At 40.0% G+C, this 72089-nt stretch overlaps 2 long non-coding RNA genes across 2 annotated transcripts; one reads left to right on the top strand and one right to left on the bottom strand.

The window, feature by feature from the left end:
* Positions 1-39034: 39034 nt before the first annotated feature.
* On the bottom strand, positions 39035-53492 carry LOC123334025. Its single transcript, XR_006551758.2, has 4 exons — positions 53348-53492; positions 41436-41487; positions 40375-40545; positions 39035-39811 (listed from the first exon to the last, which is right to left on the bottom strand). It is a non-coding gene; the product is annotated as an uncharacterized LOC123334025 (long non-coding RNA).
* Positions 53493-53880: 388 nt separating this feature from the next.
* On the top strand, positions 53881-54622 carry LOC123334393. The gene is made up of 2 exons (XR_006552152.1): positions 53881-54080; positions 54498-54622. It is a non-coding gene; the product is annotated as an uncharacterized LOC123334393 (long non-coding RNA).
* Positions 54623-72089: the final 17467 nt, after the last annotated feature.

Below are 72089 nucleotides of genomic sequence, written 5' to 3' on the forward strand. Positions count from 1 at the left end.
CTTCTAGAACATTATTTTCTGCCCTCTGGGGACAAATCCATTTGACATATATTTGTCACCTACAAATCAATGGACAAATCAAGCACACTAATCGGGTTTTAGAACCTTCAGAATTTAAGGTAACTTGGGCAGGAGTCATAACGAATATTTAGGAATATGGGAGGAAGGAAGTTAGGAGGAGCTGGCAGAGACAACTAATCACTTAGAGCGGGAACTAGGGTAACTGACCCTATTGCAGCAACAAGCTCTGGGTGAAGGTAAGAAGATCGAAAGGGACAAGACCCAGTATTTGAGTACTGGGTTGTCTGAAAGGTGTAGTGGGAGACAGACCCAGTCAGCAGCCATCATCCTGGGGGAGTGGTCTACATATGTTAGCACCCCAATAAACATCTGGGGCTAATGGTGTGCTACAGAAAACTACATGGTTCTGACGTGGTGTTTGGTAAATAAATTAGGATTCAGCAATGCAACCTTAGGCAGAAAGACAACAAGGGTCAGCCAGGCAAACATGGTGTGGAGTAGGGCATGGTAGGAAGTGCTGTCACTCAGGGCATGCGCCTCACAGGCTGTACTTCAGAGCTGGTGCAGGTGGTGAGCAGGTTAGAGGTTGCACTGCAGGCATCCCAAAGGACCAGTGTCACAGGTCAGGCACAGCTAGGTCAACAGACTTCGATTATAGAAATCACTTAACCTGGGCGGCAGGTGGCCAAGGGGGAGGTAGCTGTAACAAAATACCCTTTGTTCTGTCAGAATTAGCTCAAGAACTAACAGGGCACACATAAGACTAGAAGTTGCCACTTATGCTATGACTCATCAAGACAATGAGCCACACTTCTTGATCCTTGGATTCTGTTTTAATACTGCACGCTACCTCATACAATATACCATCTGCATCAGGTGTAGGCTCCATACCCAGATTTGCTATCATCTGTTCTTCACAGCCTCATCCCAATCCAAGAGACACCCCCTCAGGTATCAAGAGGGTCCAGGCTGATATGCACAATTGTGCCCAACTCTGAACCAACTCAGCTGGTTGGGTCATGTCCTCCAAGTTAACCCTCCAAGGATACCTTCCTCCTCCTTCCCTGACACTCTCACCTCCATTAGCTTTAAGAGCACCATCAAAAGGGGAATATTCAAACCTAGCATAGCTGGCCAACATTTTGGAAGTGAAAAGAAAAGTGCTAATAAAAGGCATATCAATGCCAACCAAAGAGTAGATAAAATAAAATCAAAGGTATAAGATCAGTAAGGAAAAAATACTTCTCATAATTTACATATGCAAATTTTTCATGCCTTTGTTTTAAAAAGCTAATGTAAAAAAATTGAACAAATTATATGAACAATATACAAGCCAAAAGTCTGTTCAATCCAAAATATTTTTCTGTTCAATATAAACAGGCATTAATTTGTATGTGTTTATTATTCCTAATTTTCAAGCACATTGGAGGTCAATTAAGAAATTAATAGGCCCATATCCTGAAGATTAAAGGAGAAAAATACTGACACACTTGTTAATACACTCACCAGAAAGAAGAACTCAGTAATCACTGCTAAAAGTAAATGTCCATATTAACATGATAAGATAGAAGGCTAATAAAAAAGGTGTCCTTCTTTTCACATCTCAAATAATGGATGAAATGAAATCTTCATTTGCAACATAACACAGATATATATTAAAATGTTTCATATTTCAAAATAGAAGTAACATCTGTAAAATTCAAATAAAAATCCTATCTACTGTTAATTCATACAAGTTCACAACTTAACCAGATTTAATAAATCAGTAGTATTAATAGTATATTCATTAAATACCATTAAAAGTAAAATTATTAAGGGATATATACATATATATATATATATATAGCCCCTTCATGGATCACTGCGTTGTGCTCCAATTCCCAAGAAGGGCAGTACTAAAGAATGTGCAAACCATCAGACAATTGTACTCATCTCCCATGCTATTAAGGTCATGCTTAAAATCTTGCATGCTAGGCTTTAGCATTACTTGAGCCAAAAATTTCCAGATGTCCAAGGTGGGTTTAGAAAAGGCAGAGGAACCAGAAATCAAATTGCCAACATCTGCTGGATCATAGAGAAAGCAAGAGAAAGCAAAACATCTACCTCTGTTTCATTGTCTAAGTTAAAGCCTTTGACTGTGTGAGTCATAACAAACTGTGGAAAGCTCTTAAAGAGATGAGAATACCAGACCATCTTACCTGTCTCCTGAGAAACCTGTATGTGGGTCAAGAAGCAACAGTTAGAACCCTGTATGGAACAAGTGACTGGCTGAGGATTGAGAAAGGAGTACAAAAGGGCTGTCTGTTATCACCCTGTTTATTTAACTTACACGCTAACCACATCATGAGAAATGTCAAGGCTGGATGAATTACAAGCTGGAATCAAGATAGGCAGGAGAAACATCAACAACCTCAGATATGCGGATGACACCACTCTAATGGCAGAAAGCAAAGAGGAACTAAAGAACTTTTTGATGAGAGTGAAGGAGGAGAGTGAAGAATCTGGCTTAAGACTAAATATTAAAAAAAAAAAAAAAAAAAACACAAGATCATGGCATCCAACCCCATTGCTGCTGCTGCTAAGTCACTTCAGTAGTGTCCGACTCTGTGCGACCCCAGAGACGGCAGCCCACCAGGCTCCCCCGTCCCTGGGATTCTCCAGGCAAGAACACTGGAGTGGGTTGCCATTTCCTTCTCTAATGCATGAAAGGGAAAAGTCAAAGTGAAGTTGCTCAGTCGTGTCTGACTCTTTGCAACCCCATGACTTCATGGCAAATAGAAGGGGAAAAGGTGGAAGCAGTGACAGATTTCCTCTTCTTAGGCTCTAGAATCACTGTGAATGGTGACTGCAGCCATGAAATCAGAAGATGATTGCTTTGTGGCAGGAAAGCTATGACAAATCTAGTCAGTGTGTTGCAAAGCAGAGTCATCACTCTGCCAGACTCTATACGGACAAAGGTCCATATAGTCAAGGATACGGTTTTCCCAGTAATCACATACAGGTGTTAGAGCTGGACACTAAAGAAGGTCCAGCACCAAAGAATTGATGCCTTTGAACTGTGTGCAGAAGACTCCTGAGAGTCCCTTGGACAGCAAGGAGATCAAACCAGTCAATCCTAAAGGAAATCAACCCTGAATATTCATTGGAAGGACTGATGCTGAAGCTGAAGCTCCAGTATTTTGGTCATCTGATGTGAATAGCCAACTCACTGGAAAAGTCCCTGATGCTGGTAAAGATTGAGGGCATAAGGAGAAGAGGGTATCAGAGGATGAGATGACTGGATGGCATCATCGATACAATGGACAAGAACTTGGGCAAACCAGGAGATGGTGAGGCATGGAGAAGCCTGGCATGCTGCAGTCCATGGGATCACAAGAGTCAGACACAACTGGACACAACTGTGTATATATATATATATATACACATATACACTCATACGTATATTCTACAAGAGATGGCCAACCTAATATCTACAAAGTACAAACTGATTAAAGATTATTAGAAAAGATTTAGAGGAAAAAATCCCCAAATGAAACCTCCATTTTGATCACATTACATGTCAAGAATTCTGGGGAAAGTAAATCATACTTCTTGCCATCAGTAAATAAAGATATTGAAAATTTGGCTTTGAATGGAACTAAAGGAATCCATCGGAGAAGGCAATGGCAACCCACTCCAGTACTCTTGCCTGGAAAATCCCATGGACGGAGGAGCCTGGTAGGCTGCAGTCCATGGGGTCGTGAAGAGTCGGACACGACGGCACGACTTCACTTTCACTTTTCACTTTCATGCATTGGAGAAGGAAATGGCAACCCACTCCAGTGTTCTTGCCTGGAGAATCCCAGGGACGGGGGACTGGGCTGCTGTCTATGGGGTCACACAGAGTCGGACACGACTGAAGCGACTTAGCAGCAGCAGCAGAAGCAAAGGAATCCATCTTTCAATCAACCATTCATTCAGGAAAACTTTGTTGAGTGTCTACCAAAATATCTGGCACAAGGCTAGCTAACAGACATTTAAGTGAATTCAACGAATGCATCTGCAAGTTGAAAGAGGTGTTCCCTGTCCTGCTCTCCCGTTATCAGCTGACCCATTGAGAACTATGAAACAGGAAACGGCCTATAGACAAGGAAGAGGAGAACAAGAACAGGATGTGTAAGTGCTGCGGCAAAATACATAGGCAGAGGATCTAAAGGAAATTTCTGTCATGCATTAATGACATGCACTCTGGGATTTACTCAAAGTTTTAAAACGAGCAGTAATGTGATCTTATCTTTGTTTTAGAATATTCAGGAAATAGGGTTGGCGTCAGGGTCAAACCTGGTATCAAGCAGGTGAATAATGAGCCGTCACTGTCATCAAGAGGAAAATGTAAGGTGCTTTGTTCTATAGCAGGGGTAGTGGGAATACGCAAACATGAGAAGACTCCAGCAATATTTAAGAGTTAGTCTCCACTGGATTAAATGATTGAGTAGATTCAAGGAATGAAGAGAGGGAGAAGGCAAAAATGATGCTTCACTTCATCTCCCTAAAGCCCAGTGTTCTCATCTATAAGGTGAATTTATTATTGTAACAGTATACAAGTCCCTCTGTGTCTAGGGAAGTGGTTCCAGATGAGTTAGACTGAGATACTCAAATCAGTAAGTCCCTTAATAAAATGGCAACATACAGTCATCCCTTGGTATCTTCACACTTGTAGATCGAACCAATCGTGGCACTCATGGGTGCAGTGGAACTGCTGTATATGGCAGGGTTGTTAATGGGATCAAACAGAAGCAATGAAAATAAACTGTGCAAATGGACAAGCTCTACATAAATGTTTGTGAGAACCACAACCAAAATGGTGTTCAGGGAAAATTTTTCTTTTTTGAATCTCAATTCCTTCATCTACAAAACTGGAATAATGAGGGTACCTTCCAGCTCTATTGCATCTTGACTCTATGGCACTTAACAAGGTGAAATAATTCATCCATTTCCTTGAGATGAGATGTAAAGACAGGCCAGTAACTGTCATTACTATTTCACAGATGGGCTTTTAATTCTACTCTGTGCCTTAATACGTGGTAGGCATTCTTCCAGCAAAGAACCTTCACAGTGTTCTTCTCTCTGCCAGGTCTGGGCATGAGAATGTGATTAAGATCTGGTTCCTAGAAGTGAGCTGCTTATAGTGTAAGATGTCTTTGTATCACTCAAATGTAATAGATGTTCTTTCCTCCCTCTGCCTTACAAAATGAAGACCAGCCAGGCTTCCTTACAATCACTCAGATAAATGCCCTAGAAAAAGCTGTAGTCTTCCTTCCTAGCCTATTCATATCTGTCTTAGTTCCCAATGATGGCACCAGGATCTAGGACTAAATTAACAAACTTCATCAAAATGTATAGAAAACCAAGTTCATTAATTATATGCTTAGCAGCATAGACATTATAGTTGCATTTCAATTTTGACCAATTAATCCCTCATTGATTTACCCAGAAAGAGTAAATAGAAAAAACAAGCTCACCACTCACAACAGTGGCCTTAACATAGAAATGATTCTAAAGCAATTCAGGAACCAAAAACACTGCAGTTGCTTCCCCTCTTCCCTTCTCAGCTTTAGGCTGGTCTTGTACCTTGGAGGATCCCTCATCCTCCTTGGCTTACCTTCTTCTCAAGTGTTTAAGAAAATACAATACACAAAATATTACATTTGTTTAGCATTTTACCACAGCATTTTACCTGATGCCCTGTGATCAGGAAAAAATACAAGTCTCTGGGCATCTTTTCTGGCTGAAAATTATAATTGTCTGCATTCAGATCACTCTTCAAAGCATTCGTTTCATACTTTGGCTTCAGCTGAAGCTTAAAAGCCACCAACTATTCTTTTCTTTGCAACTATCTCTTGGTTACCAACTATACTGAGAAAGGTATAATCTCTAAAGGATAAGAAAAAACTTCTTATTCTATTTGGAAAAAGATGAGAGCAAAAGTATTAAAGAAAACTAATTGGTATTCCAGCCAACCAGAATAATTCAGAGATAGATGTTTAAAAATATGTATAAATGTAAAGCAGAATTGAGGGAAATGACTATTCTAATCTTGTTCTATTTTTTTTTTAAGGACAACATCCGTTCCAATTTTTTTCCAAGTATAGAGTTCCTTATTGTTTCCAGCTCATTAACTTCCCTCTATCTCTCCCAGAACAACACATCTCACCACTGCTTTGCATATGGGAGGCGTAAACAAAACCATGACATTTTAAGGCATAGATCCCACGGGGCCTTCAAGAAGTTTATATTTCACTGGAAACTCGGAGGATCTTTTGCCCAGCTAAAACGAACATCTGCTTCCTCTTAGCAACTTTAAATACACTTTGATCCTGACGTCTTTCAGTATCACCCACACAATGTATTTGAGGTTTTCCTGAGTAAAATGGGAGAGCAGAGTGACATTTGAGTTGGGGGCAAAGTGCCACTTTCCAGGAGACATTTAACTAAAGCTTTTGTCAGGAATCAGAAAAAAAAAAAAAAAGGGTGGGGGTTGGGCATTTAGAGCTGCTAATTCTTGGTTCTTCCTTAGAAACCTTGTTCTGCAATAAAACTCAGCATCTATGTAGCATTTTCAAAACATTAAACAAATTACTCTTTAACCAAACCTTTGTCAGGAAGTCAATTAGGTAGAATATAATTTATAGATGGAAAACCAAGAAATGATCAGGCTTAATTAGAATTCAGATGTATACTCCATGCTTCCCTCTCCCTAGACCACCAAGAGTTTCCATATGTCAGCATGATTTTAGTCAAGATCATCTAGGAGCATTACTTTGCAATAATTGTCTCATTCAAATTTAAAATGGTCCACTAAGTACATTACTTTGGATTCCTTTATTTATTATTATTAGTTCTTCCCAAAAGTACCTACTGAGTGTAGAGTAACAGTTTAGATGTTGTAGTTCATTTTTGCTAAATTAAATGTCTAGCTCAGGGATCAGAAAACTATAGCCCCTGGACCATATTTTTTGTAAATAAAGTTGTACCCATTTGTTTAAATATCATCTATGACTGCTTTTGTACTGTAACAGTTGTGTTGAGATTGATGGTGGATTCATAATTGTGAGAGATTGTATGGCTCATCAGCCCAAAATATTTACCAGAACTGGTGTCCCAGCCCCTCTTCTAGGTCAGTGATTTCTGAACACCTTTTCTAGCTGCATGTGGATTTCCTAAGAACCTGGCTAAAGGTTGTTGGGTAAAAACCTTCACCCAGGAGATTCTGATTCAGTAGGTCAGTGGTAGGGGTGCATAGGAATTTATACTTTTAAAAACCTCTTTCAGGTGACTGAGTTGTATTACTCCATTTGAGGAATGCTGTTCTAGATGATACATTTAAGGGTATTCAAGAGACAGAATTTTTTTATTTTAATGGGAGGAGTGTCTATAGGGTGAGATTAAGGAAAAGCTTCTTAGAGATAGTAATTATCTGCAAGTTTAGACCAATTTGGATTGGTAGAGAGAAAATCCTGGAGAAGGCAATGGCAACCCACTCCAGTACTCTTGCCTGGCAAATCCCATGGATGGAGGAGCCTGATAGGCTGCAGTCCATGGGGTCGCTGGGAGTCAGACACGACTGAGCAACTTCCCTTTGACTTTTCACTTTCATGCATGGGAGAAGGAAATGGCAACCCACTCCAGTGTTCTTGCCTGGAGAATCCCAGGGACAGAGGAACCTGGTGGGCTGTTGTCTCTGGGGTCACACAGAGTCGGACACAACTGAAGCAACTTAGCAGCAGCAGCAGAGAGAAAATCCAGAATTTATTCCAGGAGAAAATAGTATGAGCCAAGAAATGGAGATGGGAAAGAACACAGATGAGTGAAGTGTACATTAAGGAAATAGGTCTAAGCAAAGACAGGGTATACTGAGGAGTCAGAAAAGACAGAATTTCATTTGTATAGAGCTGGGAATTAGAACAACAGATGCCTTTGAAGAGTGCTGAAAAACACCTCAATCTAAATGAACAGTTCAAGATCTGCAAGTTGCAATAGAGCTGAGCCAGCTAAGCATTTCTTCCAATCTGATAAATAATGGAAGAATTTATAATAATAATGTGAGGTAGGGTCAGGGTACAGAATTAACACCTCAGAGTTTGAACCTACAATTTTAACTGCAGGTCATCAAATTTTAACATGAAAAATAAAATAAAATAAAATAACATGCAACAGCAACACTTAGAGGACTTGTTAAAACCCAGATAGCTGGGCTTTAACTCCAGAGTTCCTGATTCAGTAGGTCTGGGACAGCACCTCAGAATCTGTGTCTTTATTAATAGCAAGTCCCCACATGATACTAACAGTGCTGGTCCAGGGACCACCTTTTTGAGAACAACCACTGTAAACAGATGGGGCGAATGGCTGCAAAAGAGGAATCATATAATGTGCCTGTAAGCAGGCTTTGCCACGTTGAATCCCAAGTTCTATGGCTGATGAATGAATGAATGCAAATGCACTACCTCCCTTCAGGTTTGAACTTCTAGAGGTAGCCACCAGTTATGATGGAAACCAGCTGAAATCACAGGATCATAAATAATAATAGAATTAGTAATATAATAGGTCTTAGCTATCATTTAGTTCAATCCTTTATTTTATAGACTAGATGCAAAACCTGAAAATCAGAGAGGTTACATGGCTTAACTGCCCTGAGTTCCTAAAGGCAACTCCAGGGTTTTGTTCTTCAGAAGAAACCTATGTAATAAAAATAAATGATATTTAATATTAAGCAAATAAAGTAAGATTTAATCCATGCCCCCTGACTTTACTAAACCCCTTATATATGACAACAATACACAAACTCTGATCTTAGTAATTATACCAGAAATGAAATCTTCATTGAAAGAAAACCCATATTTGCAGAAAAGAGACAAATAATAAAACTACTACTCAAGATTAGAAATCATTTTGGGTCTTGAGTATTTATTCCAAAATTTACTGCTGAATTATCTAGTACTCTTAAAAGGCAAGTTATCATATAACTAATACTGACTACATTTAGTTTTTGACTGTTTTGAGAATTTCAAGTGCAAGAAAATTGAAGCTTGATTCAGGTTCAAGTCCTAGTTCTTGATTATGGGTAAATGACAACTCAGGTAACAGCTGCAATTGATTGAAAGTGACATATGAGCAGAGATGCTTTTAGCTGCCTCTGGGCTCCCAGGACACTTAGAAATAATTCAGATATGGTTTCTTATCAGCTGGATATTAGCAGCCTGTAAATATGTATCCCCATTCAGCATAATGGGTTCTGACAGAATAAAAGCCACCTGGAAAACATTTAAATGTCCTTCTTCAAGAGGTTGTTTAGCTACTTTTTCTCCCAAGGGACAACCAATCAACAATATATTATTTCGGTTTGTTAACATGTAGGACATGTCAGGCTTTTGTTTGGTTTAACTTGGTTTTCTGTTTGCTTTCATTTGTTTACTCTGTGCTCTTCATTTACCTTTTAAATGCAGAATAAAAAGGATCTGCTTTCTTGTCTAGCCTCACATCAAATGTAGATAAAAATGAGTTAATCCCTAATGAAACAGAAAGTAAGTTATATAAAGGCAATTTCTTTCCAGGTTTTACATGATGGCTCTTGATCATCTTATTATGTTCACCAACAAAATAGCTATTTATTCATATACCCATCCCCAGATATTGAACACTGCTATGTGGAGGGCATTCTGAAAGATTTAGGAACCCCTCAAAGTCACCACCTTATAATTACTGGAAAGGGAGGAGGAACAAGAACATGCTACACCCACTCCAGGCACAGTTTGAGTTTTAATTTCCCTTTTGTTCCAAACTGGTATAAGTCCTATACTCTGGATTGTATCCTATACTCTGGGTTGACTAATTATTTTACAGATAAGATTTACTTTTCCACCACTTTCAAAGTGGTGAAATAAAGGATTTAATAATTTCTTTGCTTAAAAACTCTAGGTATGAGGTGAAAGAGGAGAATGAAAAAGCTGGCTTAAAACTCAACATTCAGAAAATGAAGATAATGGCATCCAGTCCAATCATTTCATGGCAAATAGATGGGAAACAATGGAAATAGTGAGAGACTGTTTTAAATCACTGCAGATGGTAACTACAGCCATGAAATTAAAAGACGCTTGCTCCTTGGAAGAAAAGCTATGACAAACTTAGACAGTATATTAAAAAGCAGAGACAGTACTGTGTCAACAAAGGTCCGTATAGTCAAAGAATAGTTTTTCCAGTAGTCATGCATGGATACAAGAGTTGAACCATAAAGAAGGCTGAGCACTGAAGAATTGATGCTTTGGAACTGCAATATTGGAGAAGATTCTTGAGAGTCCCTTGGACTGCAAAGAGATCAAACCAATTAATCCTAAAGGAAATCAATCCTGAACATTCATTGAAGGGACTAATGCTGAAGCTGAAGCTCCAATACTTTGGCCACCCGATGTGAAGAGCTGACTCACTGGAAAAGATCCTGATGCTGGGAAAGATTGAAGGCAAGAGGAGAATGGGATGACAGAGAATGAGATGGTTGGATAGCATCACCGACTCAATGGACATGAGTTTCAGCAAGCTCCATGAGACAGTGAAGAACAGAGAAGCCTGGCATGCTATAGTCCACAGGGTTGCAAAGTGTCAGACAGGACTTAGCAACTGAACAACAACAACAACAAAGTTAAACACAATTTTCCTCAGCCTGTATCTTGAGATATTCTCTACTTGGATGTTTTTTCCAAACTTATTCTTACTTGAATGAACCAGCCTTCAAGTCAGGCCCATCTATGCACTAACTCCTAAGCATGTGTCAGGAGTACCTTTGTTATTGTCAGCTCTCCTTTAGCCTGGAATAAGCTCCACTTCCACAAAGACTGAGTCCTTCCAAGACCAACTCAAAGTCCTGCCTCTGTTGAGTTCCTTTGGGAAACAAAGCAACCCACACAAAAAAAGATCTTTCTCCCTACTCCCAGATTTTATTTTCTAGGGCTCCAAAATCACTGCAGATGATGACTGGAGTGATGAAATTAAAAGACACTTGCTCCTTGGAAGGAAAGTTATGACGAACCTAGACAGCATATTAAAAAGCAGAGATATATAATTTTTCTGACAAAAGTCCATATAGTCAAAGCTATGGTTTTTCCAGTAGTCATGTGCCAATGTGAGAGTTGGATTATAAAGAAGGCTGAGCACCAAAGAGTTGATGCTTTTAAATTGTGGTGCTGGAGAAGACTGTTGAGAATTCCTTGGAGTGTGAGGAGATCAAATCAGTCAATCTTAAAGGAAATCAACCCTAAATATTTATTGGAAGGACTGATGCTGAAACTGAAACTCCAATATTTCAGCTACCAGATGCAAAGAGCCAACTCATTGGAAAAGACCCTAATGCTGGGAAAGATTGAGAGCAGGAGGGGAATGGAGCAGCAGAGGATGAGATGGTTAGATAGCTTGACTGACTCAATGACATAAATTTGAGCAAACTCCAGGAGATAGTGAAGGACAGGGAAGCCTGGCATGCTGCAGTCCATGGGGTCATAAAGAGTTGGACACGATTTAGCGACTGAACAACTCCCAGGACATCAATTTTTTTACACCATTCATTTGACACATCAAATTCTGTCTTATATTATGAATTACTGTTTTGAAATATGTGTACTATAAGCTCTTTGGGGACAAATAATAAAGCATTTATTTTCTTGTATACCTCATAGGGCTTAACAAAGTATTAAGTAGTCAGATTTGCTTCAGTGGGAGGAGGGTGATCTCAGGAATACTTATAGTAATTAATGGTCATTGTTAAAGAATATGTGCTGGGAATTTTCTCCAGCAGAAAGGGTCCAATCAACTAAAAACCAAAAAATCAAAACCTTGAGTTACTGAGATTGAGTGAAAGGTAATCCTAAGTGCAAATGTATGTGTGCTGTGTGCTCAGTCATGTCTGACTCTTTGCAACCCCATGGACTGTATCCCCCAGGCTCCTCTGTCCATGGGATCTCCCAGACAAGAATACTGGAGTGGGTTGCCATTTTCTCCTTCAGGGGATCTTCCCAACCCAGGGATCGAACCCATGTCTCTTCGATCTTCTGCATCGGCAGGAGAATTCTTTACCACTGCACCACCTGGGAAGTCCAGATGAGTTACTGGAGTTAGGTATTTAAAAGGTTAATAAAATTTCTGAAGTCACTGTAGTTAAATTTTAAAGGTTTCAGTTTTTGGTTTTTGAAAGTAGCTTAAAGTGGCTTTAATCTAATGTTATAAAAGGCAGGTTCACAGTAAATAGTATGTTTATTCTTCAAAGAACTTTCTAAATCTTTACTAATTAACTCATTAATCACTAGCTAAACTAGCAAGTTGGAAAGAAGATTGCAAGAAGAAAAGCAAACGGTTTAGCAGTAGCAATCTAAAAACCTAACCATATTTTAGAGAGTTGAAGGAAGAGTTGTCATGCATTTGGTGATGTATTGGGGTTGGAATTTTCATTGTCATTGTCCTTGGTTTTTTGGTATGGAGAGAGTTTATCTGGCTTTGATATTCAGCAAGACAGTGTCTTGCTGAATATAGCCTGCTTTTACAAATAGCTCACAATGTCAGTTTTTCACATACTGGATGCTAGGGCTTTTCATTTTGCATGGCAGAATGGGAATCAAAGAAAACATTATATAGTGCTCTTTATGTTGAAGCACCAAAATGTACTCCAAGAAACATGTAGGAGGAAGATGCTGGAAAGAGGGAGGGATAGAAGAGATGATTCAAAAGAGCAATTCCCGGTTTTAGTAAATGAATCAAATCCTAGAATTAGAAAGAAAATACTCAAACTGGAAGCTAAATATGTTTGACAATTTTAAACTGAAGATAATGGCAACTTATAAAATTGAGGCTTAAGACAAAACCAACATTCCCTCAACTTATATTTTGAAGGGCATCTATTCAGATGGTTTCTAATAATTCTGGTCTTCAGATAAACAGGGAATTGTGACTGAGTGTAGGGCAGCCTGAGGGTAACGCATGGTCCCACCAATTTACTCACCCTGAAAGCAATTTTAAGATCAATTCAATACTTCCTAGACAGGTTGACATCACCCTGCTCAAATCAGAGTGGAGGACTGAAGAGCTGGCTCTGTGCTCATTAGAATTCTGTATGCTACACACACGGGAGCTGGTGCCTATTTTCAGGATGACTATAAAACAAAGTAATAAGTGTTCTTGTCTCTGGGGCCAAGGTGGGGAAAGCAGAGAGGAGTCATGTGGGATGAGGGGAAGGGAGAAGGGAAGCATGTAATCTGTTAATGTTTACCAAATTCTATCAATAAAATTAAGTGTCAGCCATATACAGTTAATAAAGCATCCAAAACACAGAAATGAATTCGAGAGGACTCCAAGAAATCTAATCTGAGAGAAACCAGCCAGGAAGGTAGTGACAGACAATTTAATCTGGGGGAAATGACTTTACACCAAGGAAATTGAAAACACCATTCTCAGTCCTTCTTTTATGAGTTTCATTGGTAGTTTTTCTTCTCACAACCCATTCATAAAGGAAAATAGCTGTTACCCATTCTGGTACTATTAACATAAACATAGAACCTAGTTCTTTCAGATGTATTTCTTATGTATGTGTATATATGTATATATAGTGTGTATGCATACATACACAGCTATGTACACAAATATATACATAAATATATATCTAACAGGACCCCCGGATCATGACTGCCGTGGTACAGGGACACTCTGAGACATGGCTTTGCCATGACCCTGAATCTGGGGGTTGCCTCTGCTCTGAAGGAGTGAGGCAGGGTGGCCATCTGGAGCATTGAGTTTTATAGAGCTGTGGGAACAAGGCTGCTATCTTTCCCCAACATAAGATGCACCTTTTGTACAACTGTGTTACTCAGGTAGGCCTGCAGAAACCCTGTGGCTTGTCCTCCAGTGAATGGAGCAAAACTTTGCAAAAGGGAAGCTCCCCCATGGACAGACAGACGTCTCAGAACACTCTCAGAGAAATGCATGCCCTGTGCTTTCTTCAGTCCCACCTGATGGGGAAAAGCCGCTGCCCACTGACCAAGAAAAAGTTACCTCAAAGTCAGAACAGGAGAGTCATCCTGTTTTTGACCATCCCATATCAAGCATTCTTTCAACAGACAAACCTAACTCCAAATGTTATCCAAAACTCTAAATGAGGTTTCTGGTGTTTCTTCTTTTAGCCTACTCTTCACATACAAATACACACAAGGCCAGTGGGACAACGCATGAGGTAAAAAGCAAGATTTTTATTCTAAAAAGGGCAGGCTGACCTTTCAGAGTTCACCCCAACATAAATGTGCAGCCTCTCATCTCTCTAGAACAGGACTCAGTGTTCAAAGGCAGTGAAGAATTGCCTGGAGACTCAGCTGTCCTCTCCTGCTGGGTCAAGAAGAAGACAGGAAAGTTCTTTTAGGAGGAGTTGGCACTGTGCCCACTCAGCAAGGAAAGGAACCCGCCACCTCTTTGCCCACGGCCTCTATTTTCAGAGGCAGCCTGGTTTCAGTTCTCTGCTGGAGGCTGTGGCCTGGCCCAGAGCAGCCGGGAAGAGGGGACCTCCTGCACGGTTGGACTGCGTGGGGCTGGGAAGTGCACCGTGAGAATTCATGCCACAGAATACAGTGCAGGGAACACCCTTAGTCCTTTGTCTTCCTGGAACAGCTTACATCTCCCTTTGAAATGGCATAAGGACCACACCCAGTGGGTCAGGCCCTGCAGAGTTCCCTGGGACCCAGGGAACAAAGGAGCTCTCTCTCTCACACCAACTGAGATCAAATCTCAGCACTGCCACTTTCCCAGCCCTGTGACCTGCAGCAAGTCACTGAGCCCCTCTGTGCTTCGACTGCCTCCTTTCCAAACTGGAATAGTAACAGGCCCTCCTTCATAGGACCCCTAGAAATACTGAATGAGGCAAACGTCAAAGGGTCAAGGCAAAATGTATAGACCATTGTGAACATGTGTTAGTGTTAGGGATGATGAGTAGACATCTATCCCACCAGACTTCCCATGGACCCGCTCTTGGAGGGAAGAGCAAAAGAGAACCAGGATACCACACTCCTCATCCCACCTGTTGGGCCCTGGCAGAGGCAGATCAGGTGGGGCTGGCACTGCCTTCAAATCTCACTCCCAGCTGCCCCTGAGTTTGTTTCTCTGCAGTGAATGGAAGCAGAGTTGTTGGCTCCCTCAGCTGACAGGCACAGACATCTCATTACCCTGAAATAGCCTAATTAAGAGAGTCTATAAAAGAAGGCACTGGCGCTGAGGAAGAACCTGGTCCACTTACTGAATACATGAGTTCAGGTTCTGGAAACACTGTTTGGAAGGGAATGCTGGGCTTTATTTATCAATACCATGAGAAAGAAAATGCAACCACTGAGACTTTGTTCTTCACCGTGAACTCCCACTGCCTATAAATAAAACACCCATTCCCCAGAGAGATACGCCAATGAGCTACAACCTGCTTGCCAGGCACCACAGCTATGGGGGAACTGACCATGGCACCAGACACATCTGGATGTGAACTTGAAACTGCAATGAAACAGGGGTTCCTGCAACTCAGACTAAAGAGCCAAGTCTAGAGAAGAATGTGTGAAGGCTGCTTCTCTAAGCACATATTTTCCAAACCAAAAATCAAAACCTCATCTGTCATAGAGGACTTAATTTTTTAATTGGAGGAAAATTGCTTTACAATGTTGTGTTGGTTTCTGCCATACAACAATGCGAGCTAGCCATAATTATACATAGATCCCCTCCCTCTTGAGCCTCCCTCTCCTCCCCCTTGAGCCTCCCTCTCCTCCCCCACCCCACCCCTCTAGGTCATCACAGAGCACCAGGCAACACTCCCTGTGTTACGTAGCAGCTTCCCACCAGCTATCTGTTTTACACAGGATACTGTATATATGCTGAAGCCACCCTCTCCATTCATCCACTGTCTCCTTCCCCCACTGTGTCTGCAAGTCTGTCCTCTGCCTCTGTGTCTCCATTCCTTCCCTTCAAATAGGTTTATCAATACCATTTTTCTAGATTCCATATCACAGAGGATTTTTGCATAGCTTCTGGGACTGCCTTTAGTCAATCCTTAAGATAATAGTTTGAATGCTAAACTATTGACCTTTGAGGACTATGAGGGGAAAACAGGACAGAATATTTGGCTAACCTGAAAAATTCAGGCACTCTACTATACACATTTACTTGGCAGGGAAGTAATGGCAGCAAATGGGAAAATACTTTTCAAGTGGAAACACATTAATCATTTACAAGGGTGACCCCTTGTCCTTATCTAGATTTGAATAGCAGAGAGAAGCTGGAGCTGGACCCTGAGTTTCCATGGTGACTCCCAGAGCACCAGTTCTCAGGGGTAGAACTGACAAAGAAAGTCACAACTCAAAAGGGACAATCATCTACATACCTAATTCTACTCTCCTTTTCATCCCGGGGCACCCAGAAGGACAGAACATCCCTTGAGTGCCTGTGCTCTATTTCGTGTGCTCTGGGGTTAGAAACAAGGGTGATAGTCTCCTTACCCGAACAGAGCTTTGTCTAAAAAATTACTATAGCATAATAGTAGGTGGGCTTGGTGTCAGTCTGGATTCAAACCTAATGAACTGGGTAACCTCTCTAAGCCTTAGTTTCAGCATCAATAAAATGGAAAAAATAACCAGCACCTCACTCCCTGGAATCACTCTGATGACTGACATAAGCAAACAACTTGGCTTATGCTAAAAATTCAATAAATGTTAACTACTCTTGCTGGAAAAGAAAAACAAGATGTGGTGGTTCGTATCATCATATCAGCACCAACTATATGCAGTTAATATCTTCTAGTGCTTTCCTGGGGCTTCCCAGGTGGCTCAGTGGTTAAAAAAAAAAAAAAAAAAAAATCACCTGCCAATGCTGGAGACCTGGGTTACATCCTTGAGTCGGGAAGATCCCCTGGAGAAGGAAATGGCAACCCACTCCAATATTGTTGCCTAGGAAATCCCATGAACAGAGGAGCCTGGCAGGCTAGAGTTCATGGGGTTGCAAAAGAGTCAGACATGACCTAGGGACTAGACAGCAACAACAATGGTGGGAACTTTGAAAAGCATATCTCCTGAAATTAAATAGCTATAATATTTTGAATAGAAAATGTAGAATTATAATTTTTAAATAAGTTAAAATAGGCTGGTTTTCAGTGCAGTGAGACAGAAAATCCAAGAGAGGGGATGTTACGGCCATTCCGCCCCAGATCTGGGTGGGCCAGGCCATTAACATACTAAAGCCACATTCCACAAGGAGTCTGAACTCACAGTCCCTGTAACTGGAGATTTCACCTGCTTACTTTCTGACTAACAAACCAAGCAAACTAAAATGTAGGACAATACCACAAATATACCTGGGCCACTATTTTTACTTGTTGGATTGGTAACATAAATTTTAAATTGAATTTCAAGTTTAAGATGTGTGCTTCAGTTGTAAACGTGTGGTTGTTAGTGTTGCACTCTACTTTCTCTTTTTTTTTTTTTTTTTTGCCCTTTTTCTACATAGAATTGGAATTTTTTAATTTTTAAAACAGGGGATGTGAACAAGATAGACTCTAAAGTCATTTCTTTTTTTAACCTTTCATTAGTCTATGAATTCCTCAAATATCAAACTCCATGTTATAGTACATTTTGAGCAATTAATGAGAATAATTTTTGAGAAGTTGAGAGCAGATATGTCTCTAAATCCAAGAGTTGTTTATTTCAACAGCAGATAGAGCCTTTTCATAAATTTATTTTAAAAAAAGCCACAAAATAAGAAACCGTCTCTAATCTTTGTGTCATTTGCAAATAAGGGACAATCATGACTGAAAAGAAGCCAACGAGGGCAGCAGAGAGATTCCAGAAAGCACAAGACCTTGGGCCGAATGCTAGAAGCAAATGGTGTGGTGCGGCTGAGGGTAAGGAAACAGTGAAGGAAACTGTTTAAAATTATTTAAAGCGCCCAGCCTGCTCTACCCGCCTTCAGAGTCGAGGTATTGTCTAATCTTCACATACTGCATCCTCTCAGAAGCTGTAGTAGCTTTTCATCTTCTGCAGCCCAGCTTTTTCTCACCTTCTTTCACACATCCTGTGCTTTTCATACATATCACATTCAGATTACCACATATACCATCCACCACTACACAGGCCAATGTAGGAAAAGCAGTCTAATTAATGATTACCATTTACAATTTTATAGAAACTGCTTCTCTGCAAAGTCAATAAGCAGCCTGACTGGTTTCACTCTGTGCAATAGGTTTCATTATCCCTAAGGGTTGTATCTTAAAGAAATGAAAAGATAATAATAATAATAGAGCGCTGATATGTTCGACTCAACCATTTGGCAGAGCCCTTTAATTTAAAAATGAAAGGAAAAAATATTCATTTTAAAAAGCACTGTATTCATGTGAATATTTGCAGACTCTTAGCTGTGCTGTATATGGGATAACAGCCTTGAAACTGAAAATAAATTAATTCAATCTGTTTGCAAAGATTTATCAGAAGCCTACCATTTAAGCTATTTCATCAACCACTATAGAGGGCATGAGAGATTGTTCCTATTCTTCAAAGAATTCACAATCTAGTTGGAAAATAAAATCAAAATTTAAATAATATGTTTAATTATTTTAAAATGTTAATTGTTCACAAAATGTGACAGTGTGAAACTACACAAGGACAATGCAAGAAGACATGGTCACCAGTTAATAGACAGTAGAGTGAGGAGTTCAGAGGAAGAAAAACCTCTGTGTCATGTGACGGGCTGGGAAGGCCTCACAGCGGGGTGGTATTTGCCCTGTATCTGATCAGGTGTGGGTGGTGGACTTTAGACTGGTTGGGAGGAGGAGGCTAGGTTCCCAAGGGAAGCAAGAATAGGGAGAACATATCAGAAGTGGATACTTACAAAGCATGTTCAGAAACCACTGCTAGCTAGAGTTGCAATTTCATGTAGAGGAGCAGGATTTGGTGAAGAAAAGGGAGTGTCTGCATCAAGACAACATACAGAGACCCAAATCCACTGTACTTCTCTAATTACATTTTCTCAACCAATAAAAAAATAATTGTTTAATTCCTATTATATACAAGACAGTCCTGGACATGGGGGAAGGCAGAGGAACAAAAAGGAAAGATCTAATTCAAGCTCAAGAGCTAGTCATAAAAACAGGAAATGTTAACAATGCAAAATACACTAAACAAAACCAAAAAAAAGGTGCATTTGCAAATAATTACTCCATCTGTAGAGGAAACCAATTATTTTGTCTGCTAAATACATATTCCTTTCTTCTGAAAATAAAAGAGCCTTTCTTTACTTCTGAGTATTGGTCTCCCAGCCCCCCAACTAGTCCTGTGGTATCCACAGGAGCTACCATTTCTTCCACAGCTTTGCTCCTCTGGCCATAACTGATCTATAAGGAATGAGTATTAGCAGCATGTAAGTCTCTGGTCCCAGTTTCTTCCAGGAAACAATTATATCCTTGTTGGTTTTTCAATCTTTTTATCAGTAATATTAATATTCTGCTAATAAATTCCCTCTTTGATAAAGCTAGTTTAGATTGGATGCCTGTCACTTGCAATTCGAAGAGTCTTATTAAAATTCTAAATGATTAAAATCTGCTTTGGGCTTCCCTTGTGACTCAGCTGGTAAAGAATCCACCTGCAATTCAGGAGACCTGGGTTTGGTCCCTGAGTTGGGAAGATCCCCTGGAGAAGGGAAAGGCTACCCACTCCAGTATTCTGGCCTAGAGAATTACATGGACTGTATAGGCCATGGAGTCACAAAGAGTTGGACACGACTGAGTGACTTTCACTTTCACTGTCTTACAATTGTTTGCATTCCTTCCTTCAAACTTCTGGATGCTTCTGACTCATCTTGGTGTCACCTAAAGTGCTTAGGTTTGTGATTTGTACTAAGCCGACAGGATGAGGTGCAGAATGCTAATTGCAGTAAGTGCTGCTGCTGCTGCTGCTAAGTCGCTTCAGTCGTGTCTGACTCTGTGCGACCCCATAGACGGCAGCCCACCAGGCTCCCCCGTCCCTGGGATTCTCCAGGCAAGAACACTGGAGTGGGTTGCCATTTCCTTCTCCAATGCATGAAAGTGAAAAGTGAAAGTGAAGTAGCTCAGTTGCGTCTGACTCTTAGCAACCCCATGGACTGAAGCCCACCGGGCCCCTCCGTCCAAGGGATTTTTCCAGGCAAGAGTACTGGAGTGGGGTGCCATTGCCTTCTCCGAATTGCAGTAACAGATATTCTCAACTCCTAGATGTTTGACACTTTACAGGTTTATTTCTCAATCCTATAAATTGGGTGCTCTTCAAGGAGAGGTGACTATCCCCTAGGTGGTATTTCTGGAACTGACTCCTCTCAGCATATGATTCCATTCCCAAGGACCATCATGGTTTCCTGTGCTGGATTCTCTATACACAGGAGCAGAAATCATGAAGACGCTTTCTACTTCTTAACCACCTGGGTCTATGTGTAACTACATCACTTCTGCTCTCATTCCACTGGGAGAAGCAGCCACACAGAATGAAGGCTGACAAACCTGACCCGTAGCTGGGTAGCCAGCTCTTGCAAGCAGCTCTAGCCCACTAAAAGGAGTCAGTCATGTACAGTGAAAAACTATCCATCTCTCTCTACAATGGAAACTACAAAACTTCTGAAAGAAATCAAAGAAGACATAAACAAATGGAAAGACATCCTCTGTCCCTGAATCAGATGAAATAATACTGTTTAAATGTCATCTTCAGATTCACCAACATTCCCATCAAAATAACAAAGGCATTCTTCACAAAAATAGAAGAGACAATCCTAACATTTGTGTAGAACCACAAAAGATCCTGAATAACTAAAGCAATTCTAAGAAAAAAGAACAAAGTTAGAGATATTATGCATCCAGATTTCAAACCATATTATAGAGTCATGATAATAAAAACAGTATGGTACTCCCACCACAATAGACACCTAGACAAAATAGACAGCCCAGAATTAAATCCCAGCATATGCAGTTAACTACTATTTGACAAGGGTGTCAAGAACACCCAAAGGGGAAAAGACAGTCTCTTCAACAAATGGTGTTGGGAAAACTGAAGAAACATATGTAGAACAATAAAACTGGATCCCAATCTCAGACCACTCACAAAAATTAACTTGAAATAGATCACTGAAAACTTACACATAAGAGCTGAAACCATAAAAATCCTAGAAGAAAGCACTGAAAAGAAACTTCTTGCCATTAGTCTTGCCAACGGCCAAAAGCACAAAAAACAAAAGCAAAAATCAACACATAGAACTGCATCACATTCTAAAGCTTCTACGCAGTAAAAGAAACAATTAAAATGAAAATACTACATACAGAATGGGAGAAAATTTTTGCAAACCACATATTGGATAAGAGGTTAATACCCAAAATTTATAAGAACTGATACAAATTAACAAATAAATAATAATCTGATTTTTAAATGGGTAGATCTAAATAGATATTTTTCCAAAGAGGACATCAAAATGTCCCCTAGGTACATGAAAAGATGTTCAACATCACTAATAATCAGGGGTGCAAGTCAAAACCACTATTAGATATCACCTCACTCCTGCTGGAATGGCTATTTATCAGGAAGACTGGTGAGGATGTGGTAAAACGGGAACCCTTGGTAAACTGGTAGTGGAAATGTCAATTGTCCAACCACTATGGAAAACAATATGGAGGTTCCCCCCAAAAATAAAAATAGATCTACCATATGATCCAGGAATTCCACTTCTGGTCATATACTCAAAGGATATGAAAACAGGATTTCAGAGAGATATGTGAATTTCATGTTTATTGCAGCATTATTCACAATAGCCAAGATATAGAAACAACTCAAATGCCCATCAATGGAGGAATGGATAAAAAAGATGTGGTGTGTGTATGTGTGTGTGTATATATATATATATATATACACATACCTATGGGCCTCCCAGGTGGTGCTAGTGGTAAAGAACCTGCCTGGAAGTACAGGAGACATAAGAGATGCAGGTCCAATCCGTGGGTCAGGAAGACCCCCTGGAGAAGGGCACGGCAACCCACTCCAGTATTCTTTCCTGGAGAATCCCATGGACAGAGAAGCCTGGCAGGCTGCAGTCCATAGGGCCAAACAGTCAGACACGACTGAAGCAACTTAGCATACATACCTAAATGCATACCTATATATGCATTTATATACATGTATACTTACCTGTATATGTATACATGTGAATTTGTGCATATACATGTGTATATACATATACATGCATATATGTATATGTGTATGATGTATATATAATGATGCAGATACCTTCTTAAAATGGTTGTTTCTTGTATTGAATTGAACCCACTCACGTTTCTCTGTGAAGGCAATGAGGAAAAATGTACAACCCTTGGAACAAACAGGAAACGATTCAAAACTTTTCTGGAGAGTCTCCAAATATATTTAAATTAATTTTTTCTCCTGAAAACATTCTATGTACAAACTCCTATGGCATGAAAGTTTGATTCAATCAACAAATGGGGTTCTGGAGCAGATCTCCAAACTCAGGGAAAGGGAAGTGAGTGAGGAAGATAGAAGCTTCCTAACGGCAGGCTGGACTCCAGTCATAAAGGGCCCTGGGAGCCCTCCTGAGTATAAAGACAAATTCTCTGGCACTAAAGGTAACTTCTGAAGAACAATGGCCATGTGTCATTTGTCTTTGTGTTTCTGGTTCTGAGTACAGTACCAGACACCTAGCAAATATCTGATAAATACTTGGTAAATGAATAAACGAACTGAACAGGGATTTGGTTATTACATCTTCGATGCAAGGTGATCATCTAACCTCAATAACAGAGAAAAAAAATCTAAAACTAGGGCACAAGATTGGAGCAAAACAAGGAAAAGACATTCAGTACTAAGTTTCTTTAAATGTTTTTAGTTGTAAACCAGTATGGTCTCAGAATCAGAAGCAAAGATGAGTCACCAAGCAGAGGTCAAAAGGATTTAGCTAATTAGCTGGGATGTTGAGTCAGGAAGCTGAGGGAGTTATTACTTTTAAATTATTGTACAACCTAATTGGAAAAGGTCAAGAATAATCAAAGGCATGATTTCTTTACTCTTAGCTCATTTATGTTTCCCCAAAATGTGGAACAAGCCTGGAGCACAACTGTCGAGCAGTCCTCACTCCCTCATCTCTCCTTTTGTCATCTTCCTGCAGTCAGCACATGCACCGCCGGGTGTCCAATGGCTTTGTCTTTTCCCCACCCAGTCACCCCTCACTTCCCACATCTTCCTAGGACACCGCCTCTTACTTCAGACATGCCCATCTTAAATGTGCTCATCTTGCATCTCAATCAGCCACACTCCACTCTTAGCTGGTGAAAGCTGCCTAAATTTGTTAATTTGCTTGTGTGTTCAGAAAGGGCATTTGGAGAAGGAAATGGCAACCCACTCCAATACTCTTGCCTGGAAAATCCCATGGATGGAGGAGCCTGGTAGGCTACAGCGACTTCACTTTCACTTTCAGAAAGGGCATTAATGGTATATTTGGGGTTGCTACGAGTCGGATGCGATGGAGCGACTTCACTTTCACTTTTCACTTTCACACAATGGAGAAGGAAATGGCAACCTACTCCAGTGTTCTTGCCTGGAGAATCCCAGGGACAGCAGAGCCTGGTGGGCTGCCTTCTATGGGGGTTGCACAGAGTCGGACAGGACTGAAGCAACTCAGCAGCAGCAGCAGCAGGGAAAACATCATCTTGTTACCTGAATATACCTAAATTGTATATTCAGGCAAAATATTGCCTTGCCTTCTTACTTATAACTGAGGGACACCCTGCCACAATCCCACAAACAGTTTGAAGGTAGTTAGGGACTTCCCTGTGGCTTAGTCGGTAAAGAATCTGCCTGCAATGCAGGAGACCATCTGAAATGCAAGAGACCCGGGTTCGATCCCTGGGTCAGAAAAATCCCTTGGAGGATAAAATGGCAACCCCCTCCAGTATTCTTGTCTGGGAAATCCCATGGACAGAGGAGCCTGGCGGGCTACAGTTCATGGGGTCGCAAAGAATCAGACACAACTTAGTGACTAAACAATCGCACATGAGCAAAAATAAACTACAAATTACCAGGTTGCCAAGTTAATAAGAGGTAAATGTTGGTGACTATTATGTAGGCCCATGGACTTTATCCATTTTTATCCAGCAGAGTATCTCTAACCATGAAAATTTTAAAGTGAAGTAAGGCCACTGAGGAGATAATCATGGGGCAAATTAACTTTTACTGCCCTTTAAAATCAGAGAAAGCAATGGCACCCCACTCCAGTGTTCTTGCCTGGAGAATCCCAGGGATGGCAGAGCCTGGTGGGCTGCTGTCTATGGGGTCACACAGAGTCGGACACGACTGAAGTGACTTAGCAGCAGCAGCAGCCCTTTAAAATACATCAGGAATCTCAGCTACTATTTTCTGTCAGATCTGGAAACCTGGCTATCAAATTGTTTTAAAACAGCAACTATCCTGGTCAGATCAACACTGCAAGACCTCTCATGGCAAAACTTCAGCACCAGGCCAGAAAGAAAGATAACAGCTGCACTAGCTGATATCTTTTCAAGAATGCCTGAGTCATTTCCCTTCAGACCCCTGGCTCCTTTATTTCTGATTATCTCAAATTCTTCTTATAACTTAATAGTCAAAAACACTATTTTGGTCTGTGGTATCCTTTAGACTCTCCTTCAAAAAAAAAAAAAAAAATTCACCTAGACAATTTAAAAAATAAAACTGAACTTCCTCAAGATTGTGACCAAGCCACACCAGCCTCCAAGGTTACTCATAACCGAGGGACATCCTGCCACAATCCCATGAACAATTTGAAGATAGTTATGAGCAAAAAGAACTACAAATTAACAGGCTGCCAAGTTAACACAAGGTAAGTGTTGACATCTATTACATAAGCTCATGAACTTTACCCATTTTTTTTCCTTTTCTGTTGTCACTACTGTTACCTTAAATCTTTTCAGAAACAATATAGAATATAAGTGAATTCACAGAAATATATAAATACATATATCTCTATATATACATATACACATATATTCCCACATATGTCAAGTCACTATTCCTAGAAACATCCCCAAAGGAAGCTGCCTTTGAAATGTCTCCCCTTCAAAATAACAAAGTAGATTATAGTCTTTGTTGCAGATTATAACAGTCTCACATATTCAGCAGACAGTCTATAGAACGCAACCAAATATAACTTCCTTCTTGAAAATTGAAACAATGATTAACAATTGAAAAAAGACTCTAGCGCTGATAAGGAATGCACTTAAACCAAGCTCATACATTTTACAGAGGAAGATAAATGGATTCACCCTGAAGCCTATAGGCCAGAGCTAATTGAAATATTCAGGGGTTCACCTTACCGTAGCTGATTAAACTTACTGACCTATCTACTACCCCATGAAACCCATAGATCAGCCTTAGCAAACAGAAGACATGGAATTACACATATAATGGACTGTATTTATGAAGCAGAACTAGATAAACCAGTGCAAATGATCAGAGATGATGGAAGGGAAATAAAAAAAGAAATTAAGCAGATGGGGACTATACAAGCTCTGACACCCAAGGATATCACTCTACAACCCTACAAAATAATAGAGTGATGGTGCTGAGTCATAAAGGAAAGGTTAGGTCACACCCGATAGACTCTGTTCATTATGATAGGGAGGTGAATAACACAATTACCAAGTAAGAAATGGTTTTCAGAGAGCTCTGATACATAAAATGCATCTTTAAAAGACTGAACATTGAAAGAACTTGATTCCTCAATGTTAACCAACATATGAATTGTTGGTGTGTCAGCCAAACAAGTTCAAGAATTAAAAATAATAGAGGAAGAAACTGTCTTATTAGGACACTCTATTTCCTCTTTATTACTTCAAAGTACTCAGACAATTTTCAATTTTAGAGGACCTGTTTTAATAAATACTAATTAGATAAACATGTTTTATATTAATATAGTAAAATGTGAAGAATGAAGAATAATGCTTCTAAAATACTTCCAAGATATTTATCTCATTTATTCAAGTGTACTAGGCACATTTCTTGGTTCAGGGAATAGAACAGCAAAAAGTTTTCATTTATTCAAACATTCCTCTGGCTCCATACAATTTTGCTTCAGCTAAGGGTTTATGTAAAAAAAAAAAAAAAAATATATATATATATATATATATATTTTGCTTGTCATTCAAACTCTACTAGATTCTAAATCAACTCAGTTAATACAAAGTAGTACTGTGCCAAGCAGAGTCCTATCCTCCGGAAATATCCAGATCAGCCTAAACCCATCGATGATCAGCAGGGCTCAGAGCCCAGCCCTGAGGAAACAGATAAACACAGTCACTGCAGTAGAATAAGTGTTGTTAGAGCTAAAAAAATACACTGCTTGTTATAAGAGCAATGGCAAAAGGAGAGAGCAGGGTTTAGTGTGTGAATATATATATATATATGTATATCAATGTATGTATATATGAATGGAGATATAGCCTGTGTTTTGACTTCAGGAACAGTTAAATAATACTGATGCTCTTCTTCATGAAAATAAAAACACGGCATAGTAATTTGGGATTATAGCATCTGCCAACCAGGTAAACCTGGACTGCAAACCAGGTTCTGCCACTCAAATTCTGCAGCCTTGAAGAGGTTCCTTGCACCCTCTGAGCTTCCATTTTCACCTATAAAATAAAGCTTCCTATACTACCAAGTTTCAGTGTTCAAAGCCTATCATATAGGAGCATCAAAAATCATTATGTTTTTTTATTATTGATATATAAATATTATTTTAAATAGTCTATTGTTCACCACACATTCAGAATATTCTGTGTTTCATGATAAAGTTTGGCCTAAAATGTTTTTGTTCTAGAATGTAAATAAACAAGGAAGGGTTGTGCCCTTCAAACACACAGGTATGCATGCTCAGAAGAAGAACAACAAACAACCAGGCTGGGCTAAGAGCTTTAGCTTCCTTGGGAGCTCTCATGAGTGCCCAGATATTTTTAGATTATTTTTTAAATGGAAAACAGACACACACACACACTGAAAGGCATAAAACAAATACCCAGAAATATTTTGCTTCAATTTTACATGGGTTATTTTTACAGATCTGTCTTGCTGTGTGGATTCCATTGAGAATGAAATGAATCCGTGCTATTGCTTCCATGGAAACCTGTTTCTTTGTGATTGGCTGAGCAGTATCCAGGCTTCAACAATATCCCAGAAAGTACAGTCTACTGTTAATGTTTAACAGACGCGGTAAAACCTACCAACCCCATGGCATTTATTATGCAACTCACTGTTAATAAAGAGGTTCAGATCCATCCTAACATTTTCTCACCCTCTGAATATTCTTGTGAGGTTTTTTCCGTTGTTAACCTGACCTAGAGAGGAAAAGGAACTGAGAAGGGGGAGGGGAAGACAGGACCTAGATAGAAAGGCATGAAATCTTGAAGGTGTGATGAGATAAAAACCTATCGAGGTTGTAATTACAAGTGTCTTCATTTCATTTGTTTTATTTCAGGATAGAATTGGTTTAAAAGAGGACAATGATATGTCCATAAGGAATGTGTTGCCAATTTACATTTGATCAGAATTGAAAACAAGAGTATCAAGTCACCTAAGACAATTTATATAACTATGAGCATACTGGTGTAATTAACCAAGATGAGGCAAATGATACAAATCAAATGGCCCAAAGGAAACATGTGTACTTACTAGTGTCCCTGGGAAACAGTTTTTTTTAAAGCATATATGATTTGAAACTCCTAGTGTGCCTTGTATTAAGAAAAGCATCCATATATTTAAAAAAAAAAAAAAGTCCATTTTGCATGAGTTAAACTTTCAGGTAATTATTTTTTCCAAAATCTTTACACTGTCTGAATACTTGGGAAGTTCTCCAGTATTTTAAAAGTTATATTTACACCATAGCATAAGGAAATCCACCCCTTAACAAGGGGAGTAGCACTGAAAAGGAGCCAGGGTTTTTAGCGTTTCCTTACTTTATCATGCTGAAACCATGTAACCCAGATTGCGACTTAAACCCACATCTTTCTACTGAGATCACACGTGGTCTCGAGACTGAATAAAGCTCAGGTTCTTGATGTCTCATTGCAGAAAGGATTCAGTGAGAGACAAAGTGATAGGTAAGAAGTGGATTTAATATTTATTGAATTTATTTATTTATTTGGCTGCACCAGGTCTTAGTTGAGGCATCCAAGGGCCTGACCTGGGATCAAACCCAGGCCTGCTGCATTGGGCATCCTCTATAAGGATGTATCAATTTTGTGTATAAATCAAATAAAAATCATGTTAGGAAGTGCTGCTGTGTGAAATCATTGAACTATTGATATATCTAAAACTGATTTTGCTACGGAGATGGCAATGGCACCCCACTCCGGTACTCTTGTTTGGAAAATCCCATGGATGGAGGAGCCTGGTAGGCTGCAGTCCATGGGGGTCGCTAAGAGTCGGACACGACTGAGCGACTTCACTTTCACCTTTCACTTTCATGCATTGGAGAAGGAAATGGCAACCCACTCCGGTGTTCTTGCCTGGAGAATCCCAGGGACGGCGGAGCCTGGCGGGCTGCCGTCTGTGGAGTCGCACAGAGTCGGACACGACTTAGCAGCAGCAGCAGATATTTGCTGAGAGCCCATAACAATAACTGCCCATGTGCTTTCTGTAAATCTTAAACTAATACAAAGATGGAAAGTAGGGTAGGTTTAGAATTGTATGTAATAGTACCTCGACTTTAATAAATTAATGTAAACTTGTAAAGATTTAAAAAATCATACATCAAATGCTAAACATGATTGTCACTGGGAGTATACAGTTGATTTAGGGGTTTTTTTTTGTTTTCTTTTACTTTATACCTTAGTCTCTGCAATTTTTTCACACGAAACATGTTATTTAAAAAGGAAAAATTATATTTTTGAAATAAATTATCAGCAATTTTTCATCTTTCTTTGTAAGGACCATTAAACCTTAAATATATAAAGAGCCTTAGAAGTTTTAAAGTATCGTGCAACCATTATCTTATTCCAGGCACACAACAGCCTGGGAGGAAGATATTACAGAACGCCAAGTCTCACTCACAGATAAGGGAAATGAAGGCCAGGAGTTAACCGACTTTGCAAGATGGCTGGGGACATAAGAGTCAGAGCTTGAAGAACATATCTGGTGCCATGGGGTCCCTGTTTCCCAACACTTAGATTATATATGAGATATATTACACTGATGGTTTTCATATCTCTTTAAATTAAGTCATAAGTCCATGTTCACAACATAATTTTTTTGTATTCCATTCCTGCATGTAACACACCAAGAATCAAGCAGATGTTTAATAAATGTTTTTAAATTAACTTACATCAATTCCTTTCTCTTTGTATATTTTAAAACTCATTTATCTATGCAGCTTAGTAAATTTGCTAAAGAACTGACAGCACTTTAATCAATTTTTTCTTTACACTATTTTCCAAAGTTTGAAACTCTGGGGTTTTAAATGTGTGTGTGTGTGTGTGTGTGTATACACACTTTCTTGACTATCCATGCAGCTTTAGGGGAAAGGATATAAGAAAAGAATAACATGAATATTCACTAAGCAGTTTATAAAGAGTACTACCTAGCAAGGGCAAACTGCCATTGCATCAATGCCAGGTCTCCATGCCCAGCGGGAGGTGAAGAGAGGGAGACAGGAAGGCCAGAATCCTTCATCCAGCCATTTCCCCAGGCTAGTGCCAGAGTGAGATCAGCAGTCAAGACTAATGGAGTTCTAAGGGACAGTCCCCAGATGCCTGATAGAGAAGGGGGAAATGAAGAGACAAACACCCCAAGATACCAGGATGAACAGGATATTACCTAGAGTTTCAAAGTTCCTTTCCTGGGTTGCTCTTTTGTTCTAAGGAATCCGCATCAGCAGAGTCACTGCAAACATAGATGAATCAACTAGCAGAAGGTGCCCCTTTCTCCCAGCAGACATGATCTTGACCAAAGCACATAGTACAGTGAGTGGACTGGGGTTTGTAATATACCCCCACTTGTTCCCTGACCAGGGACTCATACAGTAAGCAACCTGCACAACTTTAGGCCACAGCCCTGCACAGGAACTGGAAACAGAATCAAGCTGAGTCAGCTTCTACCTGGAAGATATTTTTGACTCTGTGCCAACAAAGTATGTTTTTGTTTAACAGATAGCACATACACACACATATCTGATATGTAACAAAGACAAAGAAATGATTTATAGAAGTCAGAGGTAAATGAATTTCCAGTTAAAAATAAAAACAGATACCCACTTCATACAGTATAGCAATAACAAATAAGATAATACACATCATGCACAGAGCACAAAGCCTGGTGTGACTCATTCTGTAAAATATTGGTTCTCTGCCATTTCCCTTGAAACTATTTAGATAAGCTGCTGTTACAGTGGTAATTTTTTAAAAATCCAAGTCTTTATTGCCCTAAATTGCAAAGCTTTCATATTTTCCCACTTAGGAACAAACTAGACTCCCTCCCTCACTATCATCCTCTCTACTAAGTACGTTTTAGAGTAGCAGGCAGCATGCCATAGACTCTGAACCCATCTGGAAGAACTGTAAATTAGTTTTGTATGATATGTTAGTACAAAACTCAAAGCCAGCTCTGACTTTACATTCTATAATAAAACTAAAATTTGGCCCATGTTTGCAAAAATTTTGCCAGCATTTGCTATGGGTCTGTGATTGTCATTAATCCATAGATATGAACCCATCTCAAAGATGAAAGATTCCAGATCTGCTGAGAGCTGAGCAAAAATCAGGCATATATCCTAAATGTCACTTTGAACACCGTCCCCCCAAAAAATGAAAAGTTGATGCACAACACTGTGCAGGAAAACTGTGCAGAGTCATATCTTTGAATGAATTTGGGTCACAGTCCTTCCTGTATGCAGTGCCATCTCTTCCAGATGAACCGCAGAAACAGATCAGTTGTTTTGAATGTTTACCATGTCTTCTGGGGCAGCCATGAGCTCTCTCCTTCCCTATGGCTTTCTAGTTTAAAAAAAAAAAAAATGTAAATGTGTAGAGAATTCACCTGCCATATCTTGACCATATTAAAAGGCAGGGTAAGAAGACAGCATGTACTGTTAATTTGCTCAATCCTGCCCTTGATTACCACAGTGGCACAGAGTGACGCTGTTTCTAAAACAGTCTTCATCTTCTATCCAAGGTTGTAAACCTCTCCAAACTTCTGAGCCCTGGAATTTCACAAGTAAGCAATGACCCCCAAGGTGTATGTTTATATTTTATTAAAATGTCATATAACCAGATTTTTCTGACCTGGTATAGCTTTAACTAGAGACAATTTCTAGATGATGAAATTCAAGGCAGTGACCTAACATGCGGTATTTTAAATAACAGGAAATTGTACAAATCAGAGAAATACTACCATAAAGACAAGTTTGAAAGTAATAGAGGACATTGTACAGAATATAGGTAAAATACTAGAATTAGGCAACCCAAATCAGAATGAAAATGTATACAAAATAACAGAGTACAAATATTCTAACTAGGGAAACAAAAATAGACTCTTTTAAGAACAAGGAGGGCTTCCCTGGTGGATTAGATGGTCAAGAATTCACCTACAATGTAGGAAACCTGGCTTCGATCCCTGGGCTGGGAAGATTCCCTGGAGTAGGAAATGGCAACCCACTCCAGTAATCTTGCCTGGGGAAAGCCATGGACAGAGGGGCCTGGCAGGCTGCAGTCCATGGGGTCACAACGAGTTAGACACAACTGAGCGACTAACACACAAGAACACAGCAGGGGAGGGAAAGATAAGAGAAAACAAGCTAAGTTCTCTTTGGGTTCCTCTGAGACCAGATCATCGAAGGTACCGAGCAGAGAGGAAAACAAAGGACTTCCCTGGTGGTCCAGTGACTAGGACACCGGTTTCCACTGTAGGGGGCACAGGTTTGATCCCTGGTTGGAAAACTAAGATTATGCATGCTGCCTGGCTCAGCTGAAAAACAGAAAAAGAAAATTTAAAAAAAGAGAGAGAGAGAGAAGAAAACAGGACCCAAGCTTTGCTTCCATCCTTCAACTCTCACCCAAACATTGTATATTCCTGCCATCTGGTTGACTTTTAGTTCTGATGAAGGACACAAGTGTCTCTTTTCAAACTACTGCAAATCTCAAACTTCATCTGCACTCACAACCATAGGTAAAGCAGTGACCACTACTGTGATGCTTAAAAAAACAAGTTTCAAAAATAAATATATAAATAATCTTAATTAAATCTCATTGTTTGCATGTGACTCATCTGCCCTGCCATACACATTAAACCCCAAATTTAGGTCAGCTCATTGTTTTGTAATCCACAGTTTCTAGACCAGCACCTTGAGTAAACAAAATGTTTCAATATTTATTCATCTATTTTCCCCACAGCCAAATATTTTCCTAAATTCAAAATTATCATTTAGTTAAGAACAAATTGAGAGCCATTTAAAATGCAGAAGAGAACGATTTCAGCACCATTCTGTTTTCCCCTGCATGTATCTCTGCATTCATTCAGTCCACAATGAAAAAGGTATCTTGCTAAATGTGCCCAGGATACCAGAGTCAAGACAAGGTGTCTGCCCACTAGAATCTAGTTAGGGAGATAACACAGTGAGCGAATGATGGAAACAATGTTGTTTTTCATTGTTAGTAGTTTGGGCTCTAAAATGGTCTGGAAAAAGAGGGTGATGGATTCTAGATCAGGAATTGGCTTCCTTCTGCAGATCCAGGACCTTGGGGTTTCCAGGGGAGATATGATCACAGAAATGTGCTAGCTGTGTAAATGCACATGGTCTTCATGACTCAGGGATTTTATCAATTTCAAGATTGATCCCCATGCACATGGCAGATGCTCTATACTTACTGCTCAAAACAAAGGTGGGCCAAGACAGACAACTACTGAGCTATAAGCTCTTGTGAGTAAGTGATGATAGTCCGACTCTTTGCGACCTCATGAACTGTAGACTGCCAGGTTCCTCTGTCCGTGGAATTCTCCAGGCAAAAACACTGAAGTGAGTAGCCATTCCCTTCTCCAGGGGATCTTCCCAACCCAGAGATTAAACCCAGGTCTCCTGCATTACAGACAGATTCTTTACCATCTGAACCATCAGGCAAGCCTCTCTGAGTAGCCTATAAAAGCAAAAATATGGATAATGACTACTTTTCTGAATAAACAATCCAGCTTCCCAGTTAGCCTTCTTGGGGTACCCTAAGAGTCAGGCAGGCCCAAGGCAATCTCACTGTACCATGTCAATTCCAAGAGAGACAGTCCACTAAAATATAGGCTAGGAGGATAGAATATTGGCTGAATTATCTCTGCACTATTCCCAAGGCCTAGACAAAGTCTGAAGCATAGCGCCCTAAAGGAAGTTTGTTAAGTGAATAAATAAATTAATGAATCAAGATAGGACCTAAAGCATGGCTCTAAAGCGAAGACATTAAACACAGACCAGAGGTCACACAAAGTATAAAGAGTCTTCTATCTCCTCTATTCAAATCGAAATTTACACCACCCCCTCTTAAAAAGGAACTTGGTCCAATACAATCCTTGGTATTGACCTTTTTTCTTGGAATGAATGAGAAGAGAAATCAGAGCTCTCCTTAGAGTAGGGGAGTATGTACGATAAATTTATTTTAAAAGTATGCTCAAAGTATTGCTGGGAATACAGTAGAAAACAGGAGAATACACTTCCTTCATTTGGCCTTAGGGTTAAAGAAGGCTTCTTGGAAGTGGGGCCATTTGAGCTATTTACATTCCATGTGAACCACAAACCCTGCTCTTTAGAAGTACTTTGCTCTGGGACTTCAAGAGGATAGCAATGAGAAAGATGACTTCATACTTTCCCCTATGAAAAAAGAAAGAAAAAAAACACACAACAACAAAATTGTCACAGGCATCAGAGACTATTTCCTGATGATCTAACACTGAACTATGCATGCTAGCAGTTTACTCAGTGATTCAAGAAGAAAGAAAAAAAACTAAGAAAGGAAATATGGCAGAGAATATGGATTTGGAATTTAACTTTGCTTGTGAGTCTACTATGAAAGAATGAGAGCTACTTTTCCTTAATCTTCGTCTCAAGGGAAAAGCAAGGATTTGTAACCTAGATGTCAACCCAAGGAAGAGAGTTTCAGATGTTTAGGTTTTCAAAGTAAACAACTGAATCATTCAAGACGGGAAAAGTTCAGAAGTTTCTGAAAGACATGACTCTATCCCAGTGGACTCGATGCCCCGGCAATGTGGGGGTGCTACTGAGGTAACATGAAGCCTAGGTCTAAAACCTGGGCCCTGCAACTCAGCAGAGACTAAAGATCTTGTGGCCAAGTTTCACATGTACACTGTGCCACCAAACCTATGCTTTTCAATGAGCCACTTCAGCAGCCAGACCAGAGGCCCTTCCTCAGGTTTTCTGGAAGGTATAAGACCCTCAAAGTACTCAAATGACCAAAAGAAGTTGCAGGGCAAAAACAGATGAGATTAAATTCTCAACATCTTTGCTGGGTCAGGAGGGAACACAGCCAAATTTATTTGAACATGAAGAAATACAATACTTCCTGCTCCCAGAGTTGAGGAGCCAATTCATACTCATTTTATATGTTTGACCAAGGTTCAGAAACAAAATCAACCTTTTAAAAAACAAAACCAAGCTCCTAGATCTTTGTAAATGAGTGGCAGGACTTCACATTTTGCAGAGCACCCATATTTACCTCAGACACAGCCAGTCAACTGGAAAACCAGCCAAGCTTGATAAGTTTACCCAGTTCCTAACCTTTCCAGACCCTGGAAGAATGTCTGTCTCAAGCAGTTTCAGTTACTGGCCTGAGATGACCCAAGGACTTCCTCCCACTAATAACCATTCGAAAAGAAGGGGGCAAAAATCCACATGCTGAAATGCCCTCCTTGGCCAATCTCCCATTTAACTGTACAAATAGGAACAGAGTAGCTAATGTTTAAATGGAACTAATGTTACCTGTCAGTGTTAAAACTCATGTTTTGTGTTTTGTTTTTTCCAAAGACTATATTAACACTGTCTATAGGTAGCAAGAGCTCAATAGTTTCATTTCACTTTTCTAGATAGCAGGCATTCATTGATTCTTGAATGTTTGATGTCAGGCAGAATTTCTGGCTTACTGTGTTTGATAGAAAGAAAAGAACTCTGGATCAAAACAGAAGGGGAATTGCAAAATGAATTCCAATGAAACATGAGCAAGGAAGTACATCTAAGTAGGTTTTGTTATGACTTAGCATTCAAGGGATAGGGAAAAAAATAAAAAGCAAGTATCCAATGGTTAGATGAAGACTTTTCAGCTCTTCTGTCCTGTGGTCAATCTGCCAAATGCTTTTTTTCCTTCTCTAATCCCATTTTTTAATATCTCATAATTCAAACCTGATTGATCACTTAGTCACATCAGCCTAAACTCACAGACCAATTAAAACAGAATACTTATGGTAGAGAATCAGGCTTTCAGAGAGCCATCAGCTGCTAGGTTCTAAACATTCCACTAGTCTCATTTCAAGGGCTATGATCCTCCAGGCATGGTTTGATTTTTCAAAGGGGACACATTGCTACTCAGAAGGACTTCTCAGGACACTGTGGGGAAAAAAAGGAGTAAAAACCAGAACAATCTGACAAAAATAGAATGCCTTGTCACCCAAACCCTGAGGCAACTCACACATATGGTGCCGTATTTTAAACATGAAGAAATAGACACTGTCTTACCCGCCTGGTGCTATTAGGATAGCAACTTCAAGAGAGCACATCCTTCCTGGTAAATGTCTGTGGAGCAGTGTTGTGCTAAGGGAGTCTCTTAGGGGATTGCTGGCAAGGCTGCACGGGGCAGTGGTGTAGGTTCTGTGGGGCATCCCCTGAGGGGCCGGGCAGGGGGCTGAGATGGTGCTCAAGGCACAATGTACCCCGACGAGAGGCTCAATTAGCCTGTAGGAAGGGGACCTTTCCCTACTTGGTCCACAGAAGAGCCACATATCTGCAGTTTGTCTAGAGGGGATGCATTTCCTTATCTGCAAAAAGGCACTGTATGTGCTAACAGCTTGGGAGCTAGGTAAGAAATGGGATGGATAATGATATATCGTCCAAAAACCTGACAATGCTGAGACGAGAGGAACCGTCACTTTTAGGTTATTATTATTCAGTCATTCAGTCATGTCTGACTCTGCAACCCCATAGACTGCAGCATGCCAGGCTTCCCTGTCCTTCACTGTCTCCCGAAGTTTGCTCAAAATCATGTCCATTGAGTCCATGATGCCATCCAACCATCTCATCCTTTGTCACCCCCTTCTCCTCCTACCCTCCATCTTTTTTAGCATCAGGGTCTTTTCCAATGAGTTGGCCCTTCTCATCAGATGGCCAAAGTATTGGAGCTTCAACTTCAGCATCAGTCCTTCCAATGAATATTCAGAGTTGATTTCCTTTAGGATTAACTGGTTTGATCTCCTTGCTATACAAGGAACTCTTCAAGAGTCTTCTCCAGCACTACAGTTCAAATCTCTTGTTCACTTTAGCTCCTAAAGCCCCACCCATCTGCAACCCTGGGATATTGGAGCTTTTGGAAAAAGCCAAGCAGAGATTTGATGCCAGCTCTAGGTTTCCTTCAGGAGAGGGTAGGAGTACAGAGAAGAGGGGGAAGGGCTGACATGTTTCATGTCTAAACTTTATGACGTTTGAGGGCAGGAACTGTGTCTTATTCACTATTGTATTCTTAGTACCGTGCATGCAACAAACCTGTGTGGAAGGAATGCACTCAAAGCCATTTTATTTTATCTTGCTTGTGTTTTCAGTAACAGAGAGATGGTTAAACCTATCTGTATTTATTTATTTTTTAATATCCACAAAATTCAATCCTATGTTAATCTGGGAAATAAGGCACCTATGTGAACATTTTTTCAAATCTTTTAAAGGATCATAGGACCTTAGCGCTAAAAGTGTCTTAGTCTAATCTGCTTAGTTGCAATAAAGGCAGCAGTGGTCTAGAGAGTTGAAGTGGCTTGTCATTGATTTCAAAACCAGTTGGAGGCAAAGCCAGAACTGGAGCTCAGAACAATAGATCCCCAAACCCAAAGTCTTTCTCCAAGATCTCTTGCCCTGAGACTAAGAGATTAGGCACATATAAGCCTCTAACATGAGTGTTGTCTGCTGTGTTAGGCAGTCAGCCTCCCGCGCTGAGAAGGTCGCACCTTTGCAAGCACCACCCCCATTTCCCTAGTGCTGACTCTGCCACTACACAATCAGCTGTATGTTTGTGTACTCTACACACTCCTGGACTCAAAAGTGAGTAATCAGATAGCAATCTTAAAACATTTACATAAATGGGCCCCAAAGAAAATACCTACTAGTCTGTCACTTTCAATTTCTTTGTGAAATGAGCCATGGAACTTTGAAAAACGATCAACACTGCAGAGCACGTAAATGTGTCATACACCATCGTTTAACATTGGAAGGGCTAGGTCAGAGCAGTAATAAACTGGGAAGCCCCATGGAGTCATAGGAAAGTGGTCTGGTTTTGCAAACATCGTGCATCACAGACACTGAGGAGACCCACCATAAGGTAGCCAGGATGAAACAAAAGTCATTTCTTTCTTGGGCAAAGTATTCCAGTGACTGCCGTAGAACAAGGTGGAAATTGTTCCTAAAGAATGCTGGATTCCAGACAACCAGGGAATAACATTTTAAAGGGTAACTTTGTCTAGGGAGGAAGTACAGATTTTCTGACCTCCATTTCTAATAACTGGAATGGCACGTGTGTCTGGTAACTCAAAAGGGAAGACCATTATAATAGATGGAACATTTTAGTCAAATAATTACAAGCCATCCCTTACTCAGGCAAAGGAACCAACTGGTTGGGTGTGGTAGGAAAGTGAAAATTCAGAATCTCAATCACATGGGGTCACACAGGCATTTTTGGCACAACATGAACTTGAAAAATATAATAAAGAAAAAATCTACACCAGGCAACAGATTTATGGGCTGAAAATGTCCCTTTGCCCTTAAAAAGACTTCTGGAAATAGATTTTCATTATATTTTGGACAACATAATGTTCTATCTTTTGTATCTAGGAAGTTCAAACTAGATGAACCAGCTATGAAAGAAAATAACTGTCATATCTTTATGTCTCTTGTTTCTATGCAATATTTTCTCAACTGAGAATATTTCATGCCTGGTATTAATTACCATTTCATTTCTATTGAGTGCCAGTGTTAAAAGATGCTGCATTGAAGACATGATGAAAACTAACTAAATTGGCAAAATGGAGTTGAGGGTAGGTGGTTATTCAAGGAGCTTGTGCAGCTTTCTAAAACTTGAAGCTTTTCCATAGCAGGGTTCTATACATAAAAAATTTTTATAAATGTCTAAGATTACGGAAGAGAAAAGAAGGGAAGGACCTGAAAGAAAACCTTGTAAACAGCTGTCTAGAACTGAGTTGATATGGTTTAAACTCTAAACCATACCATCCAGCTTAAAATAATCAAGAATGTTTAGGGAGGGGTACTAACAAATTATTCTTTAAAGATAAAGTTGGTTCCCCATTTGAGCAACAAAATATAGTAGTGTTGGACTATAACCAAAAATACAAAATGTATAATCATGTATACATACTGATATTAAATTTTAAAATATTAAATAGTGAATGAATGGAGGAAAATAGACCAATCTCCCTTGCACAAGAATTTCAAATAATTTCCATAGATACTTTACCCTTAAGGAGGCTGAGCATAATTCCTCATTCACTCCTTAAGTATGAGTTGTGCACAGTAACTTCTTTCCAAAGGAAGGAAGAGTATATACTGTGAAAGAAGGGAGGTTGGGGTGGGAAGAAAAACTTAACAGTGGAGAGATCTGGCAAACACTACCTCCATCAGTTAATTAAGGCAAACACCAGTGATAAGTCACATTCACACCATGGACCCTTGATAAGATGTAATAAGTACAGTGTATTATTTCCCTGTGTGTTTTTCTTGTTTGTTTTGTTTTTATTTTTGCACAAAACTCATAACCTAGTCTACTCATGAGGAAAACAAATACATCCGAATTGAGGGATATTCTACAAAATCCCTCGTAGGAATTTCCAAAAGGGTCAGGATCTTCAAAAACGAGAAGAGCTTTAAAAACAAAAACAAAACTGTCACAGTCAAAGGAGCCTACAGAAACATGATTTCTGAACATAATGTGGTGTCCTGGATGGGATTCTGGAATGGGAGAATGACATTAAGAAAAAACCAAGGTCACAGTATGGACTTTAGTTAAAAGTAACATATCAACATGGGTTCAAGTATGCCATAGTAATGTCACATTCTAACAACAGGGGAAACTGGGCCATGGAAACTCCCTGGACCATATTTCTGTTTTTTCTGTATTTTTCTAAAATAACTCTAAAATAAACATTCATTTAAAAAAATAAAACGGAAGTTGGTTTTGGCAAAAAGGACAATAGAAGAGGTGAGGAAATAGAAGTTAATAGTCAAAAAGTAGGAGCTCTCAACCCAGTGGAGCCTGATGTGTCAGCGTTAGAAAAACACAAAGTCAAAATTCACCTCTGAATGCCAAGGAGAACTGTTTGAAACAATGCATTAAGAAAAGTGGGGAGGTATTCATAAGCACAATGAACACCTTGCCTGAACAGGAGCAAAAAAATAAGCCGCTTGTGGGAAGGCAAACAGGCCAGGGTCACAGACGCGTCTTACGTAGCATCTAAAATGAGATAAAGCACCCGATGAGAGGAAAGTGTTAAGCAAACAGGGCCCGAGTTAGCCACAAGAACTCCTATGTTATGTGTTCTCCCTAGTGTTTCTAATTATGAGGAAGAGTTAAATTCTTTCTACAAAAATATCACATTGATATTTTTTGTCACTTTTACAAAGGTTTTGATGTCTCGATACAGACAGGAACTGCTTCTCACTACTTTGAATTTTGCCTCGTAGGAAAGAACCTGAAAACAACATCTTGCAACACTGGATCTGACCAGCCTTCCATTTCAGCAGCAGGTTCTCAATTTGGAAGGACTGAATCATCCATTTCTCACCTTTCTCACCAGCCAAGTATTTTTAACTTACTGTCAGCTATGGAGTGAACATAGTCTATAAGAGAAAAGATAGCCCATTTTTCACTTTTCCACTTTTGGCTGCTGAATCCAAGAATGCATCACAGCAAAAAGGAGGGTCTTTTATGTAAAAATAATATTGGTTTAACATTTTTTTTCCATTTTGTTAAGTACCTAAAATGAGTCCCTGCTACTGACAGGACCCACTTCTTACCTAGAGGCAGCTTTTCTGCACTCTCTGAAGTACAGAAACTGTGGGCAGCAGCCTTGAGCTCCCCAGTGGCCAGGGTAGGAAGGTCATGGGGATGCATCCAGTTCCCCATACCAGAAGGACCTGACCTGGAAGTTGAGCCTCTGTGGACCTGTTCTCCTTGACCTCCAGGTTCTGGAATGGGAAAGAGACAAATCTTGAAGTGTTGCTCAAGAGCCACTGGACACACTGATGGTCAGAAACTCAACTTCATGAAAACACTTAATTTCAACATCTAAAAGAAACAGTTGAGGTTCTATTAGATTCTTAGGTTTCACTGAGAAAATGAAAGTAGGGAGAGGCCAAAAAAAGCAAAACTTTGAATAAGAAGAGAGCAGCATTTTCTCATCATCTGTTTAAGCAAATAAAATGGCAATTAAAAACATTTACGCACGGCTTTTGTTTCTCGTTTTGTCTGTTTGCATGACAGATAAAGAATAAAGAATAGATTTCATGGTCAGGGACAGAAAGGCATATGGCAATGACTGGGTGTTGCAGAATGATGAAATTCAGTTCTATTTGGTGCAATGAAGAACAGAGGAATAGATTATACCTTGGAACAGAAAGGCCAGGAGAAATATCAGAGCCAAAGAAGACAATGATGAACAGAGAGGCATGCTGAGCACATACTCCATGCCCAAAAGTGTGGGCACAAAGAAGATGAGGGAATTTAAGATGAAAAAAATTTACCTATAAAAGGTGACCAGAGTGAGGTGCTATAGGTGGGGAGGCTTAAAGACAAGTGTTTGGGTAAAAGCCTGCATAGTCCACGCAGAAGGAAATAGTGAAAATGTTTGAAGAAAAGCCCAAAGTATCTGGTTTGTCCTCAGTCTTTCAAGACATACTGGATAGACAAGTCAAACTCAAGTCCATTAAAAAGTAAATAACATAGCAAACACTTCTATAGCAACTGCTCTATACCAGACACATGTAAAATATTAACTCAATAATCCTGTGAGGCAGGGACTTAGTTGTCCTACTTTACAAATGCAGAAACTGAGACACGACGGGGTCAGGTGACTTACCCGCAGTTACACAGGTGATCACAACTCCCATCAGACAAAAGCTGCCTGCCACCTGCAAAGAACATGCATCCTCACCTTAGAACTGTGTTGCCATCTAAAATAATTGCTTCAAAGTGAACTGTTTGGAACCACTGTATTTCTCTTACATTTTTTTCACTCAGTGGTGCTACAAACATCTACTGAATGCACTCTATGCATCAAGCACTGTTACAGGTTTTAGGGGTAAGAAACAAAATATCCATGCCTTTCTGAACATATGCTTTAGTGAGGGACAACAGGTAAATTAATATCCATGAGAATTATATAGTATATTATATGGAAATGAGTATAGCAGAGTCACGCTTCCCTGGTGGCTCAGTGGTAAAGAATCCACCTGCCAATGCAGGAGAGGTGGGTTTGATCCCTTGCTCAGGAAGATCCCCTGGAGAAAGAAATTGCAACCCAGTTCAGTATTCTTGCCTGGAAAATCCCATGAACAGAGGAGTCTGGCCAGCTACCATCCACGGTATCACAAAAGAGTCAAACACAACTTAGCAACTAAACCACAATAATCCCAGGCAGAGGGATCAGCAAGCGTGAGTACCCTCAGGTCAAAATGGCACAAGATGTCCAGGGGGATTCTGTAGCCAGAGTACATTTATCTCTGGTTAAGTCCCTAGGCCAAGCTTTAAAGTGTCTTTTACTCCATAAAAACGTGAAATACAAGTGGTCTTTAAACTACATGTACTTCACACACTGTTCTCCAGAAGGATTTCCTTCACATATCATTCTTCCAGAAGTAACTTGAAGGCCACCAGCTCCTCCCAGAGTCTTCTTTTATCTCTTGCTAGAAGTGGTGCATGCCTTTTCCAAATCCCTTATGTTATGTGCCATTTCCCACCTTGCTTCTGATTAGAGTTGCCTTTCTATCTTTTCCTCTCTTTAAATAATACATTCACTGAGGGCAGGAAATGGACCTGGTTAACTGTTTCATTCTCTAGAGTTTAGCCTTGCTCAGAATTAGAATTCAACAAACATTTGAGAAGGTTTGACTGTGTTCAGTTCAGTTCAGTCGCTCAGTCATGTCCGACTCTTTGCAACCCCATGAATTGCAGCACACCAGGCCTCCTTGTCCATTACCAACTCCCGGAGTTCACCCAAACTCATGTCCATCGAGTTGGTGATCCCATCCAGCCATCTCATCCTCTGTCGTCCCCTTCCCCTCCTGCCTCCAATCCCTCCCAGCATCAGGGTCTTTTCCATAGAGTCAACTCTTCACATGAGGTGGCCAAAGTATTGGAATTTCAGCTTTAGCATCAGTCCTTCCAAAGAACACCCAGGACTGATCTCCTTTAGAATGGACTGGTTGGATCTCCTTGTAGTCCAAGGGACTCTCAAGAGTCCTCTCCAACACCACAGTTCAAAAGCATCAGTTCTTTGGTGCTCAGCTTTCTTCACAGTCCAACTCTCATATCCATGCATGACCACAGGAAAAACCATAGCCTTGATTAGACGAACCTTGGTTGGCAAAATAATGTCTCTGCTTTTGAATATGCTATCTAGGTTGGTCATAACTTTCCTTCCAAGGAGTAAATGTCTTTTAATTTCATGGCTGCAATCACCATCTGCAGTGATTTTGGAGCCCCCAAAAATAAAATCTGACACTGTTTCTACTAATTCCCATGTATTTTCCATGAAGTGATGGGCCCAGATGCCATGATCTTAGTTTTCTGAATGTTGAGCTTTAAGCCAACTTTTTCACTCTCCTCTTTCACTTTCATCAAGAGGCTTTTTAGTTCCTCTTCACTTTCTGCCATAAGGGTGGTGTCATCTGCATATCTGAGGTTATTGATATTTCTCCTGGCAATCTTGATTCCAGCTTGTGCTTCTTCCAGCCCAGCATTTCTCATGATGTACTCTGCATATAAGTTAAATAAGCAGGGTGACAATATGTTGTCACTCTGTGCTTTCCATCAAATTAAGCTCCAAATTAGAATATCATTAATTTCACATCTGTATTTTATTATAATGATGGAAACATATTGTTAACCATACTTTCTTGAATTTTTAATATTCACAAAGGTTTTTACCAAACTACTGCAACTCATCAACAAAGTTACAAGCTAATATTTTAAGCTTCAATGATCTTAAAGAGTAACACATCTTTCCCACACAACCATAAAAGAAAAAGATTAGTTTCAACAACCTTGTTGTAAATAAATAAAAATGGCGGACTACAAAATATCTTTGCTTATGTAATCAAAAAAAGAATAACATACTTAAATATCTCAAGTAGATAAAACATGTAAAAACTAGACCAAATTTTCTTTTTCTTTATTTTTTTTTTTTTTTGTCTAATTTGGCATTGACTAGTGGCTTATGCCGTACTACTTCCTGACTGAAAAATCAATTACACAAGATGTCTTTTTGTAAGGAAATGCAAAAATCTGACATAGGGTTGTTACAATACTATAGCTAATAAGTCACCATCAAACTGCTTTCAAAAACTGAGATATAGAGAAAAATGTAAGAAGAGTGCTACAGAATTTAAAAGAATTTGCACTGAATTTCTCTTTATTCCTCTGGTGTAGAAAGTAGCCTAAAATGTCATATAACAACAACAACAAAAAGAGTCATATAACCAATCTGAAGTTGACCAAGCAGACATTTCAGTTCCATGATTATTATTACTTTTAAGAGTAAGAAATAATGAGGGAAATCATGAGAGAAAAATGCCTCTTTATTTGGGGAAAACAACCTTCTTATTTGGGATTGTTTCCCCCTTTTGTGCTTTCTCTCTGCGAGGTGATTTGGGTGACACTAGGCTGGGGTCCATGTCCTCTGTAGAGGAGATGCCTTTGGGGAAGCTGGCCCCTGGCTCGAGGAAGGCTATTCCATAGACCCCAATCTAATCTCCAGTTGGACAGCAGATGACCACTGCTGATGCTTGGACTGGACAGCCCAGTGCCCACACAGGACTCCGTCTTATTGCAGAGGGACTGAGAGGGGAAAGCAGAGGCAGAGTTCTAGACATTAGACCCTAGAAACTGCTCAGTCCCAAGGAAACATAATTTAACACTCTGGGCCATCCTGGGTTTCAAAATATGAGCCTCTCTAAGTAGAAATTATTTCCCCCTTTCCCCTTCCCTCTTCCTAACCCATAATTGTCTTTCCTTCCAAATCATAATAGCATCACTTCCTTAATTGTCTTGGATACAATTTTTTTCCCAAAGCCAAAGCTAGTTGTCATTCTCACCATCCACAATAAGAATGTTCAGAGTACCTACCACATGACTCACTGCTAAATTTGGAAGATTTATGCTGAGCAAGACAAATATGGTCCTTGTATTCATTAAGGATAGAAGGAAAAAATGAGTGCCCAGAAGTATAGGGAGCAATAACCTTTGATCAACTTGATACAAGAATGTTTCACACAATGAAAGGTATTTGTAAGCACTGATAGAAAATGAAGTCCTTAGGGCTATGTCAGAATCACATGGGGAGGCCTGTCAAGCTCCACCACCAACAGTCACCACCACCCCCCCACCTCTACCCCAATTCCAGTGCTAACCACCTTTCCAGGTCCTCTCCTACCCAAGATAATGGCAACATTTGTACATTTCTTCTCAGAATCCTTTCTTCCACCCTCCCACCCCATCCCAGTAGTCTATAGTGGGTAAGCGGGGCTGCATTGGGAAAATAGGGTACTTTTTTCCAAAGTTCATTCATGAAATTAGCAGAGGCAGGCACCCAAGGCAAACAAATAAACAAACAAAACTTCTGGAGATTCTGAAGATTTATCTTTGACTATCAAAAGTCAAATCCTGTAAGACTCAGAACAAGCATTTATAAAATGGGAAAACTTCAGCAGGGAACTGGACAGCCAAAGAGCAGTATTGGGACCACTTGGGGAAGAGCTAAAAGTCTGAGGGGCTCATGTACCAGAGGACCTGAAGACTCTCTGGGCACACTACCCTCTCTCTGGATTGACATTTGGGGACCACAGTTGTGTCCACACCAGAAGTCACAGGTGAGAGCAGGGATCTCAGAACAGAAGAGGCTTTGAGATTTCCTGGCTTCCCACAATGTGTTTCAGACACTTAGCTCACAGAAAAGCCCTGTGTCCAACATGGACTGTAAGATTCCCAGGGCTGAAGGGAGAAAACACATGGCAGACCCCCCGGTCAGTCCCCAAAGTAATGTCTTCCACAGGGCAGTACATGGAAAACAGCCGGGAGTTTCAGAGGAGGGACACCCCACCCCCACACTACCAAAAAATGAGTTATAGAAGTGGCTGAGGGAGGTGACGACTCATGGTTCTGGGGCAAAGGATACAGACGGCATAAACCCGGCATTTGTTACAAATGAAATATCCGTAACAAATTCTACTAGAGTCACTGATAGGAGAGTTAGAAACTAAATAGTGTTTGTATCCACACCAGAAGAGGCAACATCACATCTAAGTTCACTGCATTTGCCACAAGGAGTTTGTAGAGCGTAGTTCTGTGGGAGACCAAAGAGCAAATGGAAGGAGACTCCACTTAGAGGACCAGAGCCATCAGAGGAAGACAGAAAACCTGATGACCTTTCTCCTATGCCATAATAATCTGCCAGCGACTAAGGGAAAGCAGAAGGAAAGGGAGGAAAATTCTGATTAGACTGAATCTTAAACCAAAAGAAACAAAGATTTAAACTTGAAGGGAATGTTGTCGAAGTGACAACAGAAAGTTTTCAATTAAAAGCAGAGTAAGAGACTCCAGGGTAAATTTCAGATATAAAGAAAAGTTTTGGCTTTGCATATTCAAGCTTGTGGACTTATAACACTCACATCTTTTTTGGGGAGTGTAGCACCAAAGAACAGATACTCCCCCAACAAATTTATTAACAGCACATGGCAGGATCAGAGACACACCATAAATCTAAATTATCTTCTTTCTCAACACTGGAAAAATCATGGTAAACTTATAAACAAAGTTAGTAATGGGCAACCAACTGAAGATCATATTAAGAAACTATAGTGATTAATTAATTCCGCCAAAGACCACTGCATGGTTTTTCTCATTGCAACATTTTGTTACAAATGAATAATCCAGAGCAATTTCTAACAGAGTTACTAAAAGGAGAGTTAGAAACTAATTAATAATTGTGTCTACTCCAGAAGAGGCACTATCACATGTCAACTCACTGGACTGGCCCTGGGGAAGCATATAGACACAGTGCTTAGAGCATGAGCTCTGGAGTCAGGGATGTGACTTCTAATTCCAACTCTGCACTGATACACACAATAACATGTGTGAATCCCAAATGCATCAACTACAACAAGTGAAAAAAGTCAAATACAAAAGACTATATACCATGTGTGCTAAGTCACTTCAGTCGTGTGCAACTCTGTGACCCTATGGACTGTAGCCCTCCAGAGTCCTCTGTCCATGGGTTCTCCAGGCAAGAATACTGCAATGGGTATTATTCCATGACCTTCTCCAGCGGATCTTCCCAACCCAAAGATCAAACCCACATCTCTTACATCTCCTGCATTAGCAGGTAGATTCTTTACCACTAGCACCACCTGGTAAGCCCTATATACTGTGTGATTATTCCATATAAATGACATTTTGGAAAAGGCAAGTTTATAAGAGCAAAACAGATCAGTGGTTGCTAGACCTGAATGCAAGAGTACGGGTTGACTAGAAAGGGTCTGGAGAATTTGCAGCGGAGATGAGAAAATTCTATATCCACAAGTCACTTGTCATTTGTCAAAAGTCATATAAATGTATGTCAAAGAAAGTGGAGTCATGTACGGATTTGAGAGTTGGACCATAAGGAAAGCTGAATGCCAAAGAATTGATTCTTTTGAATTGTGATGCTGGAGAAGACTATTGAGAGTCCCTTGGACAGCAAGGAGATCAAACCATCAATCCTAAAAGAAATGAACCCCGAATATTCACTGGAAGGACTGATGCTGAAGCTAACTTCTAATACTTTGGCCACCTGATGTGAAAAGCCAACTCAGTGAAAAAGACCCTGATGCTGCCAAAGAGGTCAGGAGGAGAAGGGGTTGACAGAGGATAAGATGGTTGGATGGCACCACCAACTTAATGTAAGTGAGTCTGAGCAAGCTCCAGGAGATAGTGAAGGACAGGGAAGCCTGGCATGCTGCAGTCCGTGGGATCACAAAGAGTTGGACATGACTTAACCACTGAACAATAACAAAGAGAGTGAATTTTACTGGATGTAAATTTAAAAATAGATGCTTTCTTTAAAAATAAAAAAATCCCCATTTTGCCATTAAATGGCTCTTGCCCCAGTTACCAAATCTTTTTGTGCTTCAGTTCCTTTACTTCAAAAGATTAATAGAAGCACCTTCTACACAGGAGAACTATGAGGATTAATTGAGGTAGTATGAATAAAATATTGAGTTAGCCAAAAAAGTTTGTTCAGGTTTTAGATCTCTGGAAAAAACCAAAACGAACTTCTTGGCCAACTCAGTACTTAAGAGTCTGTCACATTGGAAAGCCTTGGTAAACAATCATCATCATCATCTTCACCATCACTATCAACACCCTGATCTGCACTGGGTCTAGTAGATTCTGTGATGCTCTGCTAAGACCCCTCTTCAACCATGCACCAACAAGTCCCCTAGGTGCTGAGAATATTGGCTGCTATACCCTCCAGCTGCCTTCCTCACTGGACATTGTCCTCCAGTACAGGCCTATCAGCCAGTCATCAGCTACTGGTGGTCCCCAGGTGTAATCTTGGGTTGATGTACCAACCCCCCTTCTTAAAAGTTGGGACAATTCTGAAGGGCCATCTCAACTCCAGAACTTTCAGTAGGATTGACTTTGGCCTCAAATGCAACCACATGGTGGGTCAAACACTGCTCAGCTGTGACATCTTCTTCACAGTCAGTAAAGAAAATAAGTGTACAGACTCTGGAGCCAGACCGCCTGGGTTCATTTCCTGACTTGGCTATCGCCATGAGACCTTGGAAGTCACTTACCTCCTCTGTGGCTAGGTTTCCTCAGGGGTTCTGGCAAGGATAAAATGAGCTAATGCATATAGCAGCACTTTGAACAGTACCTGGCACATAGCAAACACTGAATTAACTGATGTTATTACCCAGCTCCCAAGGATCCAGCCCTCATCTGAATCTCTGTGACCTTCACTGTCTGATCATTTTCTCTTAGCTTATTTCAAAACATTACTTATAGATTTTTTTTCTTTTTTGTGTGCTTTTTTGCTTTTAAAATTTATTTTAATTGGACGATAATTACTTCACAATATTGTGACAGTTTTTGCCATACATGTTATTTACATTGTTAATCCAAATCCATGTTTTATGTTGTTTCATCTCAACTAAAAATATTAGTCCTATATTTTTCAGTTCACAAGATGGGAATTCAGAGAAATGATATGATTTGCCTAAGACCACACAGTCAGACAGTGTGACACCAATTTTTCCTCAGAATGTGGGTTTTTCAGATTATACCTCACTAGTTATATAAGCAGCTGTTGTAAAACCTGCTCCATTATATATATTTAAGTGTATGTGCTATGTAAAATACAGATCTCAATGAGGAGACAGTCATTATGTAAAAGTTGAAAAATATTAAAGCATGATTGTTCAACAGCCTCTCCCAAATACTGCAAAGCCTATTACATTTCCAACAAATCATTGGTTGTCTGGTCTCTGAATATTTTCAGTGACAAGGAGCTCATACTTCCAGAGACAGCTTGGTTTTGTGATGCTCTCTCCATTGGTAGGGAGCTATCTATATTAAGCTGCTTTGACTAACTACTACTTTGCTTCATTGGGTTTAGCTTTGCCTCAGGAGCCACACCAAGTAAAATAAATCCTTCATCCATGTACTACCCCTCCAAATACTTGAAAACAGTTATGATAGTCCCATTCTTGTTTTCAAGCTCAATAATGAAGATTATCTTTCCCCAACCCTCCCACCACAAAGTTTTCAGCCACCTTTCCATCCCATGCATGTTCCTCTGGACACACTCCAGTTTTCCAACATCCTGAAATATAATGCCTGAATCCAAACATAGATTCCTATCTCTGAATTGAGCAAGTCAGAAAAAAAAAAAAAAAAACCAACACTAAAACCCACATCGATATAAATACTATGCTTTCATCAATTCAGCCAAGAAATCCTACTATTTTTTGGAAGTCATGTCATCCTGGGGACTCATGTAGAATTTACTTTCAGTTAGACTCACCAATGTTCATTCCAAATCTCTTTCCTGTTCCCACTCTATCCTATCACTGTGCTATTTCATTGTGATCATCCACATAAAATTTTTCTGGTTAGATGTAACTCATGATTTCAATATGCCAGGAACATTTTGTTAACTAATCTTCATGTTAATATTTTACATGTTAATATTAACTTCGTCCCAGAAGCCTGCCATTGAGGCAAAACATTTATGAAAACAATGGCCTGCAAATAATGGCAATAACAGAGACCTCCCCCAAGCACGCTATTGGCAATTTATGCCTCCTTGAGGTTCTGTGCTACAAATCTCACTCAGCACTATGATCCAATCTATATCCCTCCATGTTGTTCTCAGAAATGGCCATGAGCGACTTAATCAGATGCTGGCCAAATCTTAGCGTGCGACATCTATGTCATTCCTGTAATTTCCTGATCTACCAACTCTCTTCTGTTGTCTTGCAAATATTTCCAGCTCAAAGAAAAAATGTATTGAATATTATGCTAAAGTGCAAACAATAACCTTTGGGTGAAATTCACAAAATTTTCTGAAGACTGGCCCTGAGGACTGTGAACTACCCAGAGAGAAAACAGCCTGTGCACAGGGATTAATGAGAACAGGACACATTTGAAAAACTAAAACAAATTCATATGTTAGAAGGGAAAAGTTACAAGAGAAGAGAGAAGAGGTTTGAGGATGGAAGGAGAGAAGAAGGGCCAGATCTTGTAAGTCAGGTTAGGAATTTGGACTGTATCCTGAGGGTAATGGGGAGCCACTGATTGATGTTAACATGAGGGTGACATGATTGAATTTACATTTTACAAAGATCACAGGTGAAGCTGTTCTGGGGACCTCTGGTTTCTCAGAGAAGTAGGAACAGTCAACAAGGCAAGGAGCCTGTAGCTCCATCACTGAGCTAATCAGGAAACCCAAGGGAGGGTTAGCTTCTTCTTGGAGGAGGCACGCTTCCTCTGTGCTCATATAATTATCTAGACTCATCACTCCCACAGAGTGAGGCTGTGCGTGTGTGTGTGTGTGTGTGTGTGTGTGTGTGTGTGTGTGATGGGAGAAGGACGGGAATAGGGGATGGCTTACATCACAATATTCGAGCATCCTTGCATGTCACTGCAACGTTAAATTCTTACTGTCACTGAAGGTTCTTCCAGCTCAGCAAGCCAGGTTGCTAAGAGTTGCAAGGTTCAGAGAGCTTAATTCATAAGCTGCAAAGTATACAAGCACCAACTACCAATATTGAAAGAACCAAGGAAGTGACAAAGGGTTGACAGATACTTGATTAAAATGTCATTTTTACCAAGCATCCTGCTGTCAAAAAACTGTAACAGATGATTAGATGGTAAATTCAGAATTCCTTATGTCACTTGTTAAGAAAAGTCATCCATAACTTGCAAACAAGGACAAGAGGATAAGTGCACATTGTTTCAAAGTCACACTGAAATGGTGTTTAACAAGCCTTTTTGGTCTGGGATTATTTAATTTTCTAAAATAATCTAGCATGGCGAGATGTTGATATTTAAAATCTAAATTAAAGGCCTAGGTTCTATGAAGTTACATGTTACTTTGTAGCCCTGTTTCTGGTCCAGAAGCAATAATTTCTGTCTGAGAGGAAAATAACCTCAAATGTTACAGTTTCTTGTACTGTTGATGACTCACAGTTTAATTCTAATGCAGCAGTCTAACTTAACATTCCCTTATTACATTGCCTACAAACAACAGCTCCTCACAAGCTCTTTGAAGCAGCTTTATGATTTTACTGTCTTTCTCATTAGTTAATGAGCTAGATAATATCTTTAGCATGTGATCATTCTATATTTGCATGAAAGTCATGTTTTAATTTTTTGGAAATTATACTTTGACATTCTGAGCACCAAACATTTTAGTTGAATTCTTCACTGAACCTAGTTTCACTGCTGGATTTTAAATCTGATTGTTGGGGGTGACCTTTTTTTCACTATGGGTCTTTGCTCTATTTTCTTCATTTTGAAATAGTAATTTCAAGTAAACTAATATTGGGTAGACTTTTACATCTTCATTTCTGTCATCTAAGAAAAGACACAACTTATTCAAGAGAGTATTTATACCTGGGGGCAGAAGGAAAGTAAATACATATCTTTTCTTTTTGACCACTTTCTTTCTTCATTTTTTTACTGCTAAAAATTTTCCCAAGGCAAAAAAATATATATTTTATAGAAATGTCTTTGAAGTTGTGAGAAAATTCTTATCCATTTGAATGAATGGTATATACATTAAAACTGACTCAAAATGCCCCTTTTTGCTTTATCATTGTGGCAGGGTCTGCAGTCATCCTTATTAGTTAGTCCTACAGAGTTCTTATGCTTAGGGGTTTCCACCTGATACAATAAATATGCATGAAAGCAGGTGCTGCTACAAGACTATTCACTCAGTGTTGGTTTTTTACAGATACATGAAAAACAGTAAGAAAAATAAAAGACTCAATTATGGAAAATCTTCTCAAAATCTACCAGCTGAAAGAATCCAAACCCTTTGCTTCATTTCCTGAGGAGATTATGCTGTCCAATTAAAATAAAGTGTGGTATATGTATTTATGACCACCACCTGAATTTTCCATGTACTCTGAGCCTGCTGTTTCTCCTCCATGTAAAAAACCATTTATCCCCCAACCACCATATAAAAATTATAGAGAGGAAATGAGCAACCCTGGTTTGGTACCATTATGCCAATTTACAGTTAAATTGCTCTTTTTGTCTAACGTCCTTTAGAATCACTTGGTCTTCTTAAAGCCCGTTATTTGGGTTCATATGGCTTTTACAAAATATAATATTGCTTTTAATAACCCAGATTTGCAATGATTTTGATTGTTAGCATAAATTTCATCTCCTTTGATGCTGGAAGCATGTCTTGCTTCAAAACCATTCAGCCAATAAATTTTATGCTGTTCTGTTTCTGGCTTTTACTGGACCTGACAACTTGAATTACTACCATCAATGTACATTATGACACCAAGTATGGTTCTCAAACATGGGTACACAGAGGTTGCCTGTTAATACTGCAGCGAGAACCTTTTTTTAATTACACTAGTCTCTGAAAATACCTCTGATGGATACTGCTAAGCCAAAGAGCCTCCCACAGCTGTAGTGCTAGTCAAATCCAGGGTGGATGTTTGTCAGCAGCTGTCTGAGTTCCCGTGACAGCACCCACGATGGCTTGCCAGGCTGGAGCAATGCTTTCAGTAGCAGCAGATGGGAGGCATGGAGGGGGCTGGGCTCCACAAATCCCTGAGTCTGAATCAGCCCATGGAGAGTACCCTACCCAGTGCACCACCCCCCACAGCACAAGGGCTAAGCTGGTAATGGAGAGAAGAGACTGAAAAGAGACTGACTGCCTGGCAATTAGTAAATGAGCTGTCCGAAAATCATTTGTATTGCAAGGAGAAACAGTTTTCCTTCCTCTTGATTTTCTGTTTTCATTTATTTACTTAATTACTTAAGCCCCACCTCATTTCAAAAATGATAGGGGGAGGCTTGGCGTGATTTAAACAGAGCTCCACGAAACATGCACCCAGGAAACAATTTGCTTCTCACTGTTCCAGGTCTGTTTTTAGCTTCCAAACAATTAAGCAGGAGCCCCATAAGCTCTCCCAGGCTGCGCCTGCACCCACAGCAACCATCAATTGGCAGTTAGGGGGAGGGAGAATGAAGAGAAAGTGAGTTAACCTTTTCCACACCCCAGACAACAGCTTCATTTCAAAGAAGATCCAGGAAGAGCTAAAAGAGGTAGAGACTCCACAGTCCTTCCAAATTTACCCTTCTTCCTTGTGACTCCTGCCCTCTCTGTTCATCTGGAAGGAAAGACTGAGGACCAGGCTTCTCTCTAGAGCACCTTATCATTCTTACTAAGTTAATTAAGGGAGAGGCAGAAGGTGTGGTCAAAGCAAGCATCATATCCAGCTGCATACATTTAAGGCACTGGTTGGAAGGGGTTAATTATTTCCTGTGGATGAACCTAAAGGGAGCAAATTGCCTGCTCAGAGAGCACAGAGTACAATGCACAAATAGAAGGTCATTTGGGTCAATAACTATCATGAGTCTAAGAGGAAGGTGGGTGAAGGGAGAGCTATTCTGAAGCTATAGAAGAGATGATCTCAGTATTCAGCCAGTGTTAATTAAGACTCCTCTGTGATAGGAGCACAGAACACAAACATGGCCATTAATAAGGTGTGGTCCCTGCCTGTGAAGCACTCACCATCTAGTAGATTCCAGTGGAACTGCCTTTAACTTGGGGTTGTTTTCTAGAGCCAGCGTCTACAACAAAAACTGAAACGAAAATGCTATGGGAAATTTCATTTGAAAAAAAAAAATCATTTAAGAAAGAGCTGGGTTTTCCTCCAGTGTTAGAAATGATTATTCTTTGGCTTCTTAGTGAAGCAATTCACAGTCCTGTATTCAGGTTTGTAATATGTGGAAAAGTAAATATTAAACACTAGATTCTTTTATAGCACAGAGAGACAACCAACAACAAAAGCCCAAGAAACTCAATCAGCTAATATAGGGTGAGATTCATGTATCCCAATGTAAACCCACTCCCCATTTTAACAGATACACATTTTTCCAGTAGGGTTGTCACTATTGCTTTCCCTTTTTCTTCTCCTTTTGGTCTGCTCTCTCCCCCCACCTTCTTCCCATCACCTCCTCAAAATGCATAAGTTAAACCCATATAAGATAACTATTCTGGACCTCACTTTAAACAATGTGAGAAGTGCTAAGGCAGGATAAAAGTTGAACCAAAATGTTGTAAAAGATGGTTTTAATGGCATATCAAGGTGTTAACCCACTCTGGCTTAATGAACTCTCCTTCATTCCAAAGGAGCCCTGTGACTGAGAATGACCCAGAATCTTCCTACCTTATACATCACCTGGAAGACTGCCAACGCCTTAGTGAGGAGTCCAGCCCATCCTCTCCATCACCATGGATGTGGTAGCCCACAGGATCACCACCACTGTGTGCTGGGAATTCCAGCATAATGAGTATTCAGTTATTATAATGCCATATTTAGAAAAAAAATCATATGTTAATTTTTAAAATCATTTTTGGCATAATTCCAAGATGTAGATGCTTTTGATCTTCTTTATTTTAAAATCTACAGTTCTATTAAAACCTCCAAGGAGCTAGTAGGAAATTCTGCCTGAAGGGTAAGAGAAATCTTCACAGAACAGACAATCTGTGAGCTCAGCCTTGAAGGAATGGGTTGGGGAGGATTCTAGGTGGGCAGAGAAGGATATCATTACTGGAGACAGAAAGACTGGAAGAAAAGTGCAGAGATAGTCTTCTTAATTAAAGAAGTACAATCACAAAGTCAAAGAAACCGGCCTTGACCATTCTCTTATCTCCACTTTGTCCCCACTTTGCTTGTCCCTCATCCCTCTTGTCACCTGCCAGAGGCACATGTCTGCATTCCATGGCCCTTCCATTCAAGAGAAGCCCAAATTTCACAGTTCCTACTATCTCATCATCCTGGTTCAGCTAGCAAACAGTAAAACCATGAACCTAGCTATTCAGCTAAGGTGTTAAAATTAATGCCCTCACTTCTTCCATCAAAGTGTACTCAATTTGCTGCCAAGTTAATCTTTTCCCTGTCCATAGCCCATAGCACTCTGAAACCCTAATACTACGCTTAGGCTTATAATATACCTATTCATAATGTGCTGCCCTTGTTTGTCTCTCCTACCAGGTACAACTTCCTTTTGGCAACAACGATGTATTCAGCTGAGCTGAATCAGCCTTTTCACAGATGGACTCTTTCTGTGGGAAAGTAGAGAATAATGAGGAGATGCATTGTTTTTATTAAGTGATGACATGATGAAAATATTGGCTTCAGAAACACACTCTTTCATTAACTTTGTTCTGTCCATGTTTTGAATATCCTCTATTTTCATTTTCAGAGCTGTGTCCTGGTTAAAAATAGAAAGGTTTACAACTTCAAGTATAGAACTTGTTCAAACAACTTGCCTCCACTTTGTAAAGCCTGGTTCTCTAATTCATTTTATTGTTGGCAAAAACTGACAAAAATGATTGTATTAAAAAATCCAGAAGTTTCTTTTGACATCGAGCTGTCTTTACAATACCACATTGTAATGACGTAAGTGAAAATCAATTTAGAACAAATGGATTAATTTTTCCTTTATAAAAACATAAAGGGAGGTGGTCCTAAGATGGCAGAGGAAAAAGATGGGGAGACCACTTTCTCCCCCACAAATTCATTGAAAGATCATTTGAACGCTGAGCATATACCACAAAACAACTTCTGAATGCTGGCAGAGGACACCAAGCACCCAGAAAGGCAGCCCATTTTCTTCGAAAGGAGGTAGGACAAAATATAAAAGATAAAAACAGAGACAAAAGAGTTAGGGATGGAGACCCATCCCAAGGAGGGAGTCGTAAAAGAGAAGTTTCCAAACACCAGGAAACCCTCTCACCAGAGGTTCTGTGGGGTGTTTTGGAATCTAAGAGGGCAACATAACCAGGAGGAAAAAATAAATAAATAAAACCCACAGATTACATGCCTAACCGCAACTCCCAGCAGAGAAGTAGCCCAGACGCTTGCATCCGCCACCAGCAAGCAGGGGCTAAACAGGGAGGCTCAGGCTGCATTGCTTAGGGTAAGGACCGGGTCTGAATGCCCGGAGGGCAATCTGAGGGAACTAACCTGAGAGAGCAACCCAAACTGTGGGCTAGCCAGAGAGAGAGAAAAAAAAAGGGGTGGGGAGAGGGAGGAGAGAGAGACCTTTCCCATGAAAAACTAAGGCACTGCCCGGCCGCTCACAAAACAAAGGACTGAGTGAGTACCAGAGGAGAGCTAGCCGGCAGCAGACTGGCCCATCCGCCACCAGAGGCAACGCTGGAAGGCAAGGGGCAAACTCGGCCCCAGTGACAGCATCCTCTACCAAACTGCAAGCAGGCTCCCAGTTGCTAACCAAGTCTTCCTGGGATCCTGGATGGTTATCTGCCAGGAGGGTCACAGCCAGAGATCAGCTCCCCAGAGGAGACACACAGCACACCTGAGACAGTACTCCCGCTATGCACCCGGGAAACTGAGCAGCAAGGACTGGGAGGTGATAAGATGCACCGCCCCACCTAGGAAGAGTACGCTCACCAAGCACCTGGTCACCTGAGCTGCTAGGACCTGAGAAGGGCACAAAACACAGACTCCACTGAGTCTGTGCCTTTGTGGAGTACCCGAAAACCTGAACCTGAGCAGCTTAGACCTGGGAAGTGCATGCAACCCAGGGCATGCTTTAGACAGTTCCCCTACAGAGCAACCTGGAGCCTGAGCAGTGTAGACCGGGAAAGCACACACACTGTGAGCGAGGGCAAACCCAGTGTGGCCCAGATACTGCAAGCACTCACCACACATGCCACTGATATTTGTTTGCAGTGTCCCTCCCTCCCTGCAGCACAATTGAACAAGTGAGACTAAATAAATAAATGACCACCTTCACCACACTGGTGGCTTAGACGGTAAAGCATCTGCCTGCAATGTGGGAGACCCGGGTTCAATTCCTGGGTCAGGAAAATCCCCTGGAGAAGGAAATGGCAATCCACTCCAGCACTCTTGCCTGGAAAATCCCATGGATGGAGGAGCCTGATAGGCTACAGTCCATGGGGTTACAAAGAGTCACACACGACTAAGTGACTTCACTTTCACTTTCACTTTCGCCCCTTATGTCAGGGCAGAAGTTAGATACTGAAGAGACTTGCAAACAGAGGAAGCCAAAATAAACAAAGAAGAGGGAACTGCTTTGGAAATGACAGGTGCAACAGAGTAAAACCCTGTAGTTAGCATTGACTACATTGGAAGGGTCCTATATACCTTGAGAAGTATAAGCTGGAACAAGGGACTATCTGAAACTGAACTGACCCCATACTGCCCTCAACAGCTCCAGAGAAATCCCTAGATATATTTTACTATTATCATTTTTTAATTTTAAATTTTTTTTCTATTTTTAAGTTCTTTATTACTCCTTTAATTTTCATTTTTAAAATCTACTATTACCTTGCAAAAAAAAAAGACCTTATTTTTAAAGCTAATTTCATACTTTTTTTATAACTTTTGCGATTTTGTTTTGTTTTTTAAATATTGTATTTTTGAGAGTCTAACATCTACTTTAGATGTTTAATCTTTGCTTTTTGGTATCTGTTATCAATTTTGTACCTTTAAGAATCCAATCTTCAGTACCCATTTTTACTTAGGAGTGTGATTACTGGCTTGATTGCTATCTCCCCTTTTGACTCTCCTTTTTCTCCCCCAGGTCACCTCTATTTCTTCCCTACTCCTTCTCTTCTCTACTTAACTCTGTGAATCTCTTTGGGTGTTCCAGGCTGTGGAGAACACTTAGGGAACTGATCACTGGCTAGATTGGTCTCTCTCCTTTGATTTCCCCTCCTCTGCTCCTGGTCACCTCTATCTCCTTTCTCCCTCTTCTCTTCTCTATGGAACTCCGTGGACCTCACTGAGTGTTCCAGACTGTGGAGAGCAAACAGGGAATTCATTACTGGCTAGATTGCTCTCTCCCTTTTTGACCCCCACCCCTTCTCCTCCTGGTCACCTCTATCTCCCTCCACCCTCTTCCCTTCTCCATGTAACTTTGTGAACCTCTCTGGGTGTCCCTCACTGTGGAGAATCTTTTCACCATTCACCTAGATGTTTTATCATCAGTGCTGTATGGATGGAGAGGTCTTGAGGTTATTGCAAGAGTAAGACTGAAAGCCAGAGGCAGGAGGCTTAAATCCAAAACTTGAGAACACCAGAAAACTCCTGACTCCAGGGACCATTAATCAACAAGAGTTCATCCAAAAGCCTCCATAACTACACTGAAACCAAGCTCCACCAAAGAGCCAACAAGTTTCAGAGCAAGACATACCAAGCTAAATCTCCTACAATGCAGGAACATAACCCTGAGCATTAAAATACAGGCAGCCAAAAGTCACATCAAACCCATAGACACCTCAAAACTCACTGCTGGACACTTCATTGCACTCCAGAAAGAAGAGATCCAGCTCTACCCACCGGAACACCAACGCAAGCTTCCCTAACCAGGAAACTTTAACAAGACACTTGTCCAACCCCACCCACAGGGAGGAACCTCCACAATAAAGAGGAACCACAAACTTCCAGCATACTGAAAGGCCACCCCAAACACAGCAACCTAAACAAGATGAAAAGGCAGAGAAATATTCAGCAGGTAAAGGAACATGATAAAAGCCCACCAAACCAAACAAAAGAGGACGAGATAGGGAGTCTACCCGAAAAAGAATTCAGAATGATGATAGTAAAAATTATCCAAAATCTTGAAAACAAAATGGAGTTACAGATAAATAGTCTGGAGGCAAGGATTGAGAAGATGCAAGACAAGTTTAAGAAGGACCTAGAAGAAATAAAAAGGAGTCAATCAATAATGAATAATCAAATAACTGAGATCAAAAGCACTCTGGAGGGGACCAACAGTAGAATAACTGAGGCAGAAGATAGGATAAATGAAGTGGAAGATAGAATGGTGGAAATAAATGAAGCAAAGAGGAAAAAAGAAAAAAGAATTTAAAGAAATGAGGAAAACCTCAGAGATCTCTGGGACAGTGTTAAATGCCCCAACATTCGAATCATAGGAGTTCTAGAAGAAAAAGACAAAAAGAAGGGCCATGAGAAAATACTTGAGACAATAGTTGAAAACGTCCATAAAATGGGGAAGGAAATAGCAACCCAAGCCCAAGAAATCCAGAGTCCCAAACAGGATAAACCAAAGGTGAAACACCCCAAGACACATATTAATCAAATTAATGAAGATCAAACACAAAGAACAAACATTAAAAGCAGCAAGGGAAAAACAACAAATAACTCACCAGGAGATTCCCCTAAGGATAACAGCTTATCTTTCAGTAGAAATTCTTCAAGCCAGGAGGGAAAGGCAGGACATACTTAAAGTTATGAAAGAGAAAAACCTACAACCCACATTATTGTACCCAGCAAGGATCTTATTCAAATATGAAGGAGAAATCAAAAGCTTTACAGACAAGCAACAGCTGAGAAAATTCGGCACCACCAAACCAGCTCTTCAACAAATGCTAAAGGATCTTCTCTAGACAGGAAACACAGAAAACGTTTATAAACTTGAACCCAAAACAACAATGGGATCATACTTATCAATAATTACCTTAAATGTAAATGGGTTGAATGCCCCAACCAAAAAACAAAGACTGGATGAATGGATACAAAAACAAGACCCTTATATATGCTGTCTACAAGACACCCACTTAAAACCCAAGGACACATACAAACTAAAAGTGAAGGGCTGGGAAAAGATATTTCACACCAATGGAGACCAAAAGAAAGCAGGAGTTACAATATTCATATCTGATAAAATAGACTTTGAAATAAAGGCCGTGAAAAGATCCAAAGAAGGACACTACATAATGATCAAAGGATCAATCCAAGAAGAAGATATAACTAATTATAAATATATATGCACCCAACACAGGAGCACCACAATATGTAAGGCAAATGCTAACAACTATGAAAGGGGAAATTATTAGTAAAACAATAATAGTGGGAGACTTTAATACCCAACTCACACCTATGGATAGATCAACTAAACAGAAAATTAGCAAGGAAACAAAAACTTTAAATGATACAATGGACCAGTTAGATCTAATTGATATCTATAAGACATCTCACCCCAAAACAATGAATTTCACCTTTTTCTCAAGTGCACACAGAACCTTTTCCAAGAGAGATCACATCCTGGGCCATAAAGCTAGCCTTGGTAAATCCAAAAAAATTGAAATAATTTCAAGCATCTTTTCTGATTACAATGCAATAAGATTAGATGTCAACTACAGGAAAAAAACTATTAAATACACAAAACATATGGAGGCTAAACAACACACTTCTGAATAACCAATAAATCACAGAAGAAATAAAAAAAAAATCAAAATATGCATAGAAACTAATGAAAATGAAAACACAACAACCCAAAACCTATCAGATTCAGTAAAAGCAGCGCTAAGGAGAAAGTTCATAGCAATATAAGCCTACCTCAAGAAACAGGAGAAAAATCAAATAAATAACTTCACTTTACACTGTGTGGATCACAATAAACTGTGGGAAATTCTGAAAGACATGGGAATACCAGACCACCTGACCTGCCTCTTGATAAATCTGTATGCAGGTCAGGAAGCAACAGTTAGAACTGGACATGGAACAACAGACTGGTTTCAAATAGGAAAAGGAGTACGTCAAGGCTGTATATTGTCACCCTGCTTATTTAACTTCTATGCAGAGTACATCTTGAGAAACACTGGACTGGAAGAACAAGCTGGAATCAAGATTGCCGGGAGAAATATCAATAACCTCAGATATGCGATACCACCACCCTTATGACAGAAAGTGAAGAGGAACTAAAAACCTCTTGATGAAAGTGAAAGAGGAGAGTGAAAAAGTTGGCTTAAAGCTCAACATTCAGAAAACGAAGATCACAGCATCTGGTCCCATCACTTCATGGCAAATAGATGGGGAAACAGTGGAAACAGTGTCAGACTTTATTTTTTTGGGTTCCAAAATCACTGCAGATGGTGACTGCAGCCATGAAATTAAAAGGCGCTTACTCCTTGGAAGGAAAGTTATGACCAACCTAGATAGGATATTCAAAAGCAGAGACATTACTTTGCCAACAAAGGTCCGTCTAGTCAAGGCTATGGTTTTTCCTGTGGTCATGTATGGATGTGAGAGTTGGACTGTGAAGAAGCACCGAAGAACTGATGCTTTTGAACTGTGGTGTTGGAGAAGACTCGAGAGTCCCTTGGACTGCAAGGAGATCCAGCCAGTCCATTCTGAAGGAGATCAGCCCTGGGATTTCTTTGGAAGGAATGATGCTAAAGCTGAAACTCCAGTACTTTGGCCACCTCATGCAAAGAGTTGACTCATTGGAAAAGACTCATGCTGGGAGGGACTGGGGGCAGGAGGAGAAGGGGACGGTGGAGGATGAGATGGCTGGATGGCATCACTGACTTGATGGACGTGGGTCTGAGTGAACTCAGGGAGCTGGTGATGGACAGGAAGGCCTGGCATGCTGCGATTCATGAGGTCTCAAAGAGTCGGACACAACTGAGCAACTGAACTGAACTGAACTGACACCTAAAGCAACTAGAAAAATAAGAAATGAAGCACCCCAGGGTTAGTAGAAGGAAAGAAATCATAAAAGTTAGGGCAGAAATAAATGCAAAAGAAACAAAGGAGACCATAGCCAAAATCAACAAAGCTCAAAGGTGGTTCTTTGAGAAGATAAATAAAATAGACAAACCACTAGCCAGACTCATCAAGAAAAAAATGGAGAAGAATCAAATCAACAAAATTAGAAATGAAAATGGAGAAATAACAACAGACAACACAGAAATACAATGGATCATAAGAGACTACTATCAGCAACTATATGCCAATAAAATGGACAATGTGGAACAAATGGACAAATTCTTAGAACACTATAACTTTCCAAAACTGAACCAGGAAGAATTAGAAAATCTTAACAAACCCATCAGAAGCACAGAAATCGAAACTGTAATCAGAAATCTTCCAACAAACAAAAGCCCAGGACCAGATGGCTTCACAGCTGAATTCTACCAAAAATTCAGAGAAGAGCTAACACCTATCCTACTAAAACTCTTCCAGAAAATTGCAGAGGAATGTAAACTTACAACTCATTCTATGAGGCCAGCATCACCTAATACCAAAACCAGACAAAGATGCCACAAAAAGAAGAAAACTACAGACCAATATCACTGATGAACAAAGATGCAAAAACCCTTAACAAAATTCTAGCAAACAGAATCCAACAACATATTAAAAAGATCATACATCATGACCAAGTGGGCTTTATCCCAGGGATGCAAGGATTCTTCAATATTTGCCAATCAATCAATATGATACACCACATTAACAAATTGAAAGATAAAAACCATATGATTATGTCAATAGATGCAGAGAAAGCCTTTGACAAAATTCAACATCCATTTATGATAAAAACCCTCCAGAAAGCAGGCATAGAAGGAACATACCTCAACATAATAAAAGCCATATATGATAAACCCACAGCAAACATAATCTTCAATGGTGAAAAATTGAAAGCATTTCCCCTAAAGTCAGGAACAAGACAAGGATGCCCAATCTCACCACTACTATTCAACATAGTTTTGGAAGTTTTAACCACAGCAATGAGAGAAGAAAAAGAAATAAAAGGAATCCAGATGGGAAAAGAAGAAGTAAAACTCTCACTGTTTGAAGATGACATGATCCTCTACACAGAAAACCCTAAGACTCCACCAAAAAAATTACTAGAGCTCATCAATGATTATAGTAAAGTTGAAGGATATAAAATTAACACACAGAAATCCCTTGCATTCCTATACACTAACAATGAGAAAACAGAAAGAGAAATTAAGGAAACGATTCCATTCACCATTGCAATGAAAAGAATAAAATATTTAGGAATAAATCTACCTAAAGAAACAAAAGACCTATATATAGAAAACTATAAAACACTGATGGAAGAAATCAAAGATGACACAAATAGATGGAGAAATATTCCATGCTCATGGATTGGAAGAATCAATATAGTGAAAATGAGTATACTACCCAAAGCAATCTATAGATTCAATGCAATCCCTATCAAGCTACCAACGAGGAAGTCAAGAAACACCTGGAATAACAGGCAAATTTGGCCTTGGAATATGGAATGGAGCAGGGCAAAGGCTAATAGAGTTTTTCTAAGAGAACACACTGGTCATAGCAAACACCCTCTTCCAACAACACAAGAGAAGACTCTATACATGGACATCACCAGATAGCCAATACTGAAATCAGATTGATTATATTCTTTGCAGCCAAAGATGGAGAAACTCTATACAGTGAGCAAAAACAAGACTGGGAGCTGACTGTGGCTCAGATCATGAACTCCTTATTGCCAAAATCAGATTTAAATTGAAGACAGTAGGGAAAACCACTAGATGATTTAGGTATGACCTAAATCAAACCCCTTATGACTATACAGTGGAAATGACAAATAGATTTAAGGGACTAGATCTGATAGATAGAGTGCCTGATGAACTATGGACGGAGGTTTGTGACATTGTGAACAGGAGACAGGGATCAAGACCTGGAAAAGAAATGCAAAAAAGCAAAATGGCTGTCTGAGGAGGCCTTACAAATAGCTGTGAAAAGAAGAGAAGTGAAGAGCAAAGGAGAAAAGGAAAGATATTCCCATTTGAATGCAGAGTTCCAAAGAAAGCAAGGAGAGATAAGAAAGCCTTCCTCAGTGATCAATGCAAAGAAACAGAGGAAAACAACACAATGGAAAAGACTAGAGATATCTTCAAGAAAATTAGAGATACCAAGGGAAAATTTATGCAAAGATGGGCTCTATAAAGAACAGAAATGGTATGGACCTAACAGAAGCAGAAGATATTAAGAAGAAGTGGCAAGAATACACAGAAGAACTATACAAAAAAGATCTTCACGATCCAGATGATCACAATGGTCTGATCACTCACCTAGAGCCAGACATCCTGGAATGTGAAGTTAAGTGGGCCTTAGAAAGCATCACTACGAACAAAGCTGGTGGAGGTGATGGAATTCCAGTTGAGCTATTTCAAATCCTGAAAGATAATGCTGTGAAAGTGCCACACTCAATCTGCCAGCAAATTTGGAAAACTCAGCGGTGGCCACAGGACTGGAAAAGGTCAGTTTTCATTCCAATCCCAAAGAAAGGCAATGCCAAAGAATGCTCAAACTACTGCACAATTGCACTCATCTCACATGTTAGTAAAGTGAAAGTGAAATTGAAGTTGCTCAGTCGTGTTCGACTCTTTGCAACCCAATGGTGTGTAGCCTACCAGGCTCCTCAGTCCATGGGATTTTCCAGGCAAGAATATTGGAGTGGGTTGCCATTTCCTTCTCCAGGGGATACTCCTGACCCAGGGAACAAACCCAGGTCTCCCATATTGCAGGCAGACGCTTTACCATCTGATATGTGAAGTTGCTCAGTCATGTCCAACTCTTTGAGACCCCATGGACTGTAGCCCACCAGACTCCTCCCTCCATGGGATTTTCCAGGCAAGAATACTGGAGTGGGTTGCATTTCCTTCTCTAGGAGATCTTCCCCACCCAGGGATTGAACCCAGGTCTCCCGCATTGTAGACAGACGCTTTACCATCTGAGCCACCAGGGAGGTCTGAGAACCAGGTAAAGTAATGTTCAAAATTCTCCAAGCCAGGCTTCAGCAATATGTGAACCGTGAACTTCCGGATGTTCAAGCTGGTTTTAGAAAAGGCAGAGGAACCAGAGATCAAATTGCCAACATCTGCTGGATCATGGAAAAAGCAAGCGAGTTCCAGAAAAACATCTATTTCTGCTTTATTGACTATGCCAAAGCCTTTGACTGTGTGGATCACAATAAACTGGAAAATTCTGAAAGAGATGGGAATACCAGACCACCTGATCTGCCTCTTGAAAACCTGTATGCAGGTCAGGAAGCAACAGTTAGAACTGGACATGGAACAACAGACTGGTTCCAAATAGGAAAAGGAGTACGTCAAGGCTGTATATTGTCACTCTGCTTATTTAACTTATATGCAGAGTACATCATGAGAAACGCTGGGCTGGAAGAAGCACAAGCTGGAATCAAGATTGCCGGGAGAAATATCAATAACCTCAGATATGCAGATGACACCACCCTTATGGCAGAAAGCAAAGAAGAACTAAAGAGCCTCTTGATGAAAGTGAAAGAGGAGAGTGAAAAAGTTGGCTTAAAGCTCAACATTCAGAAAATGAGGATCACGGCATTTGGTCCCATCACTTCATGGCAAATAGATGGGGAAACAGTGGAAACAGTGTCAGACTTTATTTTTTGGGGCTCCAAAATCACTGCAGATGGTGACTGCAGCCATGAAATTAAAAGACGCTTACTCCTTGGAAGGAAAGTTATGATCAACATAGATAGAATATTAAAAAGCAGAGATACTACTTTGCCAACAAAGGTCCGTCTAGTCAAGGCTATGGTTTTTCCAGTGGTCATGTATGGATGTGAGAGTTGGACTGTGAAGAAAGCTGAGCACCGAAGAGTCGATGCTTTTGAACTGTGGTGCTGGAGAAGACTCTTGAGAGTCCCTTGGACTGCAAGGAGATCCAACTAGTCCATCCTAAAGGAGACCAGTCCTGGGTGTTCATTGGAAGGACTGATGCTGAGGCTGAAACTCCAATAATTTGGCCACCTCATGTGAAGAGTTGACTCATTGGAAAAGACCCTGATGCTGGGAGGGATTGGGGGCAGGAGGAAAAGGGGACGACAGAAGATGCGATAGGTGGATGGCATCACCAACTTGATGCACATGAGTTTGGGTGAACTCTGGGAGTTGGTGATGGACAGGTAGGCCTGGCGTGCTGCAATTCATGGGGTCGCAGAGTCAGACACGACTGAGCAACTGAACTGAATTGAACTGAGACCAAATAATTTCACAATTTGTATGGAAATACAAAAAACCTCAAATAGCCAAAGCAATCTTGAGAAAGAAGAATGGAACTGGAGGAATCAACCTGCCTGACTTCAGGCTCTACTACAAAGCCACAGTCATCAAGACAGTATGGTACTGGCACAAAGACAGAAATATAGATCAATAGAACAAAATAGAAAGCCCAGAGATAAATCCATGCACCTATGGACACCTTATCTTTGACAAAGGTGGCAAGAATATACAATGGAGAAAGGACAATCTCTTTAACAAGTGGTGCTGGGAAAACTGGTCAACCATTTGTAAAAGAATGAAACTAGAACATTTTCTAATACCATACACAAAAGTAAACTCAAAATGGATTAAAGATCTAAATGTAAGACCAGAACATAAAAAACTCCTAGAGGAAAACATAGGCAAAACACTCTCTGATGTAAATCATAGCAGGATCCTCTATGACCCACCTCCCAGAAGTCTGGAAATAAAAGCAAAAATAAACAAATGGGACCTAATTAATCTTAAAAGCTTTCACACAACGAAGGAAATTATAAGCAAAGTGAAAAGACAGCCATCAGAATGGGAGAAAATAATAACAAATGAAGCAACTGACAAACAATTAATCTCAAAAAATATACAAGCAACTCCTGAAGCTCAATTCCAGAAAAATAAGTGACCCAGTCAAAAAATGGGCCAAAGAACTAAACAGACATTCCTCCAAAGAATACATACAGATGGCTAACAAACACATGAAAAGAGGCTCAACATCACTCATTATCAGTTCAGTCACTCAGTCATGTCCGACTCTTTGCGACCCCATGAATTGCAGCATGCCAGGCCTCCCTTGTACATCACTAACTCCTGAGTTCACCCAAACTCATGTCCATCAAGTCAGTGATCCCATCCAGCCATCTCATCCTCTGTCGTCCCCTTCTCCTCCTGCCTTCAATTTTTCCCAGTATCAGGGTCTTTTCCAATGAGTCAACTCTTCACATGAGGTGGCCAAAGTACTGGAGTTTCAGCCTCAGCATCAGTCCTTCCAATGAACACCCAGGACTGGTCTCCTTTAGGATGGACTGGCTGGATCTCCTTGCAGTCCACGGGAACTCTCAAGAGTCTTCTCCAACACCACAGTTCAAAAGCATCAATTCTTCGGCGCTCAGCCTTCTTCACAGTCCAACTCTCACATCCATACATGACCACAGGAAAAACCATAGCCTTGACTAGACAGACCTTTGTTGGCAAAGTAATGTCTCTGCTTTTGAATATGCAATCTAGGTTGGTCATAACTTTCCTTCCAAGGAGTAACAGTCTTTTAATTTCATGGCTGCAATCACCATCTGCAGTGATTTTGGAGCCCCCAAAAATAAAGTCTGACACTGTTTCCACTGTTTCCCCATCTATTTCCCATGAAGCAGGACATTATCAGAGAAATGCAAATTAAAACTGCAATGAGGTACCATCTCATGCCGGTCAGAATGGCTGCTATCAAAAAGTCTACAAACAATAAATGCTGGAGAGGGTGTGGAGAAAAAGGAATGCTCTGACTATTGGTGGGAATGCAAACTAGTACAGCCACTATGGAGAACAGTGTGGAGATTCCTTAAAAAACTGGAAATAGAACTGCCATATGACCCAGCAATCCCACTGCTGGTCATACACACTAAGGAAACCAGAATTGAAAGAGACACATGTACCCCAATGTTCACCGCAGCACTGTTTGCAATAACCAGGACATAGAGACAACCTAGATGTCCATTGGCAAATGAATGGATTAGAAAGCTGTGGTGCATATACACAATGGAATATTACTCAGCCATTAAAAAGAATGCATTTGAATCAGTTCTAATGAAGTGGATAAAACTGGAGCCTATTACACAGAGCGAAGTAAGTCAGAAAAAAAAAAACACCACTACAGTATATTAACACATATATATGGAATTTAGAAAAATGGTAACAATGACCTATATGCAAGACAGTGAAGGAGACACAGATGTAAGGAACAAACTTTTGGACTCTGTGGGAGAAGGCAAGGGTATGATTTGATTTGAGAGAATAGCATTGAAACATGTATATTATCATATGTGAAACAGATCGCCAGTCCAGGTTCGATGTATGAGACAGGGTGCTCAGGGCTGGTGCACTGGGACAATCCTGAGGGATGGGATGGGGAGGGACATGGGAAGGAGGTTCAGAATGGGGAACACATGTACACCCATGGCTGATTCATGTGAATGTGTAGGAGAAAACATCACGATATTGTAAAGTAATTAGCCTCCAATTAAAATTAAATAAATAAATAAAAACAAAACAAGCAAACAAAAAAACATAAAGGTTTGAAATGATATGGTCTTATGTTATTGTACTGTGACTTTCCCATTGAAAACAAAGCAGCCAGACAAAAGATGTTAATGCAGTCTATATAAAACAAGTTTCATTTGGTTTTACCAATTTTTATCTAAAATGAATAAATACTGTTAAAAGTATGATCTTTAGAAACATAAATTAGTTGACTGATAAATTCATTAATTTATCCAATAAACCAGTATGAAATGCCTTACATAAAACTTTATCATATTTTATCCCTCAGCCTTCTTTTCTACTAACTGGAAAGGATTAGCTTTCCCTAGCTTTCCTCTTAGCATGCATTTTCATCTCTTTAAGTGTTGTTCTTATTTCTTAACCAGGATCTCTACATTTAAATTGTAGAGCTGAAGACTGATTTCAGAAGACTGACCTGATTGCTCTTTTCTAGCAAAATCATTTTCTGAAACCAAGAACTTTTTCAGAAACTATAAAGTCTCCCAGAAATTCATGGTCCCTAATATGAGAAACCAACCTCAGAAATGACTGGGATATATTATTAATGTAGAAAACTGTGAAGTTATAAATCCCAGTTCTGGCAAAGATGCAATGATTCAACCACCTCATTTGTTGGTGGCAGTTATAATTTATTAAGTTCTTTAGAACGAAACATTTGATTTCAAGAACTATAAAAATATCCAATATAGCTATATGTTCCATTTCTGAGATATAAACATAACCTGCAAAATTTTTATAAGGATCACTGAAGTTAGATTTTACCATGGTTGGTCCCAGTTCTGCCCCAAAAAAAGAAAAAAAAAGTTTTCATTGAATTTTTACAGTACAATTATTTGGAGAGAAGTAAAAACAATAGATTACTTCATTCAAGAGATAAGGATGAAGCTGTTCAAGTATTATTTATTAATAACATTGATTATTTACATCCAGCCTCATTCCCAAAGGGATTTGAGGTTACTTTCAGAGATATGTAAAGTATAAAACCATTTTTAATTAAAAAGTCAAGATTAATTATGTAAAGTATAAAAGCATTTTTAATTTAAAAATCAAGATTAATCAAAAATAAGAATGGGAAAGTAAGATGAAGTCAGAACTAAGTTGAGGACAACATGGTAGAGACTTAAATTTGGAACTAAGCTCCTTAACAGCCAAGCAACAGAAGAAAATATTCACAATGTCTTTGACAGTAGCAATCTGCTTCCTGGAAGAACCACAGCCTTGCCTGACTGAATCCAGAGAGAAATCTGCCCACACTCCTACTATGAACAGAGACTGGGCTATACAACCACAGGCACCTCTTCTGGCCATTATCTGCCCCAATTACTAAGGGAGCGACAACCACTCTGGGGTCCAGGAGCCTTGAGAATATCCACCTTCATGCAGAGATTGAGAGACTGTGAGTAACTGCAGAACTTTGTGCTCCATGGGAATAAAGTAGAACCTTGTCTTCTTTTTGTCCCCTTGATACCCTCAGATGTCTATCTTGTTGAGATGAAAAGAATCAATGTATTCTGCAGGCCAGACAACCTAGGCAGCCCAGGTCTAGTTTTTGCATGAGTTAAGCAGTTAAGTTTATAACTGATGAGGAATATAATTCAAGGATTTGTTTATTTTCTGACTTCAAAGAGTGACTGGAAACATAAGCCTGGCTCGAGAAGACCAGAGGTCATCAAGGGATGGTGGGAGTTTCAAAAAAGTAGAAGTACTTTCAAAAAAGTAGACTCTTCACTGACATGAACAGGCTTTGTTATTTATATGATTTCCATCAGAATGCACTGGCATTTTCTAACCCTTAATGTTAGATCTGTACCCATTCTCATAAGCCCATCTACATTAGCCAAACCATGATTCAGAAACTATAATCCAGTCTGTGGTTCTGCTAGGTGGACCATAGTGAAGAGGTAGGAGTGCACGTATGTAACAAATGGTACCAGAATGGGGCTCTGCAGAAACAGACTGAGGTCTGAAAGGACCTAGCACAGAGATGATTTTTATCAGTGGAGGACTGTGAGATGAGATGACAACACCCTATGGGTTCAGACAAACTCAAGTAAAGTCCCAGTCTGGCCACTCAGTCTTATGGGGAAACTCATTTAGGTTCTTCTCACCCCAGTTTCCTCATATGCAAATCATGGGTGATATAATACTTACTCTATAGGTGTGCTATAGCCAAAGCTACGGTTGTTGCAGTAGTCATGTGTGAACGTGAGAGCTGGACGGTAAAGAAGGCTGAGCATGGAAGAACTGATGCTTTTGAACTGTGGTGTTGGAGAAGACTCTTGAGAGTCCCTTGGACTACAAGGAGATGCAACCAGTCAATCCTAAAGGAACTCAGTCCTGAATATTCATTGGAAGGACTGATGCTGAAGCTGAAGCTCCAATACTTTGGCCACGTGATGCAAAGAACTGACTCATTGGAAAAGACTCTGATGCTGGGAAAGATTGAAGGTGGGAAGAGAAGGGGACGACAGAGGATGAGATGGCTGGATGGCGTCACTGACTGGATGGACATGAGTTTGAGCAAGCTCCAGGAGTTGGTGATAGACAGGGAAACCTAGCGTGCTCCAGTCCAAGTGGTCACAAAGAGTCAGACATGACTTAATGACTGAACAACAACAAATAAATGTGCTATAAGGATAAAGCAATGAAATATGGAAAACGTTTAGGAATAAATGCTTAATTGAGTATAAGTGCTCAATAAGTGGGAAAACTGAGGTTTTCTAGAAGAGAATATGACATACAAAGACTTCACTTGCAGTGGTAAAAACTTTGGTATGATTAAATGATAACTTCATAACCAAGTGAGGAGAGGAGAAAATGATGGATTCTGCCTGCTTATTCACCACCATGTACCAACTGCACTGTGGGAGTTTAATACATTTTTTTCCTTTTAACTTTTCATTCCCTTCACCTGTCTTCTCCTAATGTTGGCATCTTATATCAACATAATCAATTATCAAAACCAGATATTAAATATTTTTGAATGAATATCATATATATTTTTAAATTATCAAAATAAGGATATTTTTCCATATATCTGGGCTATCTTTCAGGAAACACAGGAATAAAAAGTCCTTTTGAGTCTTACCTTACTAAAGTATCAGAATTCCAAAATTATTTTTGAGAGGCAAAAACAAATCATTTAACTGAAGTGGTTGTTTTAAAACAGACTCACTGAAGTGGACCTGTATAACTATTCTATATAAAGTATAGAAGCTTTGCTCCTCTTTGATCCTTTTGATTCATCAATGTTGGACTCAAGATTCATAGTGAAGAAATGAACTTCAGCTTATTGAGCAAACCAGGATTTACAACAACAAAGTATATAGGTACAAATTATGTAGAACATGAGTTATTCTTTCTATTGTGAGAAAAGGACATTTTTCAAATCATAATTCTTTTTTATGAATATCTTTACACACCGCACAGACATTTATCACACTCCCACCAGTTCCGTGAAGAGACAGTACATCAGGGAGTTACCTAATTTGTGTCAAGAACAAGGAAAAGATGTGTCAATAGCAGCATTTTTTCCATCCAAATGACAGGTTAGCACTCCAACTGTTGCTTATCCATTGGAATTTCCTG

The sequence above is a fragment of the Bubalus bubalis genome, chromosome 1, assembly GCF_019923935.1.
Source record: "Bubalus bubalis isolate 160015118507 breed Murrah chromosome 1, NDDB_SH_1, whole genome shotgun sequence".
Lineage (NCBI taxonomy): Eukaryota > Metazoa > Chordata > Mammalia > Artiodactyla > Bovidae > Bubalus > Bubalus bubalis.